Source organism: Phycodurus eques, chromosome 5, assembly GCF_024500275.1.
Source record: "Phycodurus eques isolate BA_2022a chromosome 5, UOR_Pequ_1.1, whole genome shotgun sequence".
NCBI classification, from domain to species: Eukaryota; Metazoa; Chordata; class Actinopteri; order Syngnathiformes; family Syngnathidae; genus Phycodurus; species Phycodurus eques.
The window spans coordinates 4,714,555-4,786,643 of record NC_084529.1 but is presented as its reverse complement, the minus strand read 5'-3'; the positions used below and the strand labels follow the sequence as shown (position 1 = coordinate 4,786,643).

The following is a 72,089-nucleotide window of genomic DNA, read 5'->3' as shown; positions in this document are numbered from 1 at the left end:
GACTTTTTGCCGCACACCGGTTGACTGGTTAAAGCGGAAAAAACTGCGACCCTGTATCAGGTTGTGAGGCTCCACATACAATGTACATGACTGTATTATTTTTTATTGAACCACAAAAACATGGCGCAATTGTCAAGGAAGAAGCAGATTGCCACAAAGGCAAGAAAGGAAAAACAATAGAGGATGAATCGTGTACATTTTAAGAGGCTGTTGTCATGCCCAGTTATACTGTAGAGTCATTAGCACATTCCTAACACTATTCAATTGTTTGTAATCAATCTGTTATTTTACACCTGCTTTAACATATGTATGCAACATGTTGTGTATACCTGAAGTTTGTCCCTTCAATGTTGTGGCTCCGCCCTCCCCCAATTGTAATCTGTTGCAACATGCATTCATTCGTCACATTATGAAGAGGGATACAGTAAATGTCTTCATTTATAGCTATGATACCAAAAAATCAAAACAAAAAAAAACAAAAAACAAAAAACACTCTGTGCTGCTCTGTGTGTTATTTGATGGGTTATAATTCATAATAACAGTTGTTTGCCTGCATATCAATACACCAACATTGCGCATGACCCTCCGATGAGACTATTGCGAACAGTACATTGCGATGAAGATGCTCAATCGATATATTGTGCAACCCTACTATGTACACTATCTTTTGTTTTACACAGGTTGTCTTCAAAAGCTACCAAAGATGACAATACGTGATGTTTGTGCTTCATTTGTGTTTACCTATTCCATATAATATCATCCATCCATCCATCCATTTTCTACCGCTTATCCGAGTTCGGATCGCAGGGGCAGTAGCTTTATCAGAGACGCCCAGACTTCCCTCTCCCCAGCCACTTCGTCCAGCTCTTGCGGGGGGATCCCGAGGCGTTCCCAGGCCAGGTGAAAGACGTAGTCTCTCCAGCGTGTCCTGGGTCGCCCCCGGCGTCTCCTCCCGGTGGGACGTGCCCGGAACACCTCACCGGGGAGGCATCCGAATCACATGCCCCAGCCACGTCATCTGGCTCCTCTCAATGTGGAGGAGCAGCGGCTCTACTCTGAGCTCCTCCCAGATGACTGAGCTTCTCACCCTATCTCTAAGGGAGAGCCCTGACACCCTGCGGAGGAAACTAATTTCAGCCGCTTGTATCCGGGACCTTGTTCTTTTGGTCACGACCCACAGCTCATCCCCGACCTGTAGAGGGCATGCCACCCTTTTCCGACTGAGGACCACGGTCTCAGATTTGGAGGTGCCGATTCTCATCCCAGCCGCTTCACACTCGGCTGCGTACAGCTCCAGCGAGAGTTGGAGATCACGGCTTGATGAAGCCAACAGAACCACATCTTCTGCAAAAAGCAGAGATGCAATACTGAGGCCACCAAACCAGACCCCCTCTACGCCTCGGCTGCACCTCGAAATTCTGTCCATAAAAGCTATGAACAGAATCGGTGACAAAGGGCAGACTTGGCGGAGTCCAACCCTCACCGGAAACGAGTCCGACTTACTGCCCGCAATGCGGACCAAACTCTGACATCGGTCATCCGGGGACTGAACAGCCCGTTTCAGGCGGTTCAGTACCCCATACTCCCGAAGCACCCCCTCACAGGACTCCCCGAGGGACACTGTCGAACGCCTTCTCCAGGTCCACAAAACAAATGTAGACCGGTTGGGCGAACTCCCATGCACCCTCGAGAGCCCTGCCGAGGGTGTAGAGCTGGTCGACTGTTCCACGGCCAGGACGAAAACCACACTGCTCCTCCAGAATCTGAGATTCAACTTCCCGACGGACCCTCCTCTCCAGCACCCCTGAATAGACCTTACCAGGGAGGCTGAAGAGTGTGATCCCCCTGTAGTTGGAGCACACCCTCCGGTCCCCTTTCTTAAAAAGGGGGACCACCACCCCAGACTGCCAATCCAGAGGCACTGTCCCCGATGTCCACGCGATGTTGCAGAGGCGTGTCAACCAGGACAGCCCCACAACATCCAGAGCCTTTAGGAACTCCGGGCGAATCTGATCCACCCCCGGGGCCCTGCCATCGAGGAGCCTTTTCACCACCTCGGTGACCTCAACCCCAGAGATAGGAGAGCCCGCCTCAGAGACCCCAGACTCTGCTTCCTCACGGGAAGGCATGTCGGTGGCATTGAGGAGGTCTTCGAAGTATTCTCCCCACCGACTCACAACGTTCCGATTCGAGGTCAGCAGCGCCCCATCCCCACTATACACAGTGTTGATGGCACACCGCTTCCCCCACCTGAGACGCTGGATGGTGGACCAGAATTTCCTCGAAGCCGTCCGGAAGTCTTTTTCCATGGCCTCACCGAACTCCTCCCATGCCCGATTATTTGCTTCAGCGACCACCAAAGCTGCATTCCGCTTGGCCAGCCGGTACCCATCAGCTGCCTCCGGAGTCCCACAGGCCAAAAAAGCCAGATAAGACTCCTTCTTCAGTTTGACGGCATCCTTCACCGTTGGTGTCCACCAACGGGTTCGGGGATTGCCGCCATGACAGGCACCGACCACTCGGACTCAATGTCCCCCGCAACCCCCGGAACGTGAGCAAAGTTCTGTCGGAGGTGGGAGTTGAAACTCCTTCTGACAGGGGATTCTGCCAGATGTTCCCAGCATATCATATCATATTTGTATACATAAATGATATTCATGTATTTAACTGCTGTCTGAAGACACCAGCAATAAAGAAAACACAATTTTAGCAAGTCCGGGTTCAAACAAAAAATACAGCGGATTCTATTGTGTGAATGGCAACAGGTTAATTGTAAATTCTGACATCTAGTGGCAGAGCATTTAATTGTTCCGTAAATAGTTGTACAGAGACGATCACGAGCCACTAGACAGACTGGGAACCAAACCTCTATTATCGGGTTTGTGGGACACACACAGATATGTAGAAAATGTTTGTTTGGGTTTTCCTCGAGTAATTCAGCAAAACATAATCCGATCCTAGTGAGTATAAGCGGTACAGAAAATGGATGGATAGATAATGGCAGGCTATCGTGCTTTCCTAACGTAGGAATCCAGCAACAGAAAAGTCAAATAGCCAGGCACTCAATGACCATGTTAACTATGTCTGAGATTTCATCACATCTATTTTTGAATCAACTTGCTGTTGAAATGTAACTTAAGACTCAGCGTTTCAACTCCTCGGGAAGCAATTGACCTCACGTAATGTCTTTTTTTGTTGTTGTCAGTGACACTTCACACATTTAAGGCTAAAATCATCATTCAAGCGATGGACCGTTTTCTCTATCGCTTTGGCTTGGTGGAATGAAATGGAAGGGCTTCCCTTTCTGGTCGCGGAATCGGAGAGTTTGCCACCCGGACGTACAGTGCGTGATGACATCGTGGTGAAAAGTCAAAGCAGAGTTTCGCTTGTGCTTCCTGGTGGTCTTGGCCGCATGCGCGTTGGTGGTCATCTCCGCTCGGAGACGCGAGCAGAGCGCCGCCTCTCTCTAATGATGCTGCTCGGGGCTGACTCACCTCCCACCTGACAGACAGTGCTTTATTAGTTTCTTCAGGATAAACGTCTGCCGTTCCAGCTCTTCCAAAGCCACATCTCGAGGGTCACTGACGGCAGCATCTTTTATTTGGTTTATTTATAAACCAGCGTCCCTGTGCCTTTCTCCTCACACCTGGCCGTGCGTTGCCGATCGCATTGATCGAGCCAAACCTGCCCTCGCAAAGAACACTCAACGAGCGGCGTGCTTTCAACACCTCGGATCCAATTTCTTCCACACCTTCTCTTTCCTTAAAATGTCTGCTCGCTGCGCAGTGATGTTGAGATCTTGTTGTGGTGCACTCGTGTTTTTGATATGGGAAGAAAGTCAGGCCAATAATGCTGTAGTATTCTCTTATGTGCCATTTTTTAAATTGTAGAATTCCATTTGTATTTATTATAGTTAACCCTCGCTAGACCCGTTGCGAATAGCAAATGTTTGCCGCTACCCCCATTGCCTGTACATGGTACCCATACTTAAAAGTTAAATTAGTTCCGAGTGACCGAGCTTGTGCCATTCAATAAACGGCTGAAAGCTGATCAATGACTGTGACTCATTTTTTTAAAATGTTATTTACGACACTCAAGCGGTCGTAAATAGTCCTCGGAGCTCATTCGGTCATCACATTTTGGTGACACAAAGCGAAAAATCAATCAAGCAACGACGCCAAACTGGAAAAAGTTGTAAGTTGGGGGACTTGTAAGTCAAGGTAGCACTGTTGTTAGTGGCGGTTTCTGGTATATGCAATATGTGTGGTTGCACAAGGCCCCATTTGGTGTGGGTGGGGGTTAGTGCCTCGCACAGGGCACCATTCATGCTAGGATGGCCACTGACTATATGAATAGTTTAAACCAAGGCAGAGGTGGAACTCGGCCACCCCCAATGGCCGCTCCCCCCTCGAGACTCTGCAATTGTCGTTTTGTTTCGAAAGAGCCACAAGACACCGAGGAAAAACAGGAAAAATTCCATTCGCCCGCTTCCCCCGTTGACGATTGGGTTTTAGGGGGGGGGGCAAAGTTTTGATCAGACCCCCCCATCCTCTACCTTCCCCTGTCGACAATTGGTTGTCGAAAGGCATCACAAAAAAACGTTGGCTGCCCCACACATTTACAGCTCCACCATTGAACTAGGCTTGTCAAATTTACACACACACATGATCCCCCCCCCCCCCCCCCCCCCCCCCAAAGCAAACAAATTATGTACTTCATGTTTCTTGCTTAATACGTTAGTTCTTTTTGTCTTGGCAGAAAATATGTACTGACATTTCAATTGTCCTTCACCTTTTAACCAGTTTGAAAGTTTATTTTCACCAAACCCCTCTTTAACAGATTAAATGGGACAATGCGGTAGTTGTATTTTATATTTTAATGAATGAAAGGAAACTTACACAATAAAATATGATGTAAGGAAGCGTGAACAAGTGTAAATAATCCACTGTAAAAAGTATCCCCCCCCAAAATAAGAAAAGAAAACAGTACCTCAACTGTGATAACAAGTGAGGACGCCAATGGGGTCACTTGGTTCATGTAGCTTTCGGTTTGTGTTCTTCGTTGGTTTCGCACAATATGCGGCTGTCACATGACCTCATGCATGGCGGTGATTTGAACTCTGGATTTATTTATTTTTTTCCAACCATAGAAATATCAAATTCCAAAGTGCTTTTCGGAGTAGAGGCTGAGGCGAGCACAATGACTCCTGCACGTGTTTTCTTTTTATTTAGATTTTCTACATTGGAATGACCCCATTCAGTTTCAGCCACGTTCCCCTGTGTATCAAGCTCTCTGGATGGGATTGTTTTAAATTGCAGTATAGTATACGGAGCTTCTAGTGAGGAAATGAGCTGCATTAAAAATCTGCCGCATCTCCCTGGGCAAAAGTGTAAAATACCCTTCATGTTTAAGATTCTGAAGGAGACAGAGACACCGAATTAAAACAATGCTTTGACTCGTGTACAGTCCGCTGCTACTATACATAATTGGCAGCATCATTTCCAAGCATAATTTGTCAAGAGAGTAGCGCTGTTGTGGGATACTCTCTTAGTGGACCATAACTAATTGTAACGACATGGATTGTACAACATGAGCAGCATGCAACTGTATGGCTAGAGTATTTCCAAGGGATCCGAACAGGTGATCAAAAATCGGGGTCAATCACGTGATTTTCAGCTGATCGAGATCGGGTGAAAAAGAGTTTTATTCATTTTGTGGCATTTTAAATGTCACAAATGTCACATGTGGGGAGTAGCTGGACCCAAGAGCAGGCGGAGGCAGATGTAAAATGATGAACAGTTTATTGAGGAAAGGTTATGGAGGTGGTCCTGGATGTGTTGGCAGGCAGTGGACAGAACAGGCGGCTTGGCTTGGTGGCAGGAACGACGTGGGTCAGGAACACAGGGGAGCACTGGGAACGAGGAGACACAAGAGTTAACAAGGGAAGCGAGGAACAGTATAGCTCACATAAGGTGGGCCGTGGTACTGCTAGGAGAGGCTGCAATACTTTGGCGAGGATTTCCGGGAACACGCCGGCATATATACACCGGCGGTGATGAGGCTGATTGGAGGCAGGTGCTGAAAACAGAGATGGGAGGGGGGAGAGAGAGGACGCTAAGCGCCCTCCCGTCTCCAATAATGGAACTGCAGGGAAGGAAATGACAACAAAGTGACAATATAATCCAAAGGTACAAAGATCTTGGAACAGTAATAACTGTCACATTCCAGGATATTTTTAGTACCGGTATAAGTGACTGAAAGTGACAAGCAGACTTTGTGTGGAGTGTGCACAGTCTCCGCACTCCCTGAGTGTGCTTTAAACTGTTTAATGACACCCTAAGTGTAGTTCACTGCTAAACTAAACGCGCAACAAAAATAATTGCATGCATTGTATTTTTAAATTCACATGATTGTTTTAGAAATGGCCGGCTTAATGCTTACAGTCAGTCGAAAACCCCATTGACTAGCTAAAATTAGCATGAAATCACGGGTGGGCGTTACCTTCGCATAACGATTATTTATACACAAACTCCATAATAACACTTACAGACAGGTAATATAACAATACTCATAGGGATATAGTCTGCCTAACCTGTGAAAACGAGCTAGCTTTATCACGACGTTCTTCTGTTCTTTTTTTATTGCAAACGTGTAGTTCCATGTGTACATCGCACGACACTGCCCCTAAGAGGCCAAGGCGCACACAGCAGGAACAGATTCAGTCATTTCCCCCCTGACTTTCTGACATGAAATTTGACTGAAATTTTCCTGCACACACACACACACACACACACTCACGCACTTCTTCCCACCATCGTAATTTTGAAGCGAAGAGAGAGAAAACATTTTGGTTCTCGGTGACAAGATTACGCAAGTGTTTAACTAGGAAAGCTGTGGGTGATCGACGGGGGAAGAAGCACGCACTTAGGACTGGCATCTCCCCCCACCATCGGAGCCAACTCGCCACCAGGCGGTGATCAGTCGACAGCTCAGGCCCTCTCTTCACCCGAGTGTCCAAGACATGCGGCCGCAATCCGATGACACGACCACAAAGTCGATCATCGAACTGCGACCTCGGTTGTCCTGGTGCCAAGTGCACATGTGTACGTCCTTATGCTTGAACATGGTGTTCGTTATGGACAATCCGCGATGAGCAAGTTTAGCACGTAGCTGCTCCCTTGGCGACATATGCACATTTTTTTACAATTTAAAACGGGGTGATTATAATATCGCTACTGCGGCCAGGGCAATCTGCTTTGCCCTTGACTATCACGCCATGTTGTTTGTGGTTCAATAAAGTAGGCGACGCATCAAGAACGTCTGAGTGGTCGGCTTTTCCGTTGCAGCGCGTTTGCAGGTGTGCGATGGTTAGTCGCCAGGTGTGGGACGGCGAGGGGCGAGTTGCTGACTGTAATTTGTTCACGATTGTCTCAGTTCCATCAAGTTCAGCAGCATCGCTCATCCAATCATAAGCCATACAAACCTTTGGGTTGATGAACAGTAGTTGCCATGTGGGTGCAATCGTGCTTTTTTTTTTGGGTCTAGCTGGAAGTTGGCGCTAAATGCACTATTCTGGTTTGATTGAATCCCAGACTGGCACGTCTTCTCGGAGAGGTGTCCTCCCAGCGGGATGTGGAGTGCTGCGAGGCAAAAATAACTCGGCTTCTCATCGCGATGTGCTCAGTCAGGTAGGAGAGCGTCTGTCTGTCCCAGGGGAACTCCACACGTGGCTTTCTCTCAACGCTGGAAGCCTCCTGAGTCCCTCAGATGAATTTTCCGTCGCTGTCGTCGAACGCTGTATGTTTTAATTAAGTTTTTATCTCCCCCACGTCAGCCAATAGGCTAGCGGCTAGATTCCCCAGCTGGAACGCTACGGCGATAGTTCTCAATTGGAATCGGGATTAAAATGCGAACTGTGGCGAAGAGATCTGCCACCACTTGGTGATATACTTCTGCGCTAACAGGACGCACACACGCTCGAAGCTAAGTCAACTGTACATCACCGGTATGGAGGCGATACCAGTGTCGTGAGAGAGGCGTCACGGGTGTTACTGTGCTGATTGCGGGAGGTGTAGTATTGACGTGACAGTTTCTCTTTGAGTTAATGTAACCTAAACACGATTTAGATCAATTGACATGACTATGAGTGACTCAGTGATGATGATGTGTCATCAATGTGTGTCGTGTTTGGAACATGGCTCAGAAAAGGACAAAGTCTGACAGTCATCTAAATCCTCTACCTTGACGCATAATTCACATCTGGCTATAACTGTATTTTGGAACTATATAAAACTCTTTAACATTTACAAAAATGTTCAGGTCAAATCTGACCCATTTTGACATTAAACAACAATAAAATACCCTAAATGTCATTCTTTCACCCAGATAATTGATGACTTTGCTAAAATACACAGGAATGGACATTTTAAAAACATCATTCTGTTGTATGGGTGCGACATTTTTTTTTTCTTACACTGACGCTATTCCCAGTCAAATTGAAGCGTCTACTAAAATGGATTTGGGGTTTACTTGTTAGGACTCCAATGGTGCGAAGTACCCAGGAGCAGAACGTAGAGATAAAAAGTAAGTTCTGATACAGAAATATTCATTGACACAGCACCTAGCAGGTATTGCTGGGGCTGGAAGATCCAGATGCAAGGTCCATGCGAGCAGGGAACAGAACCTGAACAAGAAATGCAGGCAGTATTTAGAATGTTCTTATTGGCTGTGATGTGACGAACTCGACAGTGTTGACAATCTGGCGTCGTGGTGGAGTCCAAGACCGGTTTAAGACAGGAGGTCAAAGCTTCTTAATGGTATGTTTCCATGCAGCTGCTGGCTGGCTCCAACATGCCTGTGTCCAAGCCTGCAAACTAAACACACACAAAGGAGGAAGTGGCAGAATTCAGAAGGAAGAAACAGCAGACCTGACATTACCAGTGTGGGGTAAATCAGGGAAAATGGTGCTAATGTTCTTAAAACTGAAAAAGTGTAATAATGGGCCAACAAGATAGAGCTTGAAACAGTCCCGAAATGCACCTGTTGGTTTTTGAAGGCCCAAATCAAGTGGTGAAAAGGATAAAAGAGAATATGAATCATCATCAACTTCAGGAATGGAAGGAGGCTCAACCACCTACAATGTCGCCCAAAAGAAAAGGTGGTGGAAAACATCAAATCTATCCTGCCCTTTTCTCTGAAACATTTAGGATGAATTATCCATTCACAGACAAGCTATGAATTCATTCGGAAAAGCGCTGTTGTTCATAATTTGATGTACACACTTAAGAGGATATTCTTGGTCCGGGGCAAAATTGGCCTAGAACAAGCTACGAATGAGTAGAAAATGAACAGTATGTAAGGGTTAAATATGACTCATCCTTAGATATCCAGATCTAGAATGTAAGGGTTTTTAGTAAACCTCTGAGATACATTTCACTTATACATTTTTAAATATTGCATTGAAAGAATGTCACCTCTATGAACACAACATAAAATACACTTCTACAATCTAATGAGATCCAACTCAAGAGCTGCGTTTTGGCGACAGAGATGAACGTCTCCAGCTAAAATAGACCCTCGACAAATACATATTCATAAAGGTGCTCTATAAATCAAAGCTATTCTTATTACTGAACTGCAAATGGATATGAGGGACTTGCTTTTGGTGCAATGGCAGCCTATAATAGCTGCTTTGTAGTTGTTGACATTTTGCACAAATCGACACTGTACATTAATGGCGCACTGTAATGATCGGTTGCTTCTGACGCATTTTGACACACATATTTAGTCAAAACATTTGTCTTTACAGGCAACACGGTCGATTAGTGATTAGATTGTCCGCCATATCGTTCTAAGGTTCGTGGTTCAAATTTTTACTCCTGTATGGCGTTTGCATGCACTTGTGTGACTTTTCTCCAGGTACTGTGGCTCTCTACCACATTGCAAAAACATGCACGTTAGGGTCATTGAAGACTTTAAATTGTCCATTGGGGTGAATGTGAGTGTGAATGTATGGTCGAAATGCCAGAAACAAAACTCATCACGAGATATCGTCCATATAGCGTAGCAATTTTCAAGCTTCTAAGGGCTGAATTGGAGTCGGTTACAAGAAGGAGTCATGCCCTATCACCTACAGTATAACAAAACTCTGTATTTCCTTGCATCTGCGTCATCAATTTAGCACCCGGGGAAAGAAGAGGTAGGTTCACAAAACACAAAATTGCTCTTAAGTTAAACGAATACCTTTCTGATAACGTCCAGCAAACTCGGGCTTTATTATGCTTGTGTTGACATCATTTTTGATACAAGTCTTGTATTGGATTTTACGAGTGAATGTATGTCTTAAGACTGCAGGGCCGTTTAAAACCCCTGGGATGTTCAATTATGGATGGAGCCAATGAAGCCCGTTTGACAGTCCCGAGTGTAAAGGTGTCAGGTCCCCCCGCCTGCTTCGTGTCCACAGATGTGAAGCCTCACATCTATTGTTACCGCCCGATGACGACTCATCCCTGTCGGTCCCGTCACGTCCGATTCGCCAGATGAGCGCCGACATCCTCGTGGACGGACACGAGCGATTTGACGTCAGCCGGCGCCGCCGACAAGACACACACACGCCCCGAAATAGCTCTCCCGCCTCCCTCGCTCCCCCACCTTGTGCTGCAGAGGAGGTGTATTTTGGTCAGCTTGTCTCATGGTGTCAAAGACGTCAGAGTCGCAGGGGTGTGAACCGTGCGCACGGCAAAGTTCTCTCACTCGCTGTCAGAACATCCACTCACGCTCGCTCCGACAGCAGGCCCGAACCTTCCCTCGTGCGGCACAGCAGATGCGGCACCCCCGTTGGGAAACGTCGCTTCAATGTGGCGACATGTCTCGCCTATGAATTCAGTTGCAAGTGATGACGTTACCCTCTATACATCCTTGAGCCGAATAACCGAAAACCTATTTAAGGCCAAGTGTCGACTGCTTATGCACTCAGTTGATGCTGGAGGAGGGTTTCATAACCCAGTTGCAGATCATTACAGAATATATATAAACACACAGCGGACACTTGGTAAGGTACATGCGATATGCCATAAGAACAGACCAAACTTTGGACATTGCTCTCCGTATGAGGCCCGACCGTTGTACAAGACCGCAAGCAACATAGTAATTACATTAATATCTAAATGACAGTCTTAATTAAAGCTGAGTTTTAGCACCTCCGCCAAGGATGGTTGTGTCATTATGCAGATTCAGTAGGAGGTGCGAAGGGAGGGCGTGACCCCCTTGACTTTCGGGTTCGAGTCCAAACAAAAAAATGTCTTGTCCATGTTCAATAAAAGTTTGTTTTGGAGCAATATTTCCTCAAAATAAAACATTTTCATCCAAATTGCGAGACATAATGGCATTATCAATTATCGGTGAGTACTCAAATAGTAGTACATAAAGAGTGCTTATACTCAGCCTGTAAAAAGATGTATTGGGGCATATCATTTGAGGTTATTCCATTTTTGTACAAAACTTAGCAAAAATATCATATTTTTATAAGTGTAAATTGTCCTTCCTGACTTGACTGGCCCACCTCTTCTAGTTGTTGGGACTTGGAGTTGAATGTGTAACCGCTCCCTTTGAGCTGAAATCAAACACTACCCTGCAAAAATGACGAGCAAACTCCTCGACAGATATGCACAAATCTCCTTGGATACAGCAGACACGCACAATAATCACCAGGGAAAATGCTTCCCTGTATAATGCTTTTGAACAATGCTCGCCTCTAGGCAGGTGTTTGTTTGCAGTGTGACAAAAACAACAACAACAAAAGAGCAAGGTGAACAACAAACCATTTGACAAGTGTGAGAAGCAGATCAAGGACGTGTGCCAATGTGCTCCTAATGAGCGGGGTGAGGGACTAAACGAAGGCAGGCGAGTAGATTTTATATAAAAAAGAAAAGGAGGGAAGCACGGCGCAGTCCAGCTCAAAGCTGCAGCAAGGGTTCGTGCCAGTTCAACGCCGTCGCAGCCCACACGTTGGCTTGATACAATCGCACAGACACCAAATGCCATGAGAATGTCGAAGCAACTCTTAAAAGAGACAAGGCGCACAGAGGAAGGAGCACACAAACGGCTCCCAAAGCTGTGGAACATCTACCTCCTCTGTGTGTGGAAATGCAAATGCTGGTTTTCCCCCATTGGAGTGGATGGGATATAAAAAGCTTGTTTTCACCACCCCACCTCTGTTCTGTTTTATGAGGCCGAATCCTTCGTGTCAGTTCCACAATAGAGTGAGCGAGATGTGTCTGGTTGTCAGATTCCGATAAATAGAAGCGGCCACTGCCACGGGTTCTATTTCCTTCCCTCCTTCACTCACTTTGCACAAACATCATATGCGGGGGGGGGTCGTTGGTTTATGATGCTCCCGATGCACCACCTACATTTCCAAGTTCCGAATAGTGTGCAGCGTAAGAGTACGCCGGCACGCGGCAGCAGAAGGCACGCACATTACCGCCGTGCACAGATAGACCTCTAGTGGTGCTTCAGTGTCCAGAAAAGGCCCCTCTGACAGTTACTTCTGTTTGACCCACTTTTGTATCCATTTTATCCATATTGAACCCAGGTCCTCAGAACTGTGATGCAGATGTGCTAACCACTACGCTGCCACAATAGGAGAATATTTTCTGGAAAAATAAAAAATAAAAAATCACGTTCATCAAGTCACCACAAGTTTATTTGTATAGCCCATAATCACAAGAGTCCCAAAGGCCTTCACTGGCCCGCATTTGGAAATGATTGACGACATCCCCTAATCTAAACCCCTCAATCAGTTTGAACACTAAATAGCTCTATTCAATTGAATATAGGTTGCAAAGAAATTGTACACAATGTTCCAACTTTGTTGGAATTGGGGTTTGTAATTTGGAGCATATATTTGCAGGAAATGAAAATGGTCCAAATACCAAAAAGGTGAGGGTTGTTTTTTTTTTATCTCTTAATTTTTCTAGAGTTGTATATGAGCAAGTAGAGTGGCAATGTAAGAGTTAAGGTCTATAAATAGTCACCCTTTGTGAAACGGTTGGGTGTCATTGTTGCGGTCGCCCCCTCTGTCTCCCACTAAATGTGAAAGCGGGAATTTAGCATAGGTGACCACTTCAGGTACGCTCACATTATACACTGATCTTCTCTTCGAATGGGGACAAGGAATCCACGTATCTTTTGCTGATCATATGAGGGACTTGTTGTAAAACTGCCAGTAACTTTTTCTTTCTTCTCCCCTGAAATAGTCTCAGAAGGCAACTGCAGCCTGTTGAGCTCAAGAATGTCTCGATTCCGACTGAAGACGGAGGTTATATTTAGAAATGATGGGGAGAGGAGCAGCAGCTGCGATGCAAGATATCCGAAAATGGAAACTGCTCCCGGGGGGACGGGGGGGGGGGGGGGGGGGGTGAAGTCCCTTATTCTTGCTGCTTTCATTATTTATTTACCACTTTTAGTATACGGCAGACTAAAACAAGCATACGTGGGCAAAAGATCATGCTTTGAGTGACGACTGCCGACGTCACTCACGGCTCCCGTGCTGCTCAACGTGTCTGCCAGGTCATCCACAGTTACCATCGCCATGGTACAGCTTCTTTCCTGCCTCAGTGCACGCATTTGAAAAGACGTGCCATCACAAGACCTCTCGTCTTAGCGTTTTTTTTTTTTTTTTTTTTTTTTGTCGCTATGTCCTTTTGTTAGTTCATAGGCTACTTTCTGGTTCATGCAAAAGGATGACATATACCGATAAAATATTGTTTTTTTCTTGAACCACAAAAACATGGCTCAATTGTCAAGGAAGAAGCGGATTCCCACAGAGAGGAATCGGGCGATGACAAAGGAGAGATCGGATATTTTGGGAGGCAGTTAATGATCGATCGCCTCATTCACTGACTGCACCCAGGCATTTCGGCGACATGACTCGTCGTGCAGCCGGCACGGTAGACGACTGGTTAGCACACCTGCCTCACAGTTCCGGGGACCGGGGTTCAAATCCCGGCCCCGCCTGTGTGGAGTTTGCATGTTCTCCCTGTGCCTGGGCGGATTTTCTCCGGGCACTCCGGTTTCCTCCCACATCCCAAGAACATGCGTGGTCGGTTGATTGAAGACTCTAAATTGTCCGTTGGTGTGAACGTGAGTGCGAATGGTTGTGTGTTTCTATCTGTCCTGCGATTGACTGGCAACTGGTTCAAGGTGTACCCTGCCTCCCGCCCGGCGATAGCTGGGATAGGCTCCAGTATAGTATAGTACAAAGTATACAGTGTATACTTTATTGACAGGGTTAGATTGTACGCTTTTGACTTCTTATCTTCCACCCACTGTGACCATGTCCACGCCAACACGAATGTTTTTTTAAAAAAAACGCACATTTTCTTTCTCTTGATTTGGACCTTAATTTTGTGATCGGACAAGAGGCCAAAACCACAAATTCTTAGTCTGTAAAAACGGAGATTTGGAACATTCGGTCCGCTGATCTTGCTTTTTCCGTCCTCTGATTAGTGAAAATGTGCTTGAAAATTGACACATGATATGTTCAGCAATGAATAAAAAAAAAAAAAAAAAAACAACAACCACATTTTATGTGTTTGAACCTGGCTCTGTTTCTATTTGCACAGGCTGGCTTTTTTGACACCTTTACATTTGATGCCCGTTAAAACGGGCAAATTCCCACTTAGACATTCCAATGGTGTTTCCAATGACTGATGACGATGCGAAAGACACATTGGCGTTTTTTCGAAAGAACAAACATCCTGTCCCCGAGGACCGAGAAGGCAATCACAGGTGAGAAATCACCGCCGTCATGAACAACTGCACCACCTAAGACGTCAAGTTTTGGATGGCTCATAAAGTGATGAGTACCAGTCTCAGATGAAAAGGCCAGAGGTCTGAGGACTAATGATTAAACGTGGTGGTGGTTACTTTTTTACCAGGCGGGAGATGGCGGTGGGGGTTGCGGGCGGGGTCTCGCAATCCCCCCCCCCCCAAAAAAAAAAAAAAAAGAAAGGAAAAAAAGCAAATGCCATGAAAGCCTTGCAGTCCTGGTGGAATGTGTTTGATTTACCTGTTCCTCGCAGGGGCTGCGAACATCACTGTTCTCATTAGAAACTGCCTCTGTGCTGTCTCATAGCAACCTAAAAATAGAAATGTCCCTATTAGGCTCTATGGCTGTCATGGCTGCTACAAGTTTTGGCCTCTTTAATTGTGTGGTAAACACATGCACGGGCGCGAAATATTTCTGCCCTTGTTTCAAGGAGCGGTAAAAGTGGACTGATGGGAACTAGATTTTGGTTGCTGGTTGGTGTTATGGTAGCATTCAGGATGCAAAACTGTGATCCATCCATTTGCTATAGCGCTTGCCCTCATTATGCTGCAGCCTATCCCAGCCGACTTCGGGCGAGAGGTGGGATACACCTCGCATTGCGTATTTTGTATTTGTATTATGCATACGATTTATTGATACTTACATCGACATATTATTGAGATATGAACATATTTAAGTCATAAAATAAATGGATTTTCATCTTAAAAAACAGACGACTGTAAAGGCAAATGCTAAGGCCACCAGGCAGTGCCACAAAATCGGGAAAATTACTTTAATTACATTAAAAGTTATGATCACTGTAAACTCCTGAAATGGAAAAGATGACAATCAAATGTAAAGAAATGGCAGCAGCAATATTCACACCTTTACACCACTATTAACCCTTTAGAAACAACCGACAGAGTACAAATAAATACAAGAGCAACATTTAGGAGGAATTGAAAGAAATTCAAATCTAATCCAACCAAGTGTATTTATGATGTCTCATTATTATTGAAACCTTTAGTGACCGATTCTTGTGCTTACAGTGTCTCTCTCAACCTTAAATACAGCAGTACTATAGTACTAAAAATTAGCGGTGTTCTATACCACTTTTTTTTCCAGATCGATACTAGTACGAAAACTCTCACCGATACCGAATATCACTTGTGCTTTTGATAATAACATTTCAATTGACACACTGACTGATAATTGTGAACAATGCCCTTTTTTTTCTTTCTGACGCACGTGAAGATTCGACAAATGTGTCAAACTGCCGCAGTGTAGTGCCACCTACTGGCGAGGAGGACCTACTTTTTTTTGGTGTGTGTGCCTCAGTTATCGGTGGCTGGTATCGGCAACATTCACTGGTACCCGATACCTTAAAATAAGGCTTGCATCAGCCCAATAATGATACCTGGTCGGTATACTCGCCCAACGCTACGAAAAATAATACCATGTCCTTTAAGGGGCTGAAGCGTTTGATTATTCCATTGTACTAATGACAATAAAGAACCTTCAACTGTTGTTATCAAAAGACGTGGGGACAGAATGCTGCAATATTTACACACACACACACACACACACACACACACACACACACTAGAGAATAACAGAATAGTAAATGTTTATTTGTCATATGTGTGTGCACAAACTACTGTACATCATGTCCACTTCACTCATTTACAAATCGCCTCCCTGTTTTTGAATCAAGAATACAACACACACTGATCATTTCCATGTCAACAGTGCCTCTGTGTGTGCGCGTGCGCGTGCGCCTTTGCGCGCGCTGTGGATGTGCGGCATCATGCACAGAAGTTCTCGTCAGACGCACGTTTATTTTTGGTGCGCTCTGACGTCAAGAGCGCACGTTTCATTCAGCAGGCTCGGAAAGTAAGTTATTTATAACCCGCAGCGTCTCCAGGTTGTGCTCCTTGAGTGCGCACCGAGAAGAATCCAAAGCATCCTCCTCGTCGGGACTCACGCGACTGGAGGACGACAAAAAAAAAAAGAAACAAAAAAAAAAAAAAAAAAGAAAGAAAGAAAGAAAAGAAAGCTCTGGTGCGCCCATGTGCGTCCCGCTATACAATCACACAGTTTCGTCTCCAACCCAGGTGAAGGCGTGGATGGCTCACAAATAGGCAAAAACCAAACAAAACGTGTGAACTTTCTATTGTGACTGGAGCCATTATCTCCTCGGTTCTCCATCCTGCTGTGACACAAAAGAGGCAGCTTGTGAGCATGGAAAGCCCGTCTTCTGATTAGGTAAGACAAACCTACTGCTATATTACTATTCAGTGTTAACATTTCGGAAAGCAGTTGGACATGTTATCCCTTCAGCATCCAAATGAATTATTTCTGTATTTATAGTCCACCAGGCAATGACATCTCATTGGTTGGTAATAGATAGTTAAAAGATTAGCCCTATAAATAGACGTTCGGTGTGATGGAGCGCGTATATTTGTGGCCAATTTCTCTAAATAATAGAACCATTTATTGTTTTAATTTCGCCGACATGATTATTTATATATATATTATTCCGGTGATAGCTTCAGATAAATTGGCATTATTACTCCGATTACGTTCATGGGTCTTATTGATACCAACATTTAAAGAAAAGGCACAATGCAAAGACTCAAGTTTACTCTTTGAAATAATGCACATTTATAATTTGTATCATCTGTGTCAACAAGCTTTCATCATTGTAGTGTTGTGACAGACTGCCACCTGCTGGTGTTGCTTCAGCAGGACAACATTTTTAATGTGTACTTTATATTTTTTTCCCCCTCCTTAAAGGCCTGCAAGCTGTAAACTCTACACAGAGAAAAGCTGTGATTGTCAGGGTGATGGCGGACATTCTGGAGCTGCGCACCGACGGGAACTCGCTCCTGAAGGCGGTGTGGCTCCGGCGCTTGAGGCTCACCAGACTCCTCCTGGATGGCGGCGCGTACATCAACGAGAGCAATGAGCGTGGCGAGACACCTCTCATGGTAGCCTGCATGTCGACGCACAGCGACCAGCAGAGCGTCAGCAAGTCCAAACTGGTCAAATATTTGCTGGACAACCAGGCTGACCCCAACATACAAGACAAAGGAGGCCGGACCGCCCTGATGCACGCCTGCATCCATGAAGCGGGACATGAGGTGGTGGACCACCTGCTGAGCAACGGGGCTGATCCCAGCTTGGAGGACAGGGGCGGGGCCTCTGCGCTGGTTCACGCCATCAACGCAGATGAAAAGCAAACGCTAAAGCTGCTCCTGGACGCTTGCAAAGCCAAAGGCAAAGAGGTGATCATAATCACCACTGATAAGTCGCCATCTGGCACCAAAACCACCAAACAGTACCTAAATGTTCCTCCGTCTCCAGAGCTGGTTGACAAGTCCTCTTCGGCATACTGCACCTCACCTTCTGGTATACATGTCGCTGCATCTCTTACGATGGAGGAAGAGCAACAAAACACCGTCTTCAGCTTCCAGACGAAGCTGAAAACGTCCTGCTCGGCCAACAAACTGGCCAACGGGCACACGTCGCCCATGCGGCGGCCCGCCAGCCACAAACGAGCGCGCTTACCTCAGCTGAAGCGTCTGCAGTCGGAGCCCTGGGGGCTGATCGCGCCCTCCGTGTTGGCCGAACGGGCGAGCGGCCACGACGAAAGCAAGAAGGCCAGCTCGGACGAGGACATGGTGGCAGGTGTGAACGGCCTGACTCTGAGCAAGAGGGTCGCTTTGTCTCGACAGAACAGCGTGGATGGCAAAGAAAGCGCTTTCCCGCTGGTGGCTGAGCAAGGCTGCAAAATGACAACCTCGCTGTCGGTTCCCCCGACCTCTAAAGTGGCCTATGAGAGATCTCTGGGCCAGCACCAGCCTTTGGCACGACGCAGCACCGTGCCCGCCGAGCAAGAGGGCGGCAGCGTTGGGCACCCCGGTCTCAGAGACACCGTGTACAAGAGGCGACTTGGGAACGACCACTATGACTCTGACTCCCAGCTCTACTCTGACTCGGTCATGCTGGACTCCCCGAAGGTGCCAGTGGAGCGAAGGAAACTGAACACTTCCCCTCTGGCCGTGTTGACCAGTTCCAGAGAGTCCCTTGACAGTAACGCCAGCACGTCCTCACCCAGCGCCGTACGCCGTCGTCCGCCGGGCCTCCTGGAGAGGAGAGGTTCCGGCACCCTGCTCCTGGATCACATCTCCCACACCAGGCCGGGCCACCTGCCCCCTCTCAACGTCAACCCCAACCCTCCCATCCCTGACATTGGCGCCAGTAGCAAGCCATCCTCTCCTTTGGCCAGCGGCTTTCGATCCTTAGCGCCAGTAGCACCGAACACACCAAAGAGAGGCGGGTTGAAGTGCAAGAAAAAACTTGTGAGAAGACACTCTATGCAAGTGGAGCAGATGAAGCAGCTGTCTGACTTTGAGGAGCTAGCTCATTAGTGACTGGGGGTGTTTATGCAGCATTTTTAGTGTTGACCGCCTACATTGTCAGCAAGTGCATCCCTGAGTTCAGTCGTGTAGACTTACAGGCGTGTAGATGTTGACTAACAAACTGGAAAATGAAGTTACAACTGAGCAATATACGTAGGTTTCAGAACTGGGCCCAAGAAATTGCTTTGCAAGTCACAACTCAGTCTCAAGTCTTTGCCCCTCAAGTCCCCAGTCAAGTCCCAAGTCGAGTCAGCCAAGTCTCCCGAGCCAAGGCCCAAGACCTACATTTTGAGTTTCAAAATCTAGGACTTGTGACTTGACTGATACTTGAAGTCGAGACAGGCAAGTCCAGAGTCAAGTCGAAAGTCCTCTTTCAAATTCTCACACTTGCGACTGGACTTGGGACTTGGCTGTCTCAACTTGGGGCTTGACTCGGGACTTGAGGGCAAAGACAAAAGACTTACTCGTGACTTGCAAAGCAATGACTTGGTCCCACCGCTGGTAGATTTCCTCCTTGTGTCGCTTCCCACCTTGAGGATTATCTTTTGACGCCATGTCTGCTTTAAATGTATTACCGTTTTGAATGTAAATGACAAGTTATGACATATGAAGGATCTCTCCTACGTGGTGATGTAACATGCAGGGACCATCATTGGTCCATTCGTAGCCAACAGGCCACTTGGTTGCATTTTGTGCATATGTAATTAGCACTAACAACGGACTTGCTTTGGATTTAGTGATGAGTCGAGATGTAGCGTTGAGTAAAAGGTTTGACTGTTTGTAGCAAAACTGTGCGAAGTGCCTTCAAGATAAAGATTGTTGTGGAAAGAGTTGATAGATACATTTGATGTATTAAAAACAATTCGTAACAAATAAGGATGTAACCAAAATGTGTTTCATTTCATCAATATTGTTGGCGTCACAGGCAGTGAATAATATGCCTTTAAATAGCAGATGCAATGATGTATGTCGTGGTACTTCATTGCCGAGGAAGAAGAAAAGCAAGACAAACGTTGCCATTGTAACAGTGTTAGCACTCGCGCATTTTAACAGCACATGTAATATTTCAATTTAATTAAAGCCACATTGGTGATAACTGTGTGATCAAATGTCATTTCACGCTTATGGCAATCAAATTTTTCATAACTTTCACCACCTTAATAAATACTTAAAATCAAAAGTGTGAGTGTATGTGTGCGCGCCGTGTGTTCGTGAAGTGTTCCTGCTGTGCACGCCTCCACCTCTCGGGGGCAGTGTGGTGCACGCATGTAGATTACGCAACTTCATCAGAAGGCCTCAGACCAGAAGAACGTCGCGATTGAACCACATTCAAAATAACTCGTTTTTGACAGAATAAGAAGAATATATGCCCGTGGGGATTGTTATATTACATTAAACCCAAAAGTAAGTGTTACTTCTGCGTTTTGTGTGTGAATATTGGTTATTTGAAAGTACATCCCTCCCGTGTATGTCAAATGCTAACTTTTGCTAGCCGCTTTTGCAATGGCGTGCTAGCATAAAATTGCCGATGGATCAAAACAAAGTACTGTATGTGTTGTATAAAATACACAACGTATGTATTTCTTTTAGTTGTGTTTCACGTTCAACTGGTGTGTCAATACGCAGCTTAAAGTAGGCAAAGCTGGACTGGTTTTGAGGAACTGAATGAATAAGCTTCAAGCGTTAATGTTGGTTGTGGAATTTGACAAGATAAGCGAGTAAAGGATGAGTGAGTGAGGCAGGACAGATTGCGTTCACACATGGATGAACAACTTGTTACGAAGTCATTTTAAGAGTAATTGTTTTCGCGTGTACCTGTATATGCTCAACAGAGTTACTTCGTTCTTAATTGTTTATCATTTTGTATTTTGACAGTTCATGCCCCTTTTAAACAACACAAAATTCATATTTTCGAGCACTTCAAAAAATATACTTGGCAGATATTGGAGATTATATCATTATCATACATTTGTATGTTTTTGTGTGTTGGTCCATGGCCTATTGTAAAGCTATTTGAAATAAACTTTTGATTGATATTTTTTTAATTATTATAATTATTGTTCATAATTTATTATTTTAAGAGCTCATGCAGAAACCTGTTTGTGCACTTGTGTGCACTGTCATTTTAAAATCATCCTTTTTTAAAATAAATGTCTCCTTTTTTTAAAGAGAAATAGTTTTTAAAAAAAATCTGATTAATCCAAAAACTAATTGACCGATAAATAGATTAATGAAAATAATCGTTAGTTGCAGCGCTAGTTAACAATGGCATAAGGAGAGTGTAGGCATTTTGTTTTGATACCTTGAGTGTAAACATGTTTATTTAGTGACATCTGGTGGGCGAAATTACCCATTGACCATGAGTCTCACCTTTGCGTTTTTATTTTTCCTTTCTTTCTTTAGACACACACACACGATGAAATATGTCTTATGATTACTGTTTCAATATTTTTGAAAATGAATTTCTGAATAAAGCACGAGCCTCCCTGTGAGTATTGTTATATTACCTGTCTGTATGTGTTACTACGGAGTTTGTTTATAAATATGCGGTATTTGAAGGTGAATCCCACCGGTGATCTAATGCTAATTTTAGCATTTATAGCATAATGTTAATTTTAGAAAGCCGTGTTTATTGTATTTACTATCATGTATACCCACTCCTCGTTAGTATAGTGGACAGTATCTCCGCCTGTCACGCGGAAGACCGGGGTTCGATTCCCCGACGGGGAGAAATTGTTTTGTCAACTTCAGATGGTGCTGCTGGTTTTTATGGCGCAAAAAATAAATAAATGCACACAGAGCCCTTGTTTTCATCCGGTTTCGAACCGGAGACATTTCGCATGTTTAGGTTAACATGATATCCACGAGAGAGAGAGAGAGAGAGAGAGAGAGAGAGAGAGAGAGAGAGAGAGAGAGAGAGATATATATATATATATATATATAGTTTAGGTAGACTCAATAGTTTGTAAAATAAATTAAAGCACTAACCCAGTGTAATGAAAATTTGTTCATCATTAGTATAGTGGAAAGTATCTCGGCCTGTCATTTAGCAGACCTTCACCTTTTGGTGGAGCTGTTTTACCTTGCAAAAAAAAATAAAAAATAAATACATTTCAAAATCTGTCACAACTGTCAGCAGTTAAGATACAATAAATATTGATGAAAGAATGGAGGTAAAGTAGCGACTACTACCAGTAGTAGTCGGAGTAGTAGTTGTTTATGTGTCAGTTTTGCTGCAATATTTCATTGAAATATGTAAGTGTAGCATATCTTGTAACAAGCCCTAATGACCACCAGAGGGAAGTATCAACTCGCTCACAGGCCAGGCAAACTTTCATCAACACGCGGACAATTACAGATTGTAAAACGTGCAACGCAACCAGTTTAGACTGCTCAGAAATATAAGATATATGATCATGTTGATTTTGAACCACTCCAGATGACATACATGGCGCAGTTGCGTGCAGCAGTTGTGTCTTTGTATAGTAGCGTATTGATGATTTCAATAACTGTGCCGTCGTGATAGTGGTGGTATTAAGAGGCGGATTAAGTCGTGTAAATCCCCACTGAAGGCCCAGCCACCAAATGCACGGCCTGCCACTGGGCCGCTTTATGCATCAACCCAAACAGTACAGGCAGAGGGGACGGTCGGGAATTCATGAGCTCATCGTTTTTCAATCAAATGCTATTTTTTTTGCCTCGTATGTATCTGTGCCTGAAAGAGGCAGATAGCTGCTCATCTCTCAGTAGTGCGGCGGGGCAAACTGTTCACAGCCGCCGTCAAATGCTTGCAGTCAATACGCTTTGATTGCTCGCTCCCCTCGCCGTCGCAGCGGTTGCACAGCCGTTACTGTCAAATGGCTGCCATAACATTGGTGAGGAGAAGCACGATCAGCACGAGGGTTGAGAGGATCCAAAAACAGTTCGCTATTAGCCGATACAGTGAAAAGCCCCCACAAAAGGTTAATCCTGTACTGCATTCTGCATTATAGATGCCGCAAGATGGCAGCAAAGGACTACTTTTGTCATAATGAAGCTCCTCAACTCACTTCTGTACAAAGCAATAGTCTGCCCTTTTTCAGTTTGCGATGTTGACTTGTATTTTTTTTCCATTGTTATGTTGCTTTATAATTGAATTGTTATGACTGTTGTTTTAAAATGTTAAATTTTACATGCCTATGTTATATTTTTTCTTTTTTTGTGTTTTAACCCTCGCTGCTGTGTCCAACACTTCAGTCTACTTTGTTCTTTCAAAGGTGCTCTATAAATTCAGCTGGTTTCGACTCGCAAATAACAGACAGTAGGTTAAAAAAATAAAATAAATAAATCAGCAAATAGATGAATTTAGGACTGCCGAACCTCAAATATGCAACCTGTGTGTTGCAGGCATGTAATTCAAATAAGAGGATATTTGAAAAAAAAAAACAACAACAACCCAATAACTTCTCAACTTTTTTCAAACTCTGCGGATGACAACACGATGTAAATGGATGTAAATAGAGGAAATAAGGGTAAAGGCGGAATAAATAGGTACAGCAGCAACGTGGAAGAACGTGAACCAGGTAACATTTATGAAAATGACCCAACAGATCGCGCGATTTGCTCATCCACATTGCCCTTCTTTAAGAAATCACGTACCGTATTTTCACGACCATAAGGCGCACTTAAAAGTCTGAAATTTTCTCCAAAATGGACGGGGCGCCTTATGATGCGGCGCGCCTTATGTGCGCACCAAGTTCCAACATCTGTAAATGTTGTTGCGTGACTTTGATGAGCGCTCCGCTTGACTGACTTGGGAGCATTTCCTGCCGACACGCTGCTTATACAGAGGAAAAACGGACGTGCCGCGAGAAAATTCGAGATCAACGAATCCACGGTTCGCAAGTGGAGGAAGCAGGAAAAGGAGCTTCGCCAAGTCAAGAAGTTTCTGCGGAAACGAGGCGAGGTGGCCCAAGTTGGAAGACCAACTCGAGCAATGGATTAATGAACTCCAACCGCCGGACATCGGTGTAAACGGGGCGTTCAAAGTGAAGTTGCGAGCGGCGCGGGAGCGATGGATGACAGATGGCGAACACAGCTTTACTAAGAGAACGAGGCAGCGCCGGGCGAGTTGCGCCACAATTTGTGAATGGAATGCGGATGCTTGGGCTAACGTGTCTCCTTGCACTGTTCTTCGAGCTTTCGTAAAAGCCGGCATCATTTCTGAGGAGCCGCACGGCAACGAGACTGACTCCGACAATGACGAGAGGGAACCCGGCGTGTTTGATGGAGAACTTGCCCAGCTGTTCATTTTGGATACAGAAGATGAGGACTTTGATGGATTTGTGGGTGAGGATTGGTCAAAAAATAACGTGAGCACATTTTTAAATACTTCAATAAAGTACAACCGAACTCAGTTTTTCTCCCGCTGTCTTTTTAAAAGCATACGCTAGCATGCATGCTAGCGTATGTTGCTAAGCAAGCAAACCAGACCCCAGATCACTAGTGTCTTAGCTCATTTTAGATCCTTCTCTCTTTGTGTTAATGTCCTTTTGCAGTAGCAGCACGTATGCTGACCGGGAGCGACGTGACATGATCAGCTAGGCCAGGAGAAGCTACAAAGCCACTTTCAAGCAAATGCAATGCGTACGCAGAGTGTAATGCTTGACGTGCTGCCGCCACCAGTGAAAATAACTTTGTCTTTACAGCTGCTGACTTTCCCCCCCCCCCACCCTTTGGGGTTTGTATAAGCAAGCAGCTAGCCGCAGCGCACACTCACAGGCGAGCAGATAAGAGCCCGCCCGCTGAGCAATGGCGGAAAGAACGTGGACACTCGCTTGTGAGGTCCAGCCTACCATTACATACGCACTTGCAGGCAAGATCCAGCCCACTGTTACGCATACACTGGCAGGCGAGACGATGAAGGTCAGCCCAGTGTTACACTTGCCGTGGAGATCCACCAGGATTCTCTGCGCACACTTGCTAGTGAGATGACGAGAGGCAGCCCGCCATGCCTCTGCAGTCACAAAGATCAGGCTTCGCCCCCAGTCGTCATGGTAACTAAAGCCGGACTCGCCATTGGCATAGCCAAGAAAAAAAAAAAAAAAAAAAGGAAAACAAGAAAGAAGAACAGCCTCAAGTTGGTGCCCTTTCCCTTTCAATATCCATTACATTTATACTCTCCACAAGACCCACTCTCACACAGAGCGCACGTGTTTGTTATGTTGACGGGGCGGGCTCCGGAGGGGAGAGGGAAGGCCGAGGTCTTCGCTAGTGACGTAGATAAGCTCGAGAAATTGGCATGACCGGAATTCAGGCCTCTTGGCAAAAAAAAAGTTCTGGGACTCAGGAATCTGTGGATGATTTTAATTCCTCTTTCACATGTTTCCTGAGGCCTCACAGAGACAATATTACATCCCAAATACTAGAAAAAGTCGGTTTGACAAAATATGTCCCCCTTCAAGTTTTACTTTAGTATTTGTATGGGTCACTATTAACAGTTGACTGAGTAACTGAATGCAAAAAAACCCCCAAAAAAACGGGCCACTGGGTTCCGTATTGTGACACCGGGCAGTCGTTTGTCCTGCAGGTCCCACCCGGAGGACATACCTCTCCAATGCCGGTCGGGATATATCCTGCAGTCTGTGGGTAGAACATGGGAATGAACTGTCAGCTATTCATACACAGAATACCTCCATGGTGTCCATGCGTGCGCATTCCTAATGTACAACCCCAGCCCATCACCGAGTCCCAGAGGATTAGTAGGGACAGTACGGCCTGGAAACATACAATAGCTGCTCGGAGACACCAGTTTTGTTTTCATACACGCTTTTAAACCCTGCGACCTGCTGCAAAATCATTTCCGCTGTAAATTGAGTGCTTGCCCTTTTGTCGTTTGTTCCCGCTTTTGCTACAATGGGCCGGTACACTGCAGTCTCAAATTAGTGCGCCTTCCCTTTCAATATCCATTATGTTTATACATCTAACCTCATTTAAGTTGTATTTTGGGTAAAGTAAATATCATTTTAATGTTGATTAGATTTTTAAATTGGAGTTAGTAAAACATGAAAAAAAAAATACATTTATATATATTTAAAAGTCCCATATTTTGGCTATTTAGACCACCACAAAGGGAATCTCTAACATGTACTCAGTATAAAAGTGCCAACTTTGTTCCAAAAGAAAAGGCCCCTCTGGCAGCTACTTCTGTTTGACCTCGTTTTATATCCACTTGGTCCGTATTTAGCTAAGATCGCCCCCTTTCCTCTGATCGGTTGCCTCCGTGGAGAAGACCAACTTGTGAGAGTGCACATCTTGGTCATGCTGACAGCCCTGGCTCGGGAGCAGAGAGGTAGGCAGAGAGCTTCGCGAGTGATGTCGATGAGCTCAGGAAATTTGAATGACCTGATTTCAGGCTTCAAGGCAGATAAACGTCTGGAGCTCAGGAATGCGTGGAAGATTTTAATTAATATTTCACATGTTTACTGATGCACCACAGAGCCAGTATTATATCCCAAATACTCGAAAAAGTTGGCTTGCTAAAATATGGCACCTTTAAGTTGTTGTTACTCATATAAACCGCTGCCCCCATCAGGAAAACTGTATTTAATATTCTTACGGATGCCTTCTTTATTTCCGCACTCCGGGCTCTGCTCTCGCAAGTAGAATCCGCTCTGCTCCTGGTTGTCATAGTAACAAAAGCTACAGTCACAATTGGTCCAGCAGTATTTAGGGCGGGGCATAAAGGGTTCTCGATCCTTGGGGTATCTCGACGAAAGGGTGTCATAGATATGTTATGAAGACTCGTGGCAAATGTTTTAAATTGTGAAAATATGCATACTTTCGCGCCTTTAACACTAGTTATATTTTTGTTACGTTTTTTAGTGCAAGGTTTGGATGTCTTTTCTGCTCCTCCTATATGGATCATGTTAGTCTACAGTACACTTGTGTCAAAAAAATACAGCCAGAGGCCAACGAGAGCTTCAGAGGATTAACGTTCCTTCAGGGCATCTGTGGAATAATAATTTATTTCAAGTAATAAACTCAATGTGAATGAGTTATGAGGGTTTTAATGAACATTATACAGGTTCAAACACTACTGTATATGGACCACAAGGCCACATCAACTAGCGACTGCCACATGAGCGTGTGATTGTTATGCCACAAATACTGTAGCTTGATTATGCCTCAGATAATTTTAATAGGTGACACATAGCTCACTGTGGGCGTTTAATTGCTTATTTTGAACTGTGTAATGGGATTGTTTTTGTGACACAAGCATAGGATTGTTATGCCACATAGCTTTAATAATGCAATGAGTTTTCCCTTGATGACATTTTAATATTAGTGACTGTCCCATGTTCCTTCTTTGAGATTGTTTCCATGATACGAAGGTGGGATTGTTATGGCAAACATTGCTTTGAAATGCTTTTTTACTATTCTTTTTTCTCATGCTTATGACTGAACATTTCAGAGCATTTTCCTCTTTTTTTTTTTAGCTAGCTGTCTTTCATTTTTCCTTGCTTTATTTTTAAATGTAATTTGCTCTTCGTTTTTAAATGCTTTTAATCATGTAAAGCACATCAGGTTAACATGTGTATGAAATGTGCTATATGAATATATTTGCACTGCATTTGGCCTTGAACTAATAATTGTGACTCGATAAAACTTGAAGAACAGTTAGTTCTTAAAGATTAAAGGCAAAGGTATTACTGTATATTAAAAAAAGTTAAATACAACCGAAGGGTACCGAAGCAGTGATTCCTTTTGGTTTATATTGTAGGTTAACAATTGCTAATTTTTTGGGGCCTGAAAAGCTCTCTACAACTTGGCCGCGGAGCTCCAATCAGCTTTGTACTTCTCTCCCGACAGCAGTGTTGTGTTGAGTGTTGGCTGGGTTAATGCAATAGAGGCGGGCGTACAGAGAGAGTAATGTGATTTCGCCAGGCTTTTATGATGTGTCTGCACCGGGGATAGAGAAGAGATGGCATCTCGGCTTCTAGTCATTGAGCCTTTGACCGAAAGAGAAAGAAAGATATAATACACGTGACGGGAAGTAACTGTCAGTGTCCATGTTGAACGCTGGGCAGACATGGGAAAAAAAAAAAAAAAAAAAGGACACGGCAAGGTCAAGTGATTGACGTGAGGTTGATTGCGATGTCTTTTCCATTATTGACCGCGTTGCTTTATTGACACTTGTACGAGCGTGCAGTGTAGGTGCTGATCGTCTCCCTTGTTCTTATGTTGAACAAGCTGGCTGACCTTGAGAGATGCCAAAAGAACAAACGGGGGTCCCGGGATAGGAGCAAGACGCTAAATTTACTAAGATATGCAGTGAATGGTGGATTTTGCTGTTCAAAATCAAGTCGCATCAGTGACATTAGCTTGTTGTAACGCTCTCAATATACAAATATGTTTCTTTTTACAACACAAAATCTGATGTGTGAAGAGGTTTTTTTATTATGGGTTCTGAATATACCCATCTACTAAAAGACAAATGGCAGCTTTTAAACTTTGTTCTAGGGCAAGCCAAGATGGCAGTATATTTTAGTCGGAAGAAGAACTTTTATTATTGATCCTGTCACAGTGTGTGTTAACATGATTAAATGCAGACTCCTTAAAATGAACATTTTTAGAAAGCCACTGGAGCTCTGGAAACATTCCAGCAACTTTGGTGTTTTGATCATGTTCTTAGTATTTATGTATTATTCATTCAAGGTGTATGTTGAAAATATGTGATTCTGTGTTTTTTTTTTGTTAATATAAAGTATATATATAAATATAAGTATTTATTAGGCCCAGGGAGACGTGGCTATGGCAAGTAGGAGAGTAGAGTCGCTTGGAGTAGTATTATGGTAAAAACACAAACACTTTCAATTGTTACCCTCTGTGTCGTTAGTGCGTAAACATTCATGAGCTATAATGTTTATTCTGTGCAGGTTTGCCAAGATGCAATGGGAGCCAGGAGTCTGTTTAACCAGGGTTCTGATTACCAGTCCCATATTCGGAGACAGACTACCAATTGCATACACACCATGTGGACAAAGGTATTGGGGCATTCGTTTTTCTGGGGACAGATTTGGGGAAATTGATTTTCTTGACTATTTTGTATACAAATAGTTGAGTCTCTGGTTGGGTCTCTCAAATAAAGAGCGTGATGTTCCGCAGTTCCACCCACTGTTACATTAGAGTGGGGGTACTTTACAAACTCGATGGCCCCCCTCACCCTATACCGTATAACATATAAAACCAATTATTTGCTTTTGTAATGTGCTCTACCGATTGGTCAGGTGGGTAATTAAAGGGTCAAGACACCTGGTAACCGTTTAAATTGTGGAAACAAATGCATCATTTGTCTCCTTTAATAAAGTAGTTATGATGTTGCCTTTTTGACCCTGGGAAGGATCATCTCCATTTCCATTATTTCCTATGGGAAAAACGTTAATTTTCCCCCCCCCTGGGGATAGCATTAGACCTTAAAGGAAAACAGGAAATGTTCTCCCTTTTTAGCTGAGTGGAGAGCAAATTTATTATTATAAATATACATATACATAATTCCTACTTCCTTGGCTAAGTTGTACACGTATCATGTATGGACACAATGTGCTGTAAGTTACAAAAAGCCATGCATTACCTACAGTACAGTATACTGTATGTCCCATCTATGAAACCTACAGTTGTTCTCAATAAATAGTAATAAATAATCTTTTTTTTTTTTTTTATTGATGTAAATCCTATTGTACATGTTATTTAGAAAGTACGTGACGGCTTTGGATGAACATTTTCCCTTTTAAAATGGCGACCAATGTCCTTTTCACTCCACATCCTCTGAAGAAAGACATTTCTGCTGGGCATCCTTGTCTTCAAACGTCACCTTTTTGTTCCTCTTTGGGTCGATCCAGGAGTTGTGGATGATGGGGTTGTTGGGGGTCGGCTCAGCCTCGATGATGGACACCACCCTCTTCTTCATCTTGCTCTTCAGCACTTTCTGGAACTTCTGCCTGGTGAAGGCGTACAGTAGCGGGTGAAAGATGGTGGTCCCGTAAGCCATGACCAGGAAGCCCAGTCTCAGCTTGACCATCAGGTCACTGGGGCCCAGGGTGAGGATGACCGTGTTGAGCACCGTGATGGGCGTCCAGCACAGCAGGAAGGTGGACACGATCAGGAGGGACATCCTGAAGACGCGTTTCTGCCGCTCCCGCCTCTCCCGGTGACGCTTCACCGCCCTGCGCAAGGCGATGATGACGGACACGGACGTCCGCATGCCCAGCGTCGTCGGGTTGCGGCTGCCGCTGCTCTGGGACGCGTCTGTAGCCTCCTGCTGCGGCGTCATTGCCGTCATGGATGTACGCTTTTTTCTGCGCGCCTTCTTCTTCTGAGAGGCGTGGAAGCGTGTGCCGATACGAATATTCAGGGCCTGGAGAATTTTGGAGTAGGTAATGAGCATTACCACGGCAGTGAAGAAGAAAATTGGAATTTGAGCCAACAGGTGGTAATAGAGGCCCAGCTCCGTGTAGTACTGGTTGGAGTGGACCACGTTCTCCACAAGGGTCTGGTTGAGTTCGGCGTGGCCCTGCGCGAAGAAGCCAACCTCGATAAAGGGCACCAGAAAGCTGACAAAAGATAACACCCATATGCCCGCCATGAGCGCGAGGGCACGGCGCATGGTCAGCACGCGGTTGGCCGGCTTGACAGAGATGTCGTAGCGGTCCAAGGTGATGGCGAGCACGTTGGCGGCCGTGGCCACGCTGGCAAAGGACACGCACGCTTCGTGGAAGCAACACACAAGGGCCGTGTCCCCCTCGAGGGAGAGCAGGACCACCACGATGGTGAGTGGGATGCAGCAGAGGCACACCAGCACGTCCACAACGTGGAGGTTCATGGTCACCATGTTGCTGACCGAGGTGATGAGGTTGGACTTCATGCAGTAGAGGGCCAGCACGGTCAGGTTGGAGCTCAGGCCCAGGAGGATCTCCAGCATGAGGAATCCCGTGACGGACACCTGGAAGCTGACGGGGTAGCTGTAGGGGCTGGGGGGCGCCGGGCTCACGGTGCGGGTGAGGGGCTCGGTGTTGTCGGTGACTGTGACGTTGCTCATGGTGGCTTCTTCCTTCGGGCAGGGGATGACATGCATTATCCTGCGTGCCAGGAGAAGAAAGAACCGTGATGTGTTTCTGCATCATAAACCCTTCTCACCAAACTCAACATTTTTAACCCTACGGTGGACCGCCACTATATTGTGTTTTTTACAGTGCATAGTTAAGTCAGAATTTAAAGTTGTGAACCTTCAGTGTAGTACCACGTTGCGCCGTGACATGCTAGGCAGCAATGCAGTCTACTGGAAGAGGTGTGGAGTAACTAACCACAAGAAGATGAAGAAGAGAAGGCCCCCAACTAAACTCCAGTCGTAGTCATATTTGCCACAGAGCAGACAGAATATATGCCTGTGAATATTTCTGTATGCTCTCTTTGTATGCGCTACTGCGCCATGTGTGTTTAGGTAGCAGTAGCTTGAAGGTTTATGATTGTCATAATGTCAATGGTCATTTCTGTTAGCCCATTTGTGGCATTCCACATTATATGTTAGCATTTAGCTAGCCGACGTTTGTCAGACGAAATAATATGGGTTGAGTGAGCATTTTGCTGTTTAAATATGCAATATTTAATTATCTTCTGTTTTATGTGTCAGTTTCTCAGTAAACGTCAACCAGGAGTGACACATAAACAGTTTGAAGCAAGCACGCGTTGCCTCCTTTTTGAAGACGTCTTCTTTTCCTTTCCTCAAAGTGATGTTCTACAATAGCCACCCATTTCTTGACAGCAAGAATACTTAAAACAGGAATACTTAAAACAGAATCTGTTTTAACGTGTCTGTGTTTTATTGAGTTTGACTGCATTTAAACTGTGGGGGAGGAGTCAAATTATAGTTAAAAAAATGTATATGGTGTCTCTATATCGTGGACTTTCACCGATTGCGAGTGGGTCTGAAGCGCGTCCCTGCCACATGCTTTTAATAAATGAAGACACTTGAAAGATATTGTTATCAAATTTGAACACAAAATAAATAATAGAAAATACTGTACATATTGCAGTGGCTGTGTTAGTGGGGTGGCGTCTGACGTCAGCAGGTTTGTAGTGACTGTGGCTCTCCTTTCCTACATGCGAGGGTATTTACTGTAAAAAACCCATAAAAAGCGATCACTTAAAAATCTGTGACGAAGCAGGGGCACGAACGATAAACCGCAATATGGCGGGGAACGCTGTAGCGGTTCACTTTGCTGATGTTCATGCTGTCCAGAGTCCAGGTTGAAAACCACATTTTGTTCGAAGTCAGCCGGTCTAGGTTCCATGCCTTCTTTGAGCCTCAACCTGATAAGTAGTACAGAAAATGGATGGATGGACGGAGTGTGAAAAAAACAAAAAAATGGACGTAAAATTTAAAGACAAAAACTGGTCCTAAAGTCCCTCCATCCATTTTTATACTACTATCCTCATTAGGCTCACAAGGGAGCTGGAGGCTAACCCAGATGACTTTGAGTGGGAGGTGTGGTGCGCCCACAACTGGTTGCCAGCCATTCACAGGGCACATATAAAAAAAACAAATACTCACACCTGAGGACAATTTAGAGCCTTCGATGAACTTAACATGTTTTGTGCACATAGGAGGAATCTGGATGTACCCAGAGAAAACCCACACAATCACGGGAGAACATGTAAATGCCACCCAAGAAGGCCCGGAGTTGAACAGGGAGTTGGCCATTTTGTTTTGAAGCACCCATTATGGGTGAAATCCAGGACTTGAATTCCTACTAGGGAATTTGCTCAAATGAGCCCCAATTGCAAACAAGTATCCTAGACCAGTTTTTCCCAACCGTAAATATGCCGAGGCATAAATCTTACAGTAGAAAAATCACACGCCACGCCACCACACAAAAATGGAGGAGAAGTGGCAGTAAAACAGGCCAAAATTCATATGTCAAGGGGTGAGGTAGGGCAAGAGACTACTAGTTGCATAGTAGGTGTGGTTACCGTTTAACAAGAGTAGAAATAAGTCTTAAATCGAGATCGAAGCATTTCTAAAGGGGTAGCCGTTCTAATTTCCACACACTCCAGAGTACTGGAGCTCACACCGAAAATGCTCTAGAACCTACTGACTTTATTTTTTACTTTTTATTTTTATTTTTGGAACTTGTTTTTTTTTTCTGCATCTTTGTTCAACTATGTATGCCAGTGATGTACAGTGAGCAGCACCAAAATTAACACAAGATGGCAGGAGGTAGCTAATTAAGCTGTTTCCACTTTTTGAGACATTTTTGTTTGGTGGAGAGCCATGAGATTTTTTTCGAATGTAAAATATGTGCCTTGGCTCAATAAAGGTTGGCAAACAGTGTCCTAGACAGATGGCCGGCACTAACTTCCAAAGCTTTTTTGCCTCCACTGTCTAATGTAGGTGGAGCATGATGTAATATTTTGGGGATGATTTCGATGATGTAGTTTTAATTCATTAATTCTATTATGGTATATTTAGTTGGTAAAACAAAAATCTCATCAAGTTTAATGCTGCCATGCTGTCAATTCATTGGAACACAATGGCGACCTTGAATGCCTCAAGATGAAATATGTTTCACACTCTGTGTTACTGTCGAGTGGATTTTTCCTGTGCATTATACATGCGCAGCATAGGTCAAGAAAGATGACACCGTGACCACATCTCAGCTTCGACTTGGTCGCAAATGGACCGAAGCAGCCGGATTTGTTACCGTCATTTGCGTCACTCGACTGGATGTCATCGTAGAGTCACGCGAGATGCCTTCACAAGTGACTGGCACGTTTAAAAGATATGAACATAAAAGAAGATTACTGTAATTAAAATGGTAGGTAGGTTGTGGAAACTCATTGTCAAGACTGATTTAACACCCTTGCGATATTTAAACTGCCAGAATTTTCCCTGGAGAAATAAATGGCAATGAGGCTTCAAGTGACAGGGAGATATCTCAAAATGTGGTTCCGGTTGTATTTACCCTTGCCTCCAGCACTATATGAGTAGCAGGGTGGTGAAATCAGGCCAGTGAGTCTGTGCGGGATCTGTCTGATTGAGCATCACGTCCAAACATAGCTGGCGTGTCAGTGGTGCATCTGTCCGTGTGGAGGGCTGCTGTCTTTTTCTGAAGGACAAGCTACAGTCCTTTGACTTCTCTCGGACTGGCTGCAAGAGGGTTTAGGCGGTCAGAAGCACCTCCTGTTGTTGTCCAACTCCGTGAGATCCCCATCCAGGAGAGACGTACAAACAAACATACTCCACCCGCTCGTGTCAAGATCCAAAGTTATATCCACAAGCTCGTATTCCAAGAGGGTGTCAATCAGTTGTATCGATCAGCTTCCACCATGTCCGGAATCGGCGCTTACGAGGTCAGCGCATCCTGGCCCACGCCTCCCCCCGGGAGCACTACTGGAGCAGGCCTTTGCCGTTCTCCTCTTCTATCTGAACGCTGGATTCCAGAGGCGTGGGACTGGCATATCCAGCACAGGTCTCCCGTCGGCCCCTCAACATGCTTGAACCCTCTATAACGGGCGATTGCGTGAGTGGAGCAGATTAGTGGCGCGTCCTATCGGCATGGCGTGTGACCACCGTGACTTTTGCGGTAGCAGAATTTATCTGAGGGTGGAGGGATTGGTACGAGGAAGTACATCCCTGGGAGTTCAGAGGGGAGTTCAGAGGGAATGGGATTTTTCTCCTGAGGCGACCTGAGGAGAGAGAAAGAGTGAGTAAATGGATGAGTGTTGGGAGAAGGAGGAGGAGGAGCAGTACGAGTGGGGGATGTGTTGGTGAAAATAAATACATCCCTCTCGTAGAGAAGCAACTAGGAAGGTTGAATTCGCATCACAGTGAGCCACTGATGCCTTATCGTGTTCCTGCGCGTCGCTTGGTGCACTTTACATTTTCATCGATGCCAATCCTCCCCGTACTTCACATTACCGAGGACAATTTGCGTCAAATGTTTGCCACGCAAATCATCCCGCAGAAAAGCGCTGGTGTGAAATGATTATGTGACACTTTTACAGCCTGGGTGATGAAACGCTTGCGCAATTTGTCATGATGTAGGGCAGGCGGACTGGCGAAGAGCCTTACAAGCGCAGCGTGATTCCTCGGCAAACTTGTCAAGCAGACATGGACGGCTCCTCCCACCACACTCCATATGATCCCTATAATCCCCCTCCGTAAGGAACATGTCCACTCTTCTGCCAGTGTTGTGACAGACCAGACTATGATCACGTTTAGCCGACTTTGGGTTGAAAGGTAGACTACACCCTGGAATTGCCAGGAAAATACATACAGATCTGGGAAAAATTATGAGACCACTGCCAAGTTATCAGTTTATGCCAGCAAATCATCTGCTGAGGCGTATCTGTCATTTTATGTAAACATCAACCCTTGATTTTGAACTCCTATTATATTTCTTCCAGTGGCCTCTTAATCATATCTGTAAATATGCAGCATGCAAATTAGATCTTAGTCAAACCCCACAGTCTTACATACTTGAGGTTACATTGACAAGCCACAGAAGTTACATGATGCGAAAGACGCAACTGCTGTGCACGCTGGTCCAGTTGTCATGTTGTTCCTGTACTCGTGAATCAAAGAGTTGCGAGTTCGCGGTCCAAACGCAGCCGAGCTCACCGTGCCGGGTAAACACGGACGCTCCGCGTTGCCCTCCGGTCTCCACTCTCCGCTCCGGTGACAATCTAGGTTGGTCGGCCGCAGTAATCCAACAGTTCTTTTCCTCCTCGAGTCTGACAGGAGACCGCAAGGGAGTTAGTCCACGGTGGGCTTCTTCTCTGCCAGTCCCTCATCCGCCCAGGCAGCCGAGTGTGCGAATACTCCCTGTCCTCCCTCGGCTGTCTGGACGGGAGTGCAAACCGTCGCACTCCTATCTCTATCTCCGCTATGCTCCCTCCCTCCCTCTCTCTCACTCTCTTTTACTGCAGAGGTTTGCAGTGCTCCCCCATTCCTGATTGGTCTGCTGTAATGGGTTTAACCCCTTGTGCTTTCCCCAGGAGAGGTATTTCCTTTTGTTCTCACTCAATTTGGCGAAGTGTAGCATCCCAAGTGAGGCTATAGTGTTTGGAGGACAAATAGGTTTCTGTGTTTATTGTTCCGCTTGGACGCACCTACACTAAGCCTGCAACCAGTGGTGGGAAGTAACCAAGTACAAATACTTTGCTACTGTACTCAAGTCGATTTTTCAGGGATCAGTTGTTTATTTGAGTTTTTTTTTTTTCTTGTCCTTATCGCTTTTGACTTAGTCAAACAGACGGGACACCATTAGAATTTGACAGCTTTGGCTTTGCAGTCTTTGCAAACATCATTTCCTTGCCCATAGCTCGCCATTTGACATTGGAGCAGCGTTGCAAAGTTGCCGCTTTGTTCACGGAGCGGTGTGATGAAAAACACGAAACTCCTCTAGCAGGCGTTGGCGCAAAGTCTTGGAACCTCTCTCCGTAAGGCTGCAGTTGAACGCAGCATTAACAGAAGAGTGATAAAGCTTTACACTTATCGATTTCGAAGATCATGATACTCGACCCGATGTCGGTACTACACGTTGGAAGAGTGTGAAAACCTTCTCATACTGGGCGCTGAACTGCAGTCTGAGAAAAATAAATAAATATATAAATAAATACAACACTTCTCGCCTGGCAGCAGTTTTGCAACGCTGCTCCAGTTAAAAAGATTATTGAATTGTAAACACAATTTTGATTACTTAAAGCGAAGCAAAGACTAGACGAGAACGTGACGCTGCTGTAATGAGGACAAGCTGAAAGTAATCTTTTTAGTCTTTGTTTTAAACTGGAGGGAGGGCGGGGAGGGGTTGGGAGGTGGGGGGTGGGGGGAGGGGGGGGGGGACTGCGGTTTGTTGTCCAAATTGTATAGTACGCTTGAGAGCGAAGCAAAGACTGACAGATTATTACTATGGCCAATCATAGCTGCAAGAAATAGATGATGGACAAAAGTCCCAAAATAGGAGACTGAGGCTCAGATTGATGCTTTCAATTAAATCGACCACCTGCCATTCTGTCCTCTAGGCTCATTTTTCACATGCAATTATGGAACGACAGCCTACAGGGCTGGCGTAATAAACTATAACAACAAGCATCAGGTGTCCTCCATACTCCATATTTTAAATACAGTGGGGACTCCAGCTGCAATAGCCTGGTGATCAGTCCTGGATGTACCTCCTTCTCGCCCTACATCGTAGTCACCAGAGATGCTGATTATTAAAATGCATTCATGAGTGCAAATCACTACAAACAGGTACTACTAGTGGGAGTTGGCCGTATGTCACAAGTTTTAGTCTGACCGGAGATGCTGACCTCATCGAGGGCCAGACATTGGTCAAAGAACCTGTCCCATTGCTCACATAGTTTAATTTCGATGGGTCAGCACTTCTGATTCTGAAGGCCCTGGGCAGATTAGACAGACATGGCAACACAGCAACGCTGAAATCTGACTGGACAAAACAACAACAAACCTACACATATACTGGAAGCAAAGCGGGTGAAAGAAACACTGCAAAATTAAGAGAGCAGCTGGTAATAAATTCATACAATTTCCTGCAACCAAATATTAGAATTTAGGTTGTAAATGTACATTAGGTCTCATAGCGTTGAGGGCCTTGAAAGAGTCCTGGCTGGTCTGGTAATATTTTAAAGCTGCAAGTAGGAAGTTGGTGATGGGATTGGGGGGGTCACAGATGCCCTCCTACATACTATAAGTCACATTCTGTCTGAGATTGGCAATGATTAGTAATGACAAACCACCATTTCATTGGATGAAAATGCTAAGCAGACATTGTTGTGGAGAGTTTCAAATGTGATGGTTTACGTTGGGGGACTTTCTGGCTCCATTTTGTTGTGCTTGTCCAGCAAAACAAGCAGTGGGTGGGGGGGGAAAAAAACCATTGCATCGCTGTAAGGCACTGACGAAGTCAACCTCCTCTCCGTAGTGACCTTTACAGCCAACACACAATGTTTGCTTTTGGATTATGCATACTGGAAGCTCGCTCCAAGAATATGCAAGAAACGTTTGATTTGCGGTCTTGAGGATTGCACTGATCACAGACGCCGACTTCTTGCGGGTTTGAGACGAGCAAATGACTGGACCTTGGCTTTGCGCGAAATGGAGCTCGACACGTGTGTGGCAGGGATTTAGATTGACGAATGACATGACAGATGGACGGAGAGGATCGGCTTTGCGTTCCTTGTCGCGCATGCAACACCGCGTCCGAGTCAGTCTGAAATGACCAGTCTCAACTGAAAAACAGGAACCATCATTTCCAGACCTGACCTTCTTGTTGCTGTGAGGCGACCAGGTTTTTTTTTAAACACCCTCTTTTCCAAAAGCCAAAACATGGTCCACACCTACTGAACTTTAAGATCTTTTTACAATGGGACAGCCCCTATACATGACGAGCAAAACAAATCGGCATGCTCTTCTCGTGTCTTGTGTACTCCAGATGACCAGCATGGCGCACCGTGCACATAATGATGTTTGTAGTTGTACCAAGGCAGACCAGGATAATCGTTTAAGAGACGTGAGAATCGGGCCTTTGCTGACTGGGATCGCGAGGCAGGGGAAATGCTGAAATTTGGCCCAACTGTTGGTGTGTAGGTACCCCGCCTGAAGCTTTGTGATCAGAAATATTGAAAATGTTTCACATTGTCACTTGGTTTCTGTCCGATAGCGACGATATTGGCCAAATCGGGGAAGATTAATCACTCTTAACATACCACACGCTGCAAGATAATCGCTCAGGATAAATTTTTAGAGACCTCTCACATCGGACCTTTGCTGACTTTGATCGCAAGGGCAGAAAAATGCTCAAATTTGGCCCAATTGTCGGTCTGTGTGAACCCCGCTTTACTTTAAATACTGGTGCTGAAACGTGACATTTCCAAGAAGCCTCAACATTAAATAGAAGAATGCCGTTAATATTTCATGGCCGTTAATATTTAATTCATCTATTTCTCCCTGTCGACGCTCCCCACTGACTGATATCCACAAGCCGCAGTTTTGTTTTTTTCTCTTCCGCAGACATGGATATGCAGCATGTGGCTGTCAGTTGTCAACTATGAGCATTTGTGCGCTTATCGCCTTTTTACACGTGCATTCAAACGTTTTGGCCAAGTGTGTGCATGTGCGCGTGTGCATCACTCCGAGTCTGCCTTCGCAAACTAAAAAAACAGACAAGCATTTTTGCACTGCCGGTGGTCCGCAGAGGACCCTCCACACGAGCCTTTATCTCCTCCCTGCAGCCGACACCCCGGAACAGCATTTAGCGCCACGGTGATATGCTCCAGATTGTCCCGGCAACTGCGCAAGGCCAATACTAATCAAGTGGCTTCTTCCAATATAAGTTGTCCTGTGGTATGATGTCATCTTGACCTCTCGGGCCCATTAACGGTGAGGGATATTAAAATTATATTAATTAAAAATAATATTAAATATATTAAATATTAATATTAAAAACGCTGGTCTCATCTCACAGATGTCATTCGCCGCATTGAGGGGAAAACGTTAAGGATGCTCCAAACTTTTAAAAAGCGGACATCTGGACACATTTCGCATTTTACGAACAGGTAGGGAAGCACGAACTAATCACACGCAGTGTGTAAAGCCTGCCGCACAAACATTTTAAATGTCGGAAACACCACCAACTAAAGACATCACATAGCTGTTTCCGCCCAGAGTTGCTACAGTGGCCGTCGAAAAGGCACAGCCAGCGCAGCCAAGAATTGATGTTAACAATCCCGCCGAACTCAGACAAAGGAAAGAAAATAACCCAGGCTGTGGAAGCCTTCATAGCCGATGCTTTACGGCCATATTCTTTAGTGGACAATGCGCCATAGTTTCATTTATTTTAAATAAAAACAAGTAACTTTGTACCTGAGTGCCTATACGTATCGAGGAGAATGAATAATCAAATCGAATCGTGAGACCGCTGGAGGCTCACAGCAGTATTGAACGTCAGCATGCACAACCGCAGATCTCTATATGGTAAATGACTCGTGACTTAAATGTCATTACAGGTGTGAAAAACAGTGGCCGAGGATCTGGCCGAGTGCATTTTTCGTGCGTTTTACCTCAGGGCTCGCAGTGTTTCTTTGGATTCATGCTCGGCGAGCGAGGGTTTCATTTTCAGTATGAGACGAAAGAAGAGAAGGAGAAAAATAAGCGTTCGCACCTACTCCTCCTCCTACATAAAACACTACTACAGATTGATGTGCAGTGCCTGAAGATGAAATGCATCCTAAATCATAGAATGTATCCTCTTTCATCCACCATACAGCACCATCATTCCCAAGTGGCCTCACTTTGAACAAGATGCAGTACAAGCTTCTGTAAGTTTCCTTATTTTTCCTTGGGACATCCAAAGCTGTATTAATGAATCACTTTGGTGAGGAAAATAAAATGATGTCCCTGAAATATCATGAGGTCATGAGGATTTGGGGTAAGGTGAGAGCATGTGTCAGTACAAAAAAAATGCTCGTCAAATTGTGCCTGTGTGTCCAAAGCGCACATACCGACAATCGGGTCAAATTTGAGCATTTTCCTTTTCCATTTGCGGTCAAAGTCAGCAAAGGTCTGATTTTTGGATGTCTCGAAAAGGTTATCGAAAAGTGATTATCCTGTGGCGTCAGGTGTGTTAAGAATGATTTTACCCTCGATCTGCTTAGAAAATGCTTAGGGCCGACAATATTTACAATCAAATGTAGGGAGTTAGTGTTAAAAAGTCATCAGAAAAATGAATACTCAAGCAAAGTACAAATACCTGCAAAATCTACATAAAATCCAACAGTACACCAATGAAGTATTTGTACTTTGTTACTTCCGACCACTGGTGACCAGTTAGTGTATGTTGACATTGATGTGAGAACTAACAAGTGTCAGACAGCGTTCGTGGCCTTGAGTTAAAAAGGTCAGTCTTATCACCGTGGCACCGCGTGTAGTTCAAGGGTCTGAGTCACCGCCTCATCCAGGAGCACTTTGAATTGCCTTTCAGCGGCTGCACAAACGGGCTCTCGGCCAGGAAAATTGGTTCGAGAGTGGCACCGACGCTGCTGGCCCGCAACAAAGGGCTGCTCACATCAGTGACGCGCTGTGTGTACGCGAGTGTTTCTGAGTCTAATGTCCACCCCTGCCTTATCCAAAGAGTGGGAAACAACGAGCGGCAATGTGTCGGCCCGCTCATGTTTTCACTTCTCGTGCAGGCCCACCAAGCCACAAACAACAAACGAGAGTCTTGTTTGTCCACTATTGTCCTTGTTGACAAGCGGCGCTCATCGACTATTGCGCAGTTTCATCCGTTAGCTCGCGGGTTATCGTTCGCAACCCCTGCTGCATCCAGAGTTATAAGCAACGTTTTTGGTGTTTTTACAGTAGACGCACAAGCAAGTCTGAATTTAGTTTTGCGCCTTCAGTGTATTGCCACGGCGGGCCACGATATTCTGGGCAGCATTGAGCTCTACTTGAATGGATGCAGCATAATTAAGAGCAAGAAGAAGAGGCAGAGAAGGTCCCCAACTAGTAATATTTATTGTTCCCACAGAGCATAGAACATACAGTATATGCATATGAGTATTGTTATAAGCTTTATTTGCATGTGTTGTTGCTCCTTGTGTGTTAAAGCAATTTTTTGGAAGGTTTATATTACCGTAACTATGCTAATTTTCGTTAGCTCGTCTGTAGCTATTCGCATTACATGTTAACATCAAGCTAGCTGACTTTTTTTTTTTTTTTTTTTTTTTTTTTTTGGTGACAAAATTACAGTGTGCTTGAACATTTTGGTGTTTAAATACCCAATTTAAATTCTCTATTGTCGTATGTCTTTATTTGGGAGTGGCATATAAACAGCTTGAAGCAAGCGCACTCTGCCTTTTATCTGGGGAACTGTATGAGCTTGAGTCTTCTTTTCGTTTCCTCTAAGTGCTGTTATAGAATATCCTCCCATTTCTTGACAGCTAGCTTGAGAACGGGCACGAAGGGATACTTTAAAAAGTGTGTTTTAATATGTTTTTGACACACCGATAACTTAATTACTGATTTGGTGGTATTGTTGTCTGTGTAACCATAACTGTTTTTATAGCACTTGGAGATGTCCGAGAACCAACATCTAGCTCCACAATTTTATTTGTACGTTATTGCACAAATTTAAATACCATTTAAAAAATGATGCCTCTTAATCTAAATCTTACCTTTTGAGAATTACTGTGCAGTGCACTTGACTCACTTGTGCAATTTACTTCATTAGTCATTATTGTATTCCCACAGCCATTGCTCACATGTTGATTACAATGGATGCCCGGGATTTTTTTTTTAATCTTCCTCTTCCCCAGTGATGCACACATTTTCCTCATAACATTAAGTTAAACAGAGGCTAATTTCACTAATACAGATACAATTAAAAAAAGGGGACTACAAATGGGAAATAAATAATAGATTTTGCATTTTGAGTGTTCACTTTTAATCATTATAGCTAATGACTAGAGTATCCAAAGATGTAAACACTTTTTTTCTTTTTTCTTTCCGTAATCATATTAATTCATCTCTGTAAACAGCCGCCCATCCCACATTGCTCGGCTTCCCTGAGGTGTCCCCCAAGGTTCAATTCTCGACCCCCTCCTCTTCCTCTTCTACCTGCTCCCCGTTGGTCAGGAAATCCGACAAACCGGCCTCCCTGCCGACATCATTCTGACTCATCTGCCAACGACATTTGACTCCTAATTTCCACCCCCTCTCACTCAACATTGTCCATTTGCCTCTGCGAAGGCCCTCTTGGAAACTCTGTGTTTGTTGTTATTCTTCCAAGGACTTAATTGCCTTTTGGGGGGCCTCAACATGTCCGGACACTCCTTGATTATTTTGAAAGTGTGTGTATCCTGATAAAAATTTAAGTATTTAACAAGTCTCGAACACAACACCCCCCCACACACTTTGACTTATTATCAATACATGACTGGTTTCTTATTCCAATGGATTGGTATTAGAGAATGGAGTCGCTCCCTGACATTTACCGATGTACATGTCGTCTTGGGTGACGCTAAGGTCACATGATCTCGAGATTGTGCTATGAGTTATAGTTTGAACACTATTGCAGGGCAGTGAGGTGAGCGACATCAAGCAGGGCTGGGTGAAGTCAACTATTAACCCTGGCCCCCAAGGTTAGTGTCTGTAAACGCAGCCTTCTTTAATCTCATCACACACAGACACCTTCAACTAAGAAAGATTATTTACCACCTCCCATTTTTTTCTGCTGTTCAGTAGTGGCGGGCCGTGCATTCGGTACCTGGTACCATGTACATAACCCTATGTAAAAGATTAAAATGACATCAATTTTGTAATTCCATTACATAATCTGTAATTAGTTACTCCCCAACACCGGCAATGAGAAATGCTAAAAAGTAAAAAAAGAAAGTAATATAATTTCATGGAACTAATTGTAAATATAGTGTATGTAGCTCAGTGCTTCAGCCAACCACTGCTCTGCAGTGACACCGTCGTGTGTTCTCAGCGTCCGAGATTGAACGCATCTCAGAAGTGGTCGACTTCCTGTCACGGCCGCCACATCTGTTTGTGTTAGCCGTGTCAGGCGAGGCGTGGGAACATAAGGCAGCACGCTGGGGACGCGACACTCACGTAGCACGGTGAGAACGACCGCACACACACACGCATTACACAGTGCGGTTGTCACAGATGTAAGCGTGGAGAGTATGCTCCTCCCTCAGGGCGCTCGGCCATCAGAGGGTTCAGCGTTAGATGTCTCATTTTGGACCCTCATTGTCTCCCCCTTTGGGAATTCCTGTTCCTGGAAAATGTACAGCTGCTCTCCTTCGCCAACTCTTTCATCGTGACAAACCCAGGGAAGCAGCTCTGCTAATTATTAATTACCTGCTTCATATGAGAACCAATTGATTGTCTTTCATGACTTATTACTCCTCCACGTACAGTGTTTCCCCCCCAATGTGTTGCGGTTCATCGTTCAAGCCCCCACTTTACGTCCATTTTTAAATGAGCAATTTTAATGGGTTTTCACAGTCTATAGGCAAGTCTGTATTTAGAGTTGCACACCTGAAGTGTAGTACCATATTGTGCCACAACATGCCGGGCAGCGCTGAGCTCTACCTGCCAACATACAGCGTAATTAACAGCAAGGAAAAGAGGCAGAGAAGGTCCCCAATTGAGTGCCTTGACTTACAATTTTTTAGTTAAGACCTGTCACTTGGCCAATTATTTGTATTTTTTTGGTCTGGAGATACGAGTGCATTTCAGACCCCCGTTGCTAGATGGCGCCAGCAAACTTCACAACATGCGGCCGTCATCAATTCACATTGGGTTCCTCGCAGCGGGAGGGTCGTATCACATTTTCCGTGTTTGCTGTTTATGTGGGGCGCAAATGTCAAAAAATATTTCAAAACACGTTCAAAAAGGAATTTTGGTGTTTTGGTGTGCTTTGAGTGTTTTTCAAAGCACCACTGTACTTTGAAAAGTATGTTTTAATAACTTTAAGTGTGTTTTAATATTTAAATGTGTTCTAAGAATGTAGGAGGGGCAAAACTATTTTTTTTAAAAAAAGTGTTTTTATGCGGTCAGTATCGTGGATTTGCACCTACCGTGGGGGTGTCTGGAACGTATCCCCCCAATAAACGGGGGATCACTGTAAAGGTCAGTTGTCTTGTCAAGTGCAAGTTTGTGTCGCATTCTGGGAGCTTTTGTTCTTCAGAGCCAAAAGTGACACTGTGTGCGCTGCGGTCATCACAAAAAGCGATGACCTGCCGTGCAATACCGCACGTACAGAAGGCCATTAGGCTCGGTGGACATGGCTTCTTTCAGTAATGGAGCACAATGACATTTACTGCCATTCCATGCGGTGTTACAGCATTATGAAGCTTCCGTTGCCATTTCCTCGCAGTCATTTGTAGGTTAGCCCACTGCAGCTTCGGAGTGCTTCCACACGGAAAGCAAGGGGGTGGGGGGAGGAAGCTGGCACTTTGAGGAATGATGTGTGCGACACCCTTTAATTGGGACACTGTGTCATGCAGCACGCGTGCCACTTGTATTTAAATGCATGCACATGGCTGCTTCCTTTCCCATGTGCAAGCATAATGCTTAGATTGTTCACACCTGAAAAAAAAAAAAAAAAAAAAAAAAACGAGACCAAAATTGATGCCTGACTTCCTTTTTAGTGTGTAAGGCATTAACATTAAAAAAAATAAAAATAATATATATATGATCAACAATGTGAACTTCTTCCGCCCGAAAACATTTTGTTGACGGGGGGCACGTTGCCTAAAATAGAGGCACTTCTCCAATAAGTGGGGGATAGAGGGGGGCACCGCCGCCTTTGAGTACGTCAATGAAAAGCGTTTTTTTTCTCCCTCATCCCATTTGTGCCCTTTTGCCCTTTCTCGTCTCCCTTTCCTGTGTAGCATCTAACCAAACATACATTGCGCAATTATTCAGTGCTGGCTGGCTGGCTCCGCTTGCGCCTGGTCAGCGAGGCCGCTCCCGTCGGCGGTCCGCTGATAACGGGAAGCCGCCGCCGCGCTGACAGGTGGGGGCGAGACCGTCTTTTCCAAATCTCCTAGCGCTTCATCATAAAGGGAAGTTGGCGCAAAGATCAACACCTTTGTCTCCTCGGTGTGCGCCCGCAGCTGGGAGCCATTACGGCGCCGCTGACAGGCAGGCTGGCAAGAGTAGAGAAGTACTCACACTCTGCACTTAAGGAGATGAAACTGATAAAACCAATTTTTAAATAGCCGCCGATCCTCCTGTTTGAACCCTTGACGCTGAACTTCAGTCATGGAAGAGTGTGCCTCACAATGTTAACAGCATGTTTGGATGTCGGCGTCACAGTTTGAACAGGAGGAAGGGGGAAATTATGCCAATCATATGCGGGCTAAATATAGCAGCACGCTGCTCTCTCCGTCGTCTGTGTATACTGTAGCCAGTAACAACAAACAACTTTTTTTTGTACAAATCTCGACAGGTTTGCATTGAAAGCTAGTGTCAAAGTAACATCATTCAATTCATCATACTATAGAATTGTTACTTTTGAAGTGCCTGCACTGTATGCAAATAGTTGGGTCCCATTATATATTTCTTTTGTATTGATTAACATTATGTACTTCACATTATATTTACTCCTTTTTCTGGCAAGTTGAAGCGCTCAAGTGTTTGTGTTTGTTCATTCTTGCTCTGTTTGCGAATGTAGACTGAAGCAGACCGCGTACTAACTCGCCGATGGCCGGCGAGCTCGAAAGCGCGTCACGGGGCCGCTTGCACGTACTGTAGCTCACGGATCTTCGGAGTCATCAGAGCTTGCAACGGAAAATGTTGAAATGTACACACCAGATCCAGTATGGGACGTCTCCTATCTCTAATTTCGAGGCGCACGCCGCGCGATATCGTGGCAGACGGAGGTGACGGACTTTGACACCAACAGCACTTTTGGGCTGTATACAGTGAGTCACGTCAAAGTCAACCGTATGAACTGGTTCCATATAATCAAAGCTGCTGACGTGGTGGCTGACTCACAGGCTGCGTGTTTTCATGTACATCCTGATGTGTGTGCCCAGATTGCATCCTGCCGTCAAACGCTGAGGAACTCATCACTCACTTCCAAAGAGAAATGAAGCGAGGTTATTATTATTAGTATTATTATTCACATCTCCTTCAATCTTTCAGTGGAGTTTTTGTTTTTCGTTTCGTTTGCCATTAAATAAACATTTTCTCTGCTGTGAATGAATCTCGCTATCGGCACGGACGATGCTCACGGCCTTCTCTTACTCGTCGACAAAATGTCAATTGGCGGAAGTGCACGCGGTGCGGTGTTACACTCACCCTTCACACTGAGCGACGCGACTGAACAATAGCGAACATATTACAGCCGGTGATTCACACCCGCACGCAATGTACTGACTCCCTTTTCTGAAGGAAGCTCACATGAACATCGTAACGGAACAAAAGTTACCTTTTTTTTTTTTTTTTTCCCCCTCAAATCATCATCATCATTTTTTTTGCACCTCACTCTCAAGGCATGGCTAATCGATTGATGGTCAACGCAACTGATACGCCGATCGAACAGTTGAATTAAGCAGCGGTTGATAAAGTATTAGTTGAACAATGTGCTGTACTGCCGCTAACCTAAGACTGCTTAAACTACAGCAGAGCTGCCAACCTGTAAAAGTTCCCTTCCAGAGCAATTTGTCCAAATTTGCGATCTCCCTGTTTATCACGGGGGATACGTTCCAGAACCACCCGCAATATGTGAAAAACCGCGCCATTCAGAGACAATTTTTCATATCGTTTTACCACTCTCGATGCTTGAAGCGCATTTAAACAACAACACAAAAACATCAAACGGAAGTATATACAGTATATTTTGTACGTATTGCAACGTCTGTGTACGTGCCTCCAATGGGGATTGTTCGGCGCTAATTGGCGACGGCGTCACGGTTGTTGCACACGGACGTCCGCATACATTCCGGATGTTTTCGACGTGGGCGTTGCAGACGACGGATGTTGAAGTGATATTTCTTCTGGAAGCCGTTGAGATGCGTGCGGCAATGCGGATGGCGCCGTACGACATCGACGGGCTGTTTAGCGGCTCGCTCGCGTCATTAAACAAACTGATTACATTTTGGTTCCACTCCACAAAGTGACTGTAATTTCTCGGGCTTGCTTGATCGTTAAAGATTGAATTTTCTTGCGTGGACCTCTGTCAAAAATTCACAGGCTGCAATTAGCAACCCAAACATGCTGCGTCATCCTTATGTTCTTGATTTAAATACATTTTTTTTTTCAAGACTCTGTGAAGCCCTTCTGTATGATACACTGAACCAGTTTTGAATTGCTCACTAAAAGGCACTATGATTAGATTACAGAGGGGGGGACGAAGACAACGATTTTATTATGAGGCTAAACAAAAAAATATTTCAACATAAAGCAACCTGATTTCTTCAATAACGTTCATCTGACCAGCGTGATGTTGAATTAAGCACGAGAACGAGCGACTACCCGCGTGCGATTTCCAAGCAGGCAACGCACGCGCGGGCGCCAAAGATGACGAGCAGATGGCGAGCGCCGCGGTCCTGTCGGCACAACGTCGCATGTGCGCTCTGAATTGGTTGAAGGAAAAAAGAAGAAGTGAAGGAATGGATGAGATCAGGCCATCTGTCTGCATGACAACAAGGTGTCATTTTCAAGAGGCCGGGAAAGTCACTCCGACTTTCTTGACAAGATAACGCTCAACAACGACTGCGCTTTTGCCGCCTCTGATTGTTTATGCAATCGAATCCTACTTTTATGATGCGGGCTTTTTTTTTTTTTTTTTTTGAAACGCTACTGATGCTCTGTAGTAGTGATCTTATTTGTCCCAAGTAATTGTATTCATTTACTCTTAACAGTCTTTTCTTTTCATTAGGTGGCTACATTTCTTTCAGTACGCGTATGTACATGCTATTATTATTGGATTTTTTAATATTTTTTTTTGTCCAGTCAGATTTCAGCCTCTAGTTGTTGTTGAACAGACGAGTCTACAACTGTTTATGTTTCGAGCTTTAGGTCGACAAATCACAAAACGATTTATAGCAGCGGGACCACAGGACTGGCGGCAAGGAAACAGGGCAGCGGCGCGATGTAGAACTCAATTTTTGTGGCCAAAATGTTGTGTCCAATAAATCACGGACAACAGCTTTGTGCTAACGAGAACTTTATTCGTATTGCAACACACACTAACCGACATTTCGACATTAGCAGTACATCCAGCTGTTTGGAGAGAAACAGCCGCGGTGCTAACACTAATGTTTTTTTTGACCGATTAATCGAGTAGTCGATGGGTCGACGTTACTACTCCGTGTCGAAGTTTCAAGCTTGAAGTCGAATAACTGCTAATCGCGCTGTAACGCTTTGTGAGCTGCCAAATGTCCGGCCAAGAAGGCGACACAGTCTTCATACATCCATGCGGATCTGACAATGCAAAAATAAGCTGCTTGTGTGTGACAATAGCGATTAGCCTCATTAGCGTTACCTATTCTAATCGCCACTCATCTTAAAATACTTATACCAGTAGTGAGTATGACATTTTATTTTGCAATTCCGTATTTCTTCAGTGTAGCTTTTCAGGTGATCCTCGAGGCGCTTGTATGGACCACTGACTCATGAGTGAATCCCTTCTTCAACACACGGCGGGGGCGTGGGGGGCTTATTGGTTGGCATACTGATTCTGGCCCGTCCACCTAGGTTTTCGGGCGGCCAGCAACACTTTCAAAGATAAAGTCTTTGCTCGTTGCTGAACGTCAACGTAAGCGACTTTGTTGTCCCACCGGTGGAGACCCAGGATGCGGTGGAGGCAGGAGATGTGAACACCTTCCAACATCCTGATGTGACGGATGTTGATGTTTTCTATAATTGGGATGTGCTCGAGGTGCTATTAAGTGTTGGATTAAGTCCCCGCTGAAGCCCCGGTAGCAAATACATCGCCCGCCACTGATGGTCTGCAACCATCTTTCACAATGCACCCTTTTTTTTTTTTTTTTTTAACACACAACTTTCAAACGCCCCCTCCGGTGATCCTGCAGTGGGCTGAGATGAAGCCAGTTTTTATAAACGTGTGCACACACACACACACACACACACACAGACACCCTACAAGTGCTTGGGAATTTGTCTGCCTACACGCTCCAAGGAGCAGGCTTGTGTGTGTGTTGGCTTACAATCTCCGTTGGCGCTGGCTGCACTGTAGCAGGTGGTGCACATTTTTCCATTTATAATAAAACGCCAAGCGGAGGCATCTTTTCACGGCGTTCCAACGTTATATTGGTGAAAACGTCCACGATGTGAGCGGACAGCAGTCTATTATCTCTGCCCACTGTTTGACATTACAGAATAACATAATAGAATTGCAGTTGCATCTGAATAAATTTGAATATCGTATTTCAGTAGTTCAATTCCAGAAGTGAAACTTGTGATATAGATTGACCACACAAAGAGTGAAATATTTCATGATTTATTAAAGCTTACCGTTAACGAAGATCCCAAATTCTGCATCTCATAAATTTGAATATTACATAAAAAAAACTCAAAAATATGTTTTTTAAAAACTGAAATTAGGTAGGAACTGGCATTCTGAAAAGTCTTTTCCCATGTGTTTAATTAATCTGTATAATACGAATTTGACTTTTTGAATTGAACTACTTAAATTAATACACTTTTCGATTGTATTTTTATTTATTGCGATACACTTACATATGAAAATGTTACCCATATTTTTTTTTTAAATTGTCTATATATGGTGATATAGTAGCCCATTATATATTAATATCCCATATCGGATGAATTAAACCCGCCACTGTAATGTCTAAAATGCCACAGTTAATCAACAAGGTAACTATACTTTGGAAAGAGCGGAACTACCCACAGTCCGCCGTTCACTGTATGCAGCAAGGACTCTGGGTTGGTTGTCACGGTTACAATAAATACAAGGAAAAGGGTGCACAGTCAAATCATGAGATGGGTAATGAGCGGCAACTTAATTGCTCGATTCCAAGTCTTTGGAGACATTTGGTGGACACTGTTGCTTTGCGAAGGTCCAGCACTGGTGCAAGAGCCCACGTGCTGCAGCACTCAATAAAGTCCGCCAGTGCTGATCACGCTGCGATTGGCTGGCAACCAGTTCAGGGTGTACCCCGCCTCCTGTTCGATGACAGCTAGGATAGGCTCCAGCACTCCCACGACCCTTGTGAGGAGAAACGGCTTGGAAAATGGATGGATGGACATTTTATGGAATTTTATGATGGTTGCTGTAGTAGCAGTTTTTGACAGCTGGAGAGTAGAGTCTGTCTGGACTCAATTCTTCTAATTTGGTACCTCGACATAAAAAGAAGGAAATGGCTCTCAATTTCAGATCCAGGGTAAAGATATATAACCGTGGTGTGTGTTCTTTACGCAGATGGCTTCATGGCCGAGCTTGGAAAACCACCGCGGACATCGCCTCACTGTTCTCACCGAGTCATCAGGTAAGTTGATCACATCTCTTATATTTTTAACTGACTGTGCATTCCAAAAAATACAACATCATACAGGTGACTTTTCGTGTAACGTTGGACGCTCGCGGCCAACCCCGACGTGCTGAAATGAGGCCACATTCAAATATTGCTAGCAGTTTGAAAACGGCTTATTACTCTCAGCGCAACGTGCAAACACGAGGACAAAATACGACTGTACCTAATGCATTGACCTTCCTTGTTCTTCTGTGGGGTTTATTGGCAGTTGGCAAAACAGCTCCATGGTGCACTCGCGCCACCAATTGTCATTGTTCTTCCACTGCAAGGAAATCAATGTAAATTGATGGTTGTGGGATGTAGTGAAGTTTGCTGGCACCCTCTGGCGGAGCAGGACTAAAGCGCACTCGGTATCTCAACAAACTTGTAAGTCAAGGTACGTGTATCTCAAGGCACCACTGGCCTGTGGAAACTCCCGGTTTGAACAGGCTGGGTAAGAGAGAAAAAAATCATCGAGCAGGCGTGACGTGTGCCGTGCAAGGAAACAAACCAAACCAACCATGAAATGTTTAGTAGGAATGTGGATAGAAAATCAAACAGAGGACAGTAATTGGTTTCTTTTCACCCTTTCAGTTCCAATGAAACTGTTTCTCTTGGTCACTCTTTGAAATAATTCCGAGTCACGTGAGCATCCACTGGAATCCTCAATGCCACGCACATCCGCCGCGATAAGAAACATGGGCTCGGTGTTATCGTCATGACCAGGAAAAGTCAAGGAGAATTCGGGGGGGGGGGGGGGCCTTGCCCTGATTCGGGAATTTTTCTTACGGAAGGACTGATTGAATGTTCTAAAAAAAAGACGAGTGAAAAAAGTCACCGAAGGAATCCCTACCTTCATACGGACACTGAGATATTATGCAAATGATGGAGATTATTCACACAACCATTGGTTTCCGCAATTACGATTATAGTGGAGCGAGGTATTCCCAGTCTTGTGGCTGCAATCAACTGCTTGATTGAACCGCATGGCGATATCTCAACCTTCAGTGTTGTCTTAAATTAACGCACATGATTTGAAACATTGTGCATGTGAAGCCCATCAAACCTTATAACATTTAATTGTCTCATGTCACATGGGATTAGGCCTATAGGTTAAGTCTCGTGACATGGTAGCACTATGCAAAATGTTCTCTTTACTTGCACGCGTGCAGTCAATCATCCGTACTAAGGAATGCGCCGTGCCAAGTTACCGCGCAGTTCGATATTAAAAATGCGCACCATTTCCATTCTACTCAGTCCTCTGCGCCCCACACCGTAATAATATTCCAACCTTATTTTTGTCAAATGCAAATGCGGCGTCCCCAGGAGGGTGGCAAAGGCTGCACAGTCCGCCCTCACAGCTGATATTTACACTAAACTCAGCTCTGGAGTCGAGAGATGTTTAATGATGTGCCAAGCTTGTCCAAGCCCAAAGTGTGCCGCAGTGGCTGGGGACATGGCTCCCTTAAACAGGAACAACTGAATTATTTAAGAAAACCAATAGAGTTGTGCATTGCATTCTAATCATCTTGGACTTGTTTGCAGCGGTTGGACTTTTCGTTGAACATGATGGCGATCAACCGCTATATCGCGGTTCTTCACAATCTCATTTGCACGTTTTTTTAAGCGATCCTTCTTTTATGGATTTTGACAGTATATGGGTCATTTTCATATAATTTGAGCAGTACGGTAAAGACACTTCTAACTTAGCCATTTCTAATGATGGCTGCATCTCTTTCAGTAGACCTCAGTGCTGCCAGGCATGCTGTGGTATAACGTGGTACTACACCGAAGCGGCGCCACTCTAAATTCAGAGTTGCCTGTATCTTGAAAAAAAAAACAACAACAACATAAAAAACGATTGCTTAAAAATCCATGAACGTTGAAACCCAATATAGCAAAGGAACACGTAAATAATAATTGATTCCTAAAGCTCAAATATTTTGACAGCTGTGTTTGTACATTCTTAGTAGCATATTTGTACACGACTGTGCTACCGCCGCTATAAAACTCCCTTGTGAGGCGCGATGATCCGCATCATTATTTCTGCATTGATTTCCAGCATCTGAACGGATCTCCGCGCATCCGTTCTGTTTCCGGAAATAAGCTGACCTCCTCACGCGACCCTGAAACGATGTTGGATGAAAATGTTCTCCTTATTTCTGGAGCCTCTCCCCCCTTCATGTTGATTTTTCGAGTGTCAACGTGCCGAAGACAGACAGACAGACAGACAGACAGACGCAAATGCAGGCAGGCGTTCACCGCACGCGCTGTTCAAAGTGACAGCTTTCTCTTGTTTTGCATCGCTTTGTGCACACCTAACTTTCTTTTCATCCCCTCCTGCTTGCCTGCCTACTCCTTCCCTCACAAACAAGCAAACAGTCAGCTCCTGCGACAGAATGAGAGATGCATGATGTCTTGTTGAACGGTGCCAGGCGTTTCATTACATTATGAATATATTTCACAGATCATTGGACCGGGACCATTACTCATTGTCAATGGTAGGAAGTAACAGATTGTACAAAAGACCCTGTAAACTGAACGCAGAGATTTGTTTTTAAATGCATTATACATGAAGATAATTGCTGAAAACTCATGCAAAGACTGAGAAGTAGTGTTGCTTTTCACCCTTTCAGTTTTCCCCATTTTTTGGGTGCATGGTGCATGATGCACTTGGGCGTCCGGCATGATGATACAATGACAGTCAAAATCGATTTTTACATATTACATTGGTACTAAAATGCATTTCAGAGTCTGTACATTTTGACTTTTACTTAAGTACTGGAGTTGAAGCAATACTACTTTTACCGGAGTGTCTTTACTTCTACGTGAGTAGCGTGTGACTACTTTTACTGCCTCTACTGTTAATAGAGATGATGGTTGCTATGCCAAATGGAAAAAAAAAACAAAAAACAGCTCACTTAAAAGAAGGTAATCATTTAAATGGACCTCCTTAAAAAGCACTTGACCTCTACTGGAGGCACAGTTCAGTTTGCCAGTGAGGTAAATAAAGATAAATGTGACCATTATTGATTTAAACTCTTCTCACCTCCTCTCAAGTTTAAATCTCTCTGTGCGTTTGCTGCTGACATAAATATGCGTACGTCTCTTTGGCTCAGCTGGCAGCAGGCGATATTAAGTCCATCTCTCTTCTTCGGATCGAGTAGAAAATCAATACGGAGCAGTGAGGCCGCTCGCTTACACCGGATTCGTGACAAACAGTCTGCAAACGCACCAAACCGCCTTGTCGTCCATTTGCTCGGCCGGACCATTTCGAGTGCTCGCTAGCTCTACTTTCCTCGTTTTTAGTAGGGGGCCATTTAACCGTGCGCCGTGTTGGAAGAGCAGGAGCACAGGCGGAGAAACAAAACGATTAATCATACGCAGAACAAAAGGATTATTTAGCTCTCCTACTTCATTAGGATCAACTGTGAGCCTTGTGGTGAATATTGCATGAGCGCAAAATGAAAGCTAGACTGGCAAGTTGCACAACACGTAATAGACCAGTTTTTTTGGCGGGCTGCTGAAGCGGGGTACTGTACCTGCAATTTTACATCCGCCCATCCATTTTCTACATATCTGGGTCTCAGTTGACCATAGGCGAGAGGCGGGGAAACACCTGGCAGCCAATCGCGGACACTTTCTAAAATGGGAGGGAGCCACACATCATGAGGTAAACATTGGCAAGCTGAAATGAACGCACCGACCTGCATCCGGATTGTGGTTTTGTTGAGGGCAAAGCAAGAAGCAGCGTGTAGACACAATGAACTCTAAGACCCAAGACTAGACAGCATAATTATTGGACAGGTGTGCCTTAAGCTGCCCACTCTAAAATGTAAATGTAGTTTTTTTTTCCACACAGTACGATGCCACAGATGTTGCAAACGCCACTGAAGCCGTTGCCCGTGACTTTGGTTGGAGAACATCTTCACCGCTCTGCGTGAAAAGAAAAGTTAGGACTTCTGCTGTCACGTAGCGAGGCTCAACTCGTTTGCGGTGTGACACCATGAGAACGTAACTGGAATGCAGAACGACAAGGCTGCGAAGGGAAAAACAGTCAGCAGACATTAGTATGCGGCACCGAGCCAGCACGCCAGGCTGGACCTTTTGCAGAAACCGTTTTGCGCACAACCAAAAAGAGCAGCGAAGGTAACACTGCGGCCTTCACTTGACGGGTAATTCTCGGTCGACATCAGAGTCACCTTAACGCGCTACCATTTTGGGACAAAAAGGGTCGACTGTGACATGCCGTCCGGAAACAGAGAAGAAGAAGAAGACAGATATCAGCTCGACTGGCTTAAGCGCTTAACTCTTGTCCGACTTTTATTAGCGACGGCCCTCTCGAGCTTGACGGCAGTAATGAAGCCATTAGCCACAAAATTGACTTTGGGATAAATAGGGAACATACGAGGGGTTTAAAAGGCCCAAATTGGCAGCCGTGGTCCCTTTGTTTGAAATTCATAATTACATTTGCGCACAGGCACCCTCCCCCCCATCATCGACTTTCCTATCAAGTTCCGTCTTTAGTATGCGGCAGAATATTAAGCGAACCAATTTTCTGGGTGAAAACTTTAGTGCTATGTAATAGCTTTCAGAGGGTGTTCAATAAATAATGGCATGCTTATATTTAATGCAGTGCAGTCGTGTGTTAATCAGCGCCTGTGAGGGGAACGTTACGACCTCATGGCGCTGATCTCTCTGACTTTTTATTAGTGATGTCCCCAGCAAGAGCCTTCAATAATTATGATCAATTGTGTTTACATTGGATACTTCATTAGGTAGGGAATCGTAATGAGAGCCAACACACGAGCTGTATCAAAGAAATCAATGCTCCGTTTCTTTACAGGGGCACTTCGTTTGGCCTTCTCGAAACCTCTGAATGCGCGTGTCAAACTCTGCAGTAATTCAGTACGTTTTGCACAACTTTGCGGTTCTCGAACAAGGATCTGATAGGCAAGATTCAAAACAGGTGTTTGAGCCAGAAATAGACCAATTGCTGTTGGTATTTAAACAGTCGTCTTCATCATGCTGTTGACATTTTGACATCATGAGACCAGGACGACCTTGACATATGAACTGATCAGAACAAGAAGTGGCCACTGAGCTTAGACTGTCACGTAGTGTTATCAGTAGATTGCAGCAAATATACAGAGAGACTGGAAGAGTTGCAGAAAGGACTTGTTTGGCCGATTGATGGCTCCAACAACTATTGTGAATTTTGCTGTTAAGCTCCTTGCTGTTGAACAGGGTTCAAAAGCTTCGAGAAGGTGCGAGCTGTAAAGGATATAGTGTATTTTAAGTTCATCCTGAAATTTAAAGCCCAACATCACTAACCTTAAAATAACCAAGAGGTTCTAGACCGTTCTCTTTTTGGACTTCTTCAACCAGGTATTCTAGGAGTAGAGTAGTTTTGTCTGTTAGCTGCACAATCGTGCGCCGTACGCTATGTGACGCAATTCAGGCAGAATGGGACTGCCATATTTCCAGATCACACATACAATATGACCAGATACAATTCGAAAAAGCCGTGCCTACGTGGTGGCCATGTTGAATGTGGGGCATTGAGGTGGCGGCCATGTGATGATGGTTATATCTATTGTCTATTGTGCATAGAGAAAGCGGCACGGCTGCGGTGTTACCGCTGAGGCGTACAAAACAACTCTCTGGAGTCTGGAACATGCTATTTTTGGGACAGTAACATTTTTTTTGTCAAGCTGTTCGCCTGTGGCAACGTACGGCATGTTCGAAAGACCTGCACACGACCAACAACAGCGTCTATTCCCGGAAGTACGGGTGCCAGTCTCCAGGCGCTTTGAGTTCCAAGCGGACACTACCGTTCTATCTGTTAAATCTAAAGTCTGTTAGTTCCAGGTCCGTTAAATCGAGATACCACTGCATTAATATAGACAATTCTAAACATTTTTGGGGGTCATGAATGACTTGCTATTTTTTGTCCAGGGCTTCGTCAGGATTACAGTACTCTCGTTGGGAAGTGACTAGAAAGAGGCATGAAATCACGGTCGAAAGTAGTCGTGCGCGACGCAGGTGGTCTTGCGCGTTTCCTGTAAACGAATCTGCATGAAGTTAAAGTACACGCACCATGGTGCATTTTTCATTTACATCTGCTGATGTCCAATCAACATATCCCATTGTGTTGCACGTCTGACCCCGATTGATCGATTGTAGTCGGGCTTCGCGCCCCTCTGCGCCCCGCGCACGCATCCACAATGACAGAAAGGACATGCGGATGAATAATGCATGTCTCTATCAAGCCATCTTGCGAGGACAATGCGGGCAGACAAGAAGGAAACCAAGAAGAAGATGAAAAAGGAGCATTCGGGTGGACCGAGTGGGAGCACATCAACACAAAGCCGGGCAGTCTGCACTTGGTCGCACGTCAGATGCTCACTTGAGATTTTCGCAAGGAAAATGCTCTCGGACTTCCTTCTTCATTGTGTGAACACTGAAGCGCATTCACACGTGTTATTCTGCACCGTAAAATCTATTTTTATTTTTAGTCTCCCCACTTTTTTGGACAGGTCTACTCCTCCCACATTTCTAAACCGATTTAACCGACCGATGTCCAATGTCCAAAGTTTGGGATAATTCCACACTTATAAATGAAGACAACAAAGTGCAATGTGTCTAAAGCGAAGCGCAACTGGCTTACACAGCAACATGTCTACAAAAAGGTAACGGAAGTCCAAGTCCATACCTGACGCCCGGGGCCTCAACGCAAAGAATGGCTAACCCGAGCTAACGACTCTCATTCGCTGGCTCCCACGTCACTCACCACGCCAGGCCCACTACGTAAAGGCATACACATCCAAAGTCACAGATACTTCAGTCTGTAGAACGTGAGAATGGTGACATTAAATGGACGAAAATTACACATGCACATCACATGCATATTCTGTATTGGTATTGTTTTTTAATAATGCAAAATGCATTTTTTCGATGGGATAATTGGTAGAATAATTTATTCCGAAAATGTCGGATGGCTGCAGCCCTTGTTAAAACTGTTCAAACTTGTACATAGTCACAAAATTCAACAAAAATGTTCAGCTCGTTGCAAACTATTTATCACACGCGCGGACTTTCCACAATAAAATTCTCCGATGAGAAATATTTCGCCTCCTCACACATTTCAATTCATTCCAGAGGATTTCAGCTCAGCGTCACCTCTTCAGCCTCCACGTGCAATGTCTACACAAATTGCATTCTCTAAGAACGGAATTCATTTTCGGAGAAAATGACTTGGAAAGAGTAAATAAAACGACGAAAAAGAAAAGAAAAAAGTCGTTTATGGAGCATGGCAAATTGCCAGAAATTGATAAAAGGTCGAAGGCCATGGTATTGAATTTGTATCAGTAGCTCTCTTGCTCCTCTTTGTTGGGAAGCAACTTCATGCCTGAAACAGAAGTGCAATGGTCAGATTACACCAGTCAGATTGTTATTTGTCACCGTTATTATACTCTCTGCAACACAATGCGGCAGTCGTGTCACGTGAGCCGGTCGAGATGAGAGAAGCTGACAATCTTGTCATCTTTTTGCCTTTGCGTTCGATGCCAGTGACCGAGAATACAGCCGCTGCAACGCAATTCCCTTTGACACTGCGAGCGTGAATCCCAAGAAGTTTTATCGACGTGCTCGAACCCCAAAGAAGAAAGAAGGAAACGAAGCCTCTGAAGACACCCGATGACGCGTATCCCAATTGTGCCGCTTGAGAGCGAACAATACGATCGTAATTGTATTAAATAGACCCTTTTACAGAACCGTGTGCGCAGTAAAACAGTTATAGTTGCCACAAAAAGAGTCACACATTTTGTTCTGATTTTGATTGACTTTGAAACTACGGAGAAATGGCGGACAAAGCTGTTACGCACCATTGCAAAGTTATTCACAGCAATTGACAGCTTCCGTGTAATGAGAAGTGCCTTTTGAACATAACGCATCAATTAACATGGGTAACGCGCAAAAAAATGGAATGCATCTAATACAGTGGGGCCTTGAGATACGAGTGCCATGTTTCATGACAGACGAACTGCATTTCCCTTCATTTCTATGGGGTGAGAGGAGTTGAGATTTCGAGACATGAACGACGTCACGGAATGAATTCAACGTCGCTTTTTTTCCCCAAACCTCCCGTATCGAGTTTACGTTTTCATTCTTGAGCCGAATGAGGACAAGTGCAATGGAAAGAAGATGGACGGATGGACCGAGTGTTCCATTCTGAAGTACAGTGAACAAGAAACTACTATTAATCCAATTATATTTCAATTTGCCTTTAAACTCGTGAACTGTAATGCTCAGGCAACGGATATCATTTTGTTCTGGGGTGAGTGGAGGGCGTAAAAGTATTATCTGTGTGAATTGAAACCCTGATATTAGTACACTACAGCTGCAACGCAATGCAGGCGAGACGCGAATATGACCCACTTTTTGAGCAGATTACTTTCATTTTGCTGACGTCATCGTCTCAAACGCTGCGGGCCTGGCAGCTTGCGTCGGGACGAGACTCCGCTAGGAAGTGTGGAGAATTGAGGGGCGTCCACGTTCGATGTCTGAAAGCTTCCTGATCCTCGGCAGAGTTTTGAAGGCCACGCGACACACGGGTTACGTGCTCAAGGCTGGAGTGAAGCGTCCATTCTCTGTAGCGCTTATCTGGTGGGAAGCAGCAAAGTACAAATACTGTAATTATTGTGCGCAAGTAGATTTCAGTTATCTCTACGTCACCTACAGCGTGTAGAATTGGCGGCGAATTGAAGCATATTAGCGCAACGTACGTTTGAAGTGTCGACGGTCGATGTGTCCCGCAATTCCCATTAGTTCTCGCGGCTCGCTAGCTGCCTTCTTCATCAATGCCGGTTAGGGGCTAACCCCACTTTGGTCGCCATGCCGAGCGGCATCCGGGGCACCCCAGAAACCCAAATATTTGGATGGAATAGAACGTAGTAGAACTTTGTTGTCACTGTCACACAAACAATACCGACTGTTTTCCATAATGTGACCCATTTAAAGTGCATCAAAGGCCAGATGATCACATCGCAGCCTGTCATTAAAACCGTAAGAAGAAGAAATGCTGCAATCTTTCATTATCGTCCATTACCGGCGCGCGATTACACGAAATAACTCGCCATCGTCCCACGGAAGCTGCGGTCGACAATAGCGTGAGCGGCGCGGTGAAGGAATGTGAGCATGACGGATGTCGTTGGGTTTTGTCGTCCTTGCACATAAAGCGCGTGAATCCCCCGGAGGCGGCAATTAGGCCTCCCGTCTGCTCGTGACTAATGGCTTTCTAATGGAGTCTCCACAGGTGGTGTACCTGTTTCGGGAGGGTCAAGCGAAACAATGTATGTTCGGGGTACTATTTCACTGTGTTGTTCTTTTTGAGCAGCGGGTGGCATTGTCTCCCATAAGTGACATGCCATCTCTATTGCGTTCTATTGCGGTTAGTGCGCAACGGCGCTGCATTGTCATACTCGGGCGCCATTTGTAGTGGTGCCTTGAGCAATGACAGGTTTTTGGGCGAGTTTCTTCCCCTTGACTTGCAAGCAAAACATTTTTAGACACGAGCGCTCTGCGGCGGCAGCGAACGATAGAATTGACCATTAAGCAACACATATTTCAACACAAACACGTAAACATAATACAACAAAACTCGTATGCATATATTCTTTTTACTCTTTTCCTCTTTTTCTTTTTTTTCCTCTCAATTCTCCGCACCGTCCAGCCCACAATTCTCTCGGCCTCTTCGCCAGCTCCAATCTTCTTTCCACGATCCCGATGTCCTACTTGCCATTATCGTTCCCTCACCGTGCTCGCCCTTTTCTTCACAGCCCAGGCGCCACCTCCAGCTCTTATCTCGAGCTAACCCCTTGAGAAGCTTCACCTTCGCAATGATCACTTACTGTTCTTCCCCCTTGACTGTTTGCATTGGTCACGAAGCTGTGCAAAAGACAAAGAGAGTTTGAACGTTTATTTGATATCCAGCTTAAGGTCAATGTACTAGTACACTCGCCGTCCCCACCAGTAAGACAATTCAGCGCACGAGTAGAACAACTGTCTTACTAGTAACCTTTTTTCTGAATACCCGTGCCACTTTTGGCCTACTAGTATGACCTCAACAACAAGGAACTTTCATGATCCGTGGTTTTGATGACTTTGTCCGTTGTCAGTGGTAATGTCTTGCCTTGCTCTTTAGCTTTTCATTTCCACCAGCTCTCGTCAGCCCTGTTCCTCGTGTCGACCAATCAGCCCCTTGCAGCCACTCGTGTCTTGTTGAGGCGCAGTTGTGTTTAGTTCTTTGTTGTTGTGTTTTTTGATTTGCTGTTGTGTTTAGCTATTTGTCATTGTGATTGCTTATTTGTTGTCGTGTTCTTTTGATTTGCGGTCACGTGGAGTTATTTGGCATTGTGATGAATTATTTGCTGTCGTGTTTTTTTTAACTTGCTGTTGTGTTTAGTTCTTTGCTGTGGTGTTCTGCACTTCAGGGCCACCGTACCTCCTTGCATCCCTGCACTTGGCTCCTCCGCATTTTGCCTCCGAGCCAACACCAAGATAACCCAATCGTGACAGCAACATTGGCGAACCTTCCCGGGAGTGCTCGACGTACAAAACATGTTTCCCAGACCCCAGCGACGACTCATTCAGAGAGTCACAAAGGAACCCAAGTGCAACATTTAAAGAACCTCTCGTCTCAGTTATGGTAAGCGTTCATGACTCAACAACTATGCTAGCGTTCCTTAAAATGGATGTCAACTAAAAGCTAAAGCGGCTTTGCATCGCGGCCGCCGCGGCCTTTTATCCGGAGCAGCTGCTGTGTGTATTGATCGCAGTTTGCCGTATATCTGGACTCTCGCTCGGAGCCTTAGCGAAACAATAAAAGCTTATTGATCACGCTGCTCACCTGACACCTGCCTGCTTTCTGCTTGTCTCTCGTGATTTGACGTGAGGCCTTTGACGACACCTCCAGCAACCGTTAGTGGCTCAGTAGCGGGCTTCCCACAGCGACGTACGCAAATAGCGCTACGAAAACACCTCGTTAGCAATTTGTGAATCAATAAGTCGTCCTTTGACCCAGTTTGGGGACAACATGACACAGCACATGAAAAGATCAATTAACAGATGTGGAAAAACGTACTCACACTCCGTACTTGAGTAGAAGTACAGATGCTTGTGTAAAAAAAAAATATATATATATATTAAAAAATAAAAAAGACCTGATAAGCATCATAATTAATGATAATAATAAACAATTAGGTGGCAGAGTATAGATATTTGTGTTTAAAAAAAAATGAATCAACTCATGTACTTAAGTGAATGAAGCACACTTCTTTTTTTTTAATTGTCAATTATATATAATACCCCGTTTTCATAACTCGGCAGGAGAACAAAAAAAATTATCCGAATTAAAGCCAGCCATGTGGAGTAATTAACTCTGTCGCCGCTGTTGTACAATCCAGAGGTGGCAAAAGTACTTCAATTCTGTACTCGAGTGAAGTACGGATCCTGGAAAAGTCAGTACCAAAATATTATATATATATATGAACTTCCCACCACTGCCCTCATCGCTCCTCCAATGAATAGAAATGACTGTGAGCAAAGTGTTTGGGAGTCACAGATTGGAACTGCGGTTCAGTTTGGCACACGACGGCCTCGTCGTGTCACGTCGCTAATTAGCACACATCCTGTCTGCCTAATGACTACTAAGACGAATTACAGTAAATAAGCCTCACGTTCAGAACATCCTGGTTGTCCTTTACAGTACTGGTTGGTTTTCAAACATGTTTTTTTTTTTTCCTTGCTTGTAGGTTGTGAGTGAGTTTGGCAAATGGGGATGCAGCTTTGTGCTTTTGAATCTCATTTGCGCTTATTTCCCTCAGCGTGTTGGCGCAGGAAATTGTGCCCGCGTTTGTCTTTGCCAGTTATTTACTCCATCAAAGAAGCAGAGGGTGCATCAAAACTGTGAAGTATTAAGAATTCCACAACATTTAAAATGGCAAAATGTCGCATATTTTTAAGCCATCGTTTTTATGGGTTTTTACAGAAGACAGGTAAGTTGGAATTTGGACGAGATGCAACATAATTAACAGAGAAAAGAAAAGGCAGAGAAGGTCCCCAACTAGTAATAATCATTGTTCCCTCAGAGTAGAGAGACTAAACAGTATGCTTGAGTATCATTGCGTGCTGTTTGTATGCGTTGCTGCCCTGTTTGTTAAAATAAAAAAAAATTACATCTATGCAAATTCCCGTTAGCCCTAAGTCTATGGCGTTTTGCATTATGTTAGCATTAAGCTAGCAGACTTTTATTTGACGAAATGTTCCCATTATGGTGTTTAAATATACAAACATCTTTATTTCTCTTTTTGTTTTATGCATCAGTTTTACAGTAAACCTCTACTGGGAATGAGAAGAAGAAAAGAAAAAAAAAACACAAGGAAGCACACTTGGCCTCTAATTTGGAGAACTTTGCGAGTGAGAGTTGTCGTTTGTTTTAAAGTGCGTTTTAACGAGTTTAAATGTGTTTAAAGCATGCTTTTTATCTTTACATCCTGGATTTTCAGCTGTCCCCGGAATCAATGGGATTCACGGTATGTAGTTTATAGTGTGAGTCATACATTGTTGGGCAAAGCCTTTTGTCTTAACATTAGACAAATGAGTGACAATAATGAAATCAATGCCCGTCTTGTGTACAGCCGTGCATAACGAGCGCGCGTGTTCAGTGTTGTGTCGTCCTCCAGATCCAATTAAAACGATCCTAAAAGGGTGTGCTTTTCAAATGAAGCGTCACTAGAAGTTGCGGTGCAAGATAAACGGGCCTTTTTAATTACGTTGTGCGTGACGGAAGGGAAGGGTTTGGTGTCGGGGAGCCACAGGGGGGGGGGGGGTAAGGAGGCGTTATGCGTGTGTATGGGGGCGGGGCGGGATTTATGCAGTGTTGCCCTTGTATCTTCGAGAGGAGAAAGGACGGAGGTGAGCCTTTGCAGCATTAACATTCTGCCCGTGCTCCTGAAGGAGCTGACGGTGGCCTGGCGCAGATGCTCCCCGCCGTCTTTCACATTACTCAACATTTCACGCACGCAAACTGCAACCTTTGTCTTTGAAAAAAACATTTAAAACATTTTTTCTTCTCACAATTTAGGATTTTTGCTCTCAAAATAAAGTTTTTCCTCAAATGACTTTTTTTTTTTTGAATCTGAAAAAGGGGATCTTTTTCACAAAAAAAGGACTAGCTTGTTTGTTTTTTTTTTCTTTAGAAAATAAATGTCAAAACAAAATAAATGGCGCACTATTTAAATTTGTTTTTTCTAGATGTTTTTTGAAAATGTCACTTTTTTCCCAAAACAAGACTTTTCCTTAGTTTGTGTACACACACGCTTTTTTTTTTTAAACTAATGACTTTTTCTATTCTTTGAAAAAGACCAAAAAAAAGAATTCATGCTTTTTTTTTTTTTTGCATAATAGACCAATTTTCTTGAGACTTATCTTTCTCACAAATTGACTTTTCTCAAACAAATCTTTCTTTTTTTTTAACTTCTCTTTAAAAAAAATACATTTTCAAAATATTTTTTGTAAAAGTGTACATTTCCTGTCTATTATTATTTTTAAGAAATGTTTTTGCGTGCTTGTATTTTTTCTAAAAAGAAAAAAATGCAGTCAAATTTATCTTTTTTTTTCTCCCCCCAAAAAAGAAGTTTCATGTTTTCTTTTTGAAAAATATGTCCGTAATAATAAGTGCAAAAAAGTTCTTTTTTTAATTCAATTAATTGATCAAAAGAATTGACAGATTAATGAGTTAAAATTATTGGCAGCCCGAGTCATTTTTATGTTTTCTTTCCCCCAGTATACAGTACTTAGTTGCTGATGCAATGTTCAGCTGTTTATTGAACGCTTGGAGAACAGTAAAATACAAAAAACAACAACAACATTAACGCACACTCCAAAGCTCTCTCCTTCTCCACTGGGAAATGTTTGCACACACTTTGGCCTAAAACCACGTGATCCGATCTAAAAACAATTTTATTGGATACCTCTTGACCTGCATTAGGATTAAGTATACAACCGCATTGTATGTTTTTCCACCTATTTCTTTTTTATCCAAAATAAAATGAATCATAAAAATAGCCATATCATCAATATTAAAAAAAAAAAAAAAAAAAAAAAAAAAACTGTGACGAGATCCGGCTTTATATTGTTGTCGATCATTTTGCACCGAGGTGTAATTATGCCAGGCTAAAAGTGTGCAGTCCCCCCTCTTGTTTCTTGATAATCTGCTTTATTTTCAGACTCAATGCAATTCCTCAAATGAATTATATTTAAAGTGTGAACGTCAAGAGGACGCGATAATGACTTTCTTCATGATAATTATCTCTTGATTGTAATTGCAGCAACTGGAAATAGAAATAAAGACGGCGAGAGGAGAGAGGTGAAAACACATTCGAGTTTACGCAGGCTGTAAAAGTTAAATTGTGCTCATTTGTCTAATTAAGCGAAAGTTTGTTGTCATTTGTGGAATGCCCTCACTAGAAACTTCATTAAGTACACGCAAAGTATAAAACAGTCATTGGCAAGACCCCGTATATCTGTATACTGTTCACTGTATATCTTACAGTAAATCAGTACCGTTTATCGTGGGGTGTACGTTCAATGTGTATAAGCACATTGCATAACATATGAAATGGGGCCCGTCTGAATAATTGGTATTCAAGTTTCTTACTCATTCTGTGATTGTTGTCGAGAACTTTTCTGTCCGAAATCACAGACTAGGTGCCATTGCCACTGTTTACATTTGCAACGAATAAATCACTGCTAGTATGCAACAAGAATGCCACAATCCACCGCTCCCCACACTGTTGACAAAGCAACGGGAAAATGTGCGCGGCGGACAAAAGGAGGTGCGTTATCACTTCGTGTCCACAAAATGTTCCAAAGCCTCCCGAGACAAAACGAAGGCGGCGTCGCATGACCGCCTGGAGACCGTCCGTAACGTTCGAAATATCGAGCCCTGTCCCTAACCCCTGCGAATGGTCCACCGCGTATTCCACTTTAAAGCGGATTCTATTTTTGCATCCCCAACTTGTCGTGAGGCAGAACACGGCTACGAGACGAAGAAGCGTCCAATTTTCCTTGATTTGTCATCGTTTGAATGAATAGACAGCTAAGACTGGTAGTGGTTCGTATGCCATCATTTTCCCTGACAAAAAAATGCCACTTATGATTCATTCTCCACTTCTCCCGATCCAAATGAACCAGTGGGAAAACTGAAAAAAAAAATAATAATCCGACAAACCAACTACGAGCTCAGCATTACCACCTTTTTTTTGGGCAAGTGTCTGACCTCTTGAAATTCACTTTCTGAAGGCCAAAAAGCTTCCCGAAATACATTTGCGTGTGTGAGTGTGATGGTGATAGTAGCAGCAAAGAGAGAATCGGATAACAACGCAAAGGCGCCCGTGCGGTCTCCTCGTCTGTCCCGGATCCCTCGAAGTTTTCCGGCCCTTTCTCGTCCCCAGAGGAACCTCGGCCATTATATTTGGCCCGAGCGCACTTGTGCCGTCTGCCGGGACGATCTTCTTTCATGCGCGGATCCGCATCCTTCTCCCGCTGCAGCGCTGGCCTTTTAATATTTATCGACTTCTTCTTTCTCTTCGGAGCCCGTGAGCGTCTGTTTCACACTGACAAGTTTACGCTCAAAACAATGAAAGTCTTACGATGTGACCTCAATCCCAAGCTTGTCAAATCGATGACGTCGCAGAAGAAGGAGCAGCAGAGCAAAATACGCACTCAGAACCACTTCAGTGGCTAACGCACACACAAATGATGTAATAATCCAACAATTAAAAAAAACACCAAAAAAAACCACGAAAACAGTGTGAAAATGTGTTCTGGTCCGATGGAACCGAGGTTGCACAACGAACCATGGTGGTGGCGGCGTCATGCTTTGGCGCAGTTTTTCTTAAGCCTTAGTCAAGGTGGAGGGAATTCTGAACAGTTCCAAATAGAGGTCAGGGTCTTCTTCTAATTGCAAACAAAAAGATGTCGGGAAATTGTTTTAAAGATTTTGCAAGAAAAAAAAATCCATTCAATGTTTTATTTTTAAGTACAATTTTTTTTAAATGTAACTTTTAAGTTTCCTATGTTTACTTACTTTATGATAATAACCATTAACTACATATATTGTAATCTATTTTAATGTAATCTAATTTGACCGTGAATAAGAAAAATTGAATTATAGGTTGAATTTTATATTTTCATTCAACTACTTTACTTTTTAGTTGCAAGTTAAATCCAGTTAAAACCAGTCGTCCAGCGTAACGGCTCATTTTCATCTATTTTGAATGTAAAATTTATTTTTAAATTTAAATGCTTTTTGTATTTTCAATGTAGTATTGTAATTGAATTATTAATTTTTAATTATTTTTTTCAATTCCAAAGGTTTTTTTATTTATTTAATATTTCGATTAATTTACATAGGTTGCATAAGTGTGCACACCCAGCTATAACTGTGGATGTGTTCAGAATAAACCAACCACAAAGAAAATTTTGTGTCACACACCTGCCAGAATTTAACGTGCCTCTCATGAACCCCAAGTGACATTCAGATGTTCTAGTAGGCTTTTTCGGACATGTTTTGGTTTTCAAGCGTAAAAAAAAATGTATTGCACTTTATTAAAAATTGGAATAAAAATGAAAGAAGTCACTACAAATGTGTAGAGAAACGTATGTTTACGTTTTCCTCTTTTGCTGATCGCGTAGTAACAGCATCGCGCGACGAGTGTTCATAGAGGGCTCCAAATCAATTAGGAGAGCATCTGCACCGCGGTATCAAAAAGCTTCCGAGGTGGTAACGCTCCAACCGGCCTCCGCGCGTTTTTGCGTGGACTCTCCTCGGTAGTGTATTTCCCTCACACACTCGGTCCACAAATATCCGCAGGTGATAACGAGCGGCGCTCGTGTGGCAGCCGGGCGCCGCGCAGGCGGGTGGGAGGTGCTAATTAACGGCTCTTTTCGCCATATTTCGAGCCTTCTCGTGATTGCTGTCTCTTGGCGCGGCGCTCTTCTCACTTTTATTCTTTTCTGCCTGTATCTATTTTCAAGTGTTTTTGTCATTTCGCTCCTTCTGGATTTGTGTCCTCTACGCTCTCTCTCACTCTGTTTTGGGTGATATTTTTCGGCCAAATCCGCTCAAACTTGCGTTTCATTATCCTCACAAAAAGATCCACGGTAGAAAATGAAAATCGACTTGTTTGAAAAATCTATTTACAGTGTTGACTGTGTTTTTCTATTCGATTAAACAATGGAATTATTCATTTCGAAATATGGGATAGCTGCAGCTCTAAATTCTTGTGTTGTGATGATGTGTATGATGTACATATTAATTATAACATCATTGTTTTAGGTACCGGCCCCGTCCTAGTGGAATTAAAAGGGAAGAAGCATTTTGTCACAATCAATGATCATTCCTCCTTTCAGGCCGCGGCGACAAACGGTGCTGTAAAATTCAATCGCCGCCCGCGGGAAGATATTTCATAACCGCAATATTAGAGCTTGAAAGGAGAAGAAGTGCGATACCATCAAAATGTTGAGTAATAATTTAAGAGGACGACGACAGTTGAGCGATGATACCCGCGAGAGTTCTTGGAGCGCGCATACGTGGCGACCTCCGATTTAGTAATCGTATTTTTTGCCTTGCGTGAGTCCTATTTTGTTGGATTCCATCACTTGTTATCGATGCAGTGTAATGCGTACATACGAATCTAATACGTTAGCTAGTCTGTCTACGTGTTGCTCCACCGTTTGTGTTCAAAATAACTATTGCTTATAGCTGTAACACAGATGCTATTTGTTAGCCCGTCTGAAATAAACAATCATCAGCGATCGATGTCCACCAACAACCCCCCCCCCAGGTGCCCCACCCGCCCTTTGCACGCCGCTTTCTGCGGCGATTAAAGATTAAAGCGGCGGGCCGGAAGCTTTTCAGCCACGTCTCTTTGATTTATTAAAAGATAAGCAGCTCAGATCCGAATCCGCGCTTGCTTGCTCTTTTGCGACGTCCTTGGGATCGAAACGACGGCGTGCGATGCCGAAAGTGGCTCCGACCACCTTCTACTACACATCAATATTTATTCACTGGCACTACAATTACTTATCCTTTTTCGCTAGTAGTCGTGTGGCTCCTGCTGCTTATTTTTGACGTGCAAAGGACCAACTGCTTGTCCTCATTTGTGTGGCGGGTGAACGGCAGTCCATCTTGGTTGACTCTCTCCATTTCGTAGCATTTCTCCCGGCAACAACCTCGTATGACAAAGGGACAAGGACCTAATTATCTTGTCTTGTAATCCGCGCAGCGATATCTCCTCATTTCATGTTGAGAACGCACAAAGTGCCTTTTACAAGGCCACGTGGAGGGTAAAATATGAAAATGACCTGAAGTCGCGTGTCCGTCTCCATCCGTCTCGATGTCTCATTAACCGCCAGCTTTGGGCTCATCGGCGGCTAATTGTGTTATCAACGCGTGTGATCGCGTAAACACAGGAAATGACGTTTGTTTGCGCTTGTTTGCCATGCTGACTCGGCAATGATTTTTCCAGAATTTCCTTTTCCTTCGACTTGATGGCGCTGCGGACTAGTGGTTTGCACGTCTGCCTCAATTCTGAGGGTCGGGCTTTCAATCTCTGCTCATGCCTTTCTGTGTGTTGGAAACAAAAGATACAAATATTTTAAAAGACCAAGTATTTTTTTAAGCACCTTTTCTTACTCTCGCTGTTAAGAAATGGGACTCTATCGCATAACCCTGGCTTAATGCTAACATACAATGTGAAACACCACAGGTGGGCTAACTGAATTAGCATCGATGTTACGGTAAGTATAAACCTCCAAACAAGTGCTACTTGTTTACAATACTCACAGGCATATGTTCTCTCTGCCTGGTCGGAACAACAATTATTACTGGAGCGTTCACAAGTTGGGGACCTTCTCTGCTTCTTCTTCTTGCTTCTTAATTATGCTGCATCTCTTCCAGTAGAGCTCAGTGCTGCCCATTGTGCATTGTGGCACAATATGATACTACACTGTAGTTGCAGAACTCTTTGGACTTGCCTGTGAAAAAAAAAAAAAACATTAAAAAAATTTACTGCAGCAGATATAACATTGAGCAAACAGCAATATTTCAGAACTACCTGAATATCCTGACGTACACTCGAAATGTTTTTCTTGTTTGCGAGGGGGTCCTAGCATCAACGTCACAGTATTTTTAAACCTTTAAGCAACTTATACTTGAACACAAACAATAGCAACACGTCCAAACAGAGCATACAAGAGTCACAGGCATACTGTATATTCTTTATCCGCTGAGAAAAGCTACTAATATTACTGCAGCTTAGTTGAGGCGGTCTTCTTCTGTGTTTCATCGTCAAATCTGTGTCGTATTGCAGTGTGTATTATACTGCCCCCCGGTGGCCAATGCGGACAGACCAGAAGGTGCCCCACAATGGCTGTTGAACAAACTGTTTAATTCTTTACATTCTGTTTGATTCATATGACTATTATATTGTTTTTATTATTTAAAAAAAAAAAAAAAAAAAACGCTATTTTTGTTGTTGTTTTTTTCGGGGGGCTGCGACAAATGAATGGGATTTCCTTTCATTTCAAATGGGGGAAAATGATTTAAGAAATGCTTGGGTTTAGTTACAGGCGTAGTCACGGAATGTATTCAAAACAGCACTCAGAAACACTATAGACCACAATAATTGGTTGTCAATCATTTTCTCTGTAAAGGCACTCCCCCCCCCATCAAGCTCTTGTATTACATGTAATTAAATTGTGCTTGTGTTTACACAGCATTGTATGTTGGCTTCAGTGGAAGAGATCCTGGTTGATAACTGACACCCTTAATAAGATCAGCGCATCTCCAACAGCCTCCTCACGAGGTTATTTTTGTCCTCCCAGCATTTCCAAACCCAAATGCGCTCATCTTCCGTTGCTATACAAATTTAGCGAGTCGCCACTTGTTGCCAAATGACTCTTGAATGATGAATAAATGCGCCTTCGTTTCGTGTTCGACTTCTTAAATCAAGCGCCTCGCTAAGCGGTTGATTAAAAAGGTCTCGCGCTTTGATATAAAATCAGCCACCTGGGAAGTGAGTCAGCCCCCCGGACCCAGCTGGGCCCGCATCTGTCTGCACCCAGTCGGCACGTATGCGACATAACGCGAAGCTTTTATCCCGCTCTCGTTTCTGCGTTATCGAGCCGTCACGGCAAAGTGTAAATTCTATCAGCGGGGGTTTATTCCGTTGGCTCTGCCGTCTGCTCAAACCTGAGAGAAGACGACGAAGGGAACAGAAAAGGATATTTCCACGCCTTTCTCACCACGTCCGCACACCATCCAATTAAGACTATGAGACGCACGGCAGAGGTTGGTAACACTGGCAGCACGACGACATTATACTGTCGGGGTCACTTCATCATTATCGGACACACAACGTCCGCTTCCCTCAAAAAATATCGGTTTGACATTTTTGCTGTAGAGTGAAAACATTTGACATCAAATGATGATATTGCATATAGTTGTATTGTATAGTGATGATTTACATTTAGTGGGATTCATAATGCCCAACTCCTCTCTGAGCTCATCAGTGACTGTGATTACTGTTATATTGTCTGTCTACATGTTGTTGCTGAACCATTTGTCTTCAATCTGTTGCTTCGAGGGTTAAAGCGCCGCAACATAGATGCTAATTAGCGTTGCATTAAGTGAGCGGAGGGCTTCTTCATTGAGTTGT

General features: G+C 44.2%; 2 protein-coding genes and 1 non-coding gene across 6 annotated transcripts; 2 read left to right on the top strand and 1 right to left on the bottom strand.

Moving 5' to 3' along the window:
• The first annotated feature begins 16,764 nt into the window (after positions 1-16,764).
• On the top strand, positions 16,765-20,679 carry ankrd34c (ankyrin repeat domain 34C). The gene is made up of 2 exons (XM_061676741.1): positions 16,765-17,074; positions 17,606-20,679. Exon 2 carries the CDS (start codon positions 17,656-17,658, stop codon positions 19,240-19,242), a length of 1,587 nt encoding a protein of 528 aa, XP_061532725.1. The 5' UTR covers positions 16,765-17,074; positions 17,606-17,655; the 3' UTR covers positions 19,243-20,679.
• A 1,212-nt stretch (positions 20,680-21,891) lies between these two features.
• Positions 21,892-21,963, top strand: trnad-guc (transfer RNA aspartic acid (anticodon GUC)). Its single transcript has one exon. It is a non-coding gene; the product is annotated as a tRNA-Asp (tRNA).
• A 7,738-nt stretch (positions 21,964-29,701) lies between these two features.
• Positions 29,702-59,793, bottom strand: LOC133403215 (G-protein coupled receptor 22-like). 4 transcript variants are annotated; one of them, XM_061677914.1, is made up of 3 exons: positions 59,746-59,793; positions 34,233-34,956; positions 29,702-31,349 (listed from the first exon to the last, which is right to left on the bottom strand). In XM_061677914.1, the coding sequence occupies exon 3, from the start codon at positions 31,343-31,345 to the stop codon at positions 30,026-30,028; it is 1,320 nt and encodes a 439-aa protein (XP_061533898.1). In that variant the 5' UTR covers positions 31,346-31,349; positions 34,233-34,956; positions 59,746-59,793; the 3' UTR covers positions 29,702-30,025. The 4 variants fall into 4 exon arrangements, with proteins under 4 accessions (XP_061533898.1, XP_061533896.1, XP_061533897.1 ...); XM_061677912.1 differs by lacking the exon at positions 59,746-59,793 and adding an exon at positions 35,891-36,138; XM_061677913.1 differs by lacking the exon at positions 59,746-59,793 and adding an exon at positions 35,750-35,879.
• Positions 59,794-72,089: the final 12,296 nt, after the last annotated feature.

Excerpts from the sequence above, each read along its gene's own strand:
- ankrd34c (XM_061676741.1), top strand. The coding sequence starts at position 17,656 with ATGGCGGACATTCTGGAGCTGCGCACCGACGGGAACTCGCTCCTGAAG.